The sequence below is a fragment of the Podarcis bocagei genome, assembly GCF_964188305.1.
Source record: "Podarcis bocagei genome assembly, chromosome: W".
In the NCBI taxonomy this organism is placed as follows: domain Eukaryota; kingdom Metazoa; phylum Chordata; class Lepidosauria; order Squamata; family Lacertidae; genus Podarcis; species Podarcis bocagei.
Window position 1 is genome coordinate 7,492,826 of NC_138131.1, and position 72,089 is coordinate 7,564,914.

The window sequence follows — 72,089 nt, forward strand, 5'->3', positions numbered from 1 at the left end:
AGTGGCTGGTTGCCAAACCTGAATTGTCTTCGTAATCTCTTTCAATATGCCATTATTATAATATGTATATTGATTTTGCTATGTTGCTTCCTCCAATGCATTCCTGGACTCATAAGTCTTTTGTCTCGGTTTCTCTCTCCCCCTCAGCCACCCAATAAAATCATTGCTGCCTACTTTGCGAAAGTGCAGCACCAGCAGTAAACATTAGGGGAGATGTGGCGAACTTATTTCGGGCATGCGCTGGCATACCACGTATCCCGAAGTATTTTTGTCTTATTCACCCAGAACACCTCGCAAATAAGAAAAGAAAGGGGGAGATGAAGGAAAGCATTGCTTTTGCACATGACCATGGCATGATGGGAAGCATTGCTTCTGCACATAACTGTGGCATGATGGGAAGTCTTGCTTCTAAGCTTTGTTCTGCTCATGCTGCTCAAACCGTGCTGATGCTAACACATTCCCTCATCACCCTGGTACGTTCTGTTCACCTTGAGTTCACACCATATCTGTCAGGGAACTGCCATCGGAGCCAAGAGTGGAGATAAGGCTCCCCGACCATGCAGGAGAAGGGACCAGCAGAGGGAGAGAGAACACTCCCTTTGGGGAAGGTTATCAGCGTGACACCGGGGAGGAAGGGGACCAGGGAAGGACTTCGGAGAGAGGGCTCCAAGACTCTTCCACAGAGACCAGCGGGGAGAGTCCAGGACCTCCGCTGGCTACGCCTACTCTGCACAGAAAGCTTCCGCGCAGGGAGGCTAGGCGGAGACTGGGCGTCAAGGAATTTTTATGTTGGAAGAAATTCAGGAAACGGCCACTGACGGATTCTGCCAGCGACTGACACAGCCATGGAGGAAGGGCTGTCCAGCCAGGGAAAGGTTTAGCCAGGCAACGTTGCCTAAAAATTCAGCATCCTTTACGCACGAGCAACCCCAATTCCCATTACAGCAATCCGTCAGTCCCTGACGTTGCTCGCACACCACGACAGGACAGGCAGCATCATGAGTCAAACCGGAGGAGCAGGCGCCGGAGAGGGAGCAGCGGCAGCGCCAAATCTGGAGGAGAGAAACCGAGATTTGGAAAAGCAGCTTGCTGTGTTAGAGGCGCGGCTAGATGAACGGAGGACTCAGGATGCCCGGGGAAGGCCCACCCCCATCGCAAAGAAGGTACCGGGACTGGTGCACAAGTTTGGGGGAACCCAAGAGACTATAATGCATTCAGGACGGAGGTACAGTACGTGCTGGAACTGCAGTATGATGACTTTGCTGATGATGAGGGGAGAGTTGCTTACGTTATCGGCATCTTCAGGACGCTGCTAGGGAATGGATCCGGCCATTAATGGCGACGCAGAATGCTGCCCTAAAGGATCTTCGGGGAAAAATTGGCGTCATGGACACCATGTTCGCAAGTGGAGTGGAGCAGAGTGTGACACGCAGGGAACTAATGGCGTGCAAACAATGGGGCCAGACTCTTAGAGAGTACTGGTCGCGTTTTGCGATGCTTATCCATAAACTGGGGTGGGAACTGAGCTCGGAACCAGTGCAAATGCTGTTTGAGGAAGGCTTATCCCCCTCAGTGAAAGACAAACTTTCCCGCACGCCCCGCCCTCAGTCGATGGATCAGCTGACTAAGGCTGTGCTTGCGATTGGAGTACGGCAAGAAGCGCGTGCGCAAGAGAGACGGGAGTGGAGAGGAGCGTTGGCATGACAACCGCATTCCTGAAATACCGGAGGATGAGGAGATTTTACCCCTCCCATACCCAAGAATCTCCTGATGATCTCCTGATGGTCTCTGCTGACTCTCCAGAGAGGAGGAGGCGTGTCCTGCCTATCTACTTATTCTGCCCAGCAACATATTTGTATGTGTGAGTGAGAGACAGTCAGTCAGTGTATCGGAGAAAGTGAGAGTGTTAGAGATTCTAGAGATAAGATTGCTGCTAAGTGCAGCTGCAGACTCTCAGTGTAGCATTGATTTATGCTTAGAATATTCAGCTCTGTATATAGTTTTGTATCATAGTTGTAGTTACAGAATAAAAGGAAGATATTCTACAGAGCTGCTCTCCGAGTGGTTTATACTCTGCAAGACTCTGCAAAACTCTGCTGCGCAACGACTGTATTATTGAGACAGTGAATCCGGTGCTCTCAGCTCTGAGCTGTGAGTCCACAGCATTGCGACCTGTTCCTGTGAGAAGGAGGTCTCTGGCAGTGCTTCCCAGCTCGCCTAGCCCAGTCGGGGTTGAGGTACATGAGTCCAGTTGGCGCACTGGCTCTAGGGCGATGCTGACAAGAGCCACTTTCCCAGCCCGAGGAACCAATGGAGATTGGGGGGCACGAGCGTGCGGGGTTTCAAACTCCAACGAAGGAAGAAAGAAGCAGGGGAAAGAGGAAAAACCAGCCAAGAAGTGTTTCCTCTGCCTACAGCCAGGGCATTTTGCCAGGGTCTGCCCTCAAAGGAAGGCATGGCAAAGAATGGTGGGGGCTGCTGACTGTGAGGAGGAGGGCGCTAAGGAGCAGGGAAACCCCAACGCTTGGCTGCCGATCAGCGGGCACAGCAGCCAGGCAAGCAACCAGTAAAAGTGCCCAAGCCAGACCCACCCCCAAGCAGCCATAGCCATAGAGGTGGTGCTAGAACTCCCTAATGGGCACCCAATCAAGGTTAAGGCACTGCTGGACTCAGGTAGTTCCTGTATTTTTTTCAGCAAGGATTTCGCGCTGGAGCACCAGTTACCCCTCCTGCCGCTAGAGTGCCCCTTACAAGTAACGACCATTGATGGCAGGGAACTCCTGGGAGGGGAAGTGACGCACCAGACTCCCCCCATGAGAATGAGGGTCTCCAGACACACAGAAACCCTTGCCTTTCATGTAGCCAGACTGGCAGGACCACCAGTCATCCTGGGAATGAGCTGGTTGAAGAAGAAGAAGAAGAGTTTGGATTTGATATCCCGCCTTTCACTCCCCTTCAGGAGTCTCAAAGCGGCTAACATTCTCCTTTCCCTTCCTCCCCCACAACAAACACTCTGTGAGGTGAGTGGGGCTGAGAGACTTCACAGAAGTGTGACTGGCCCAAGGTCACCCAGCAGCTGCATGTGGAGGAGCGGAGACACGAACCCGGTTTCCCAGATTACGTGACTACCGCTCTTAACCACTACACCACACTGGCTCTACATGATCCAGTGGTGGCATGGCACCAGCGGACAGTGACCTTTGGGTCAGCTCACTGTTTGGAACACTGTCACGGTGGGGAAGTCCCGAGGGTAGCCATGGCCCAGGTAGCAGGAATGGCAGTGGGAGAAAAGGGGACGGTACCACAATACGCTGACCTGCAGGATGTTTTCAGCGAGAAGGAAGCGGATAAACTACCCCCCACCCCATAGGCCCTTCGACTGTCAAATCAACCTACTACCAGGAGCTCAGCTGCCAGTGGGTAAATTGTACGCCATGTCGGACAAGGAGATGCAGGAGTTGTGGGAGTTTATTGACAAGAACCTGAAAAGAGGCTTCATAAGGGAATCAAGGGCGGTGGGAGGCAGTCCGGTGTTCTTTGTGGACAAAAAGGACACTAAACAGCCCAGATTGGTCGTAGAATTCAGGTCCTTGAACCTTGTATCGGAACCCGTGACCTTCCCAATGCCCAGGATTGACGATATTTTAACCCGGGTGGGGAAGGGAAAGATCTTTACCAAGCTGGACCTTCAGGGGGCGTACAATTTGATTAGGATGAGGGAAGGGGATGAATGGAAAACCACCATGTTCACCCCTCTGGGAGCCTTTGAGTACCTCGTTATGCCCTTCGGATTACAATCAGGCTCCGCCTGTTTTCAATCTTTCATGCACCATGTGTTGGGATCCTTGCTATACAAGAATTGCGTGGCCTTTCTAGATGACGTGTTAATCTATTCGGACAACGAGGAGCAACACGTTCGGGACGTTCGGGAAGTGCTAAAGAGGCTACAGGAACACCAGTTGTGGGTCAAATTGGAGAAGTGCCAGTTCCACGCACGAGAGGTCGAGTTCCTGGGATACAGGTTGTCGGACAAGGGCCTAGCTATGGACCCAAGCAAGGTGCAGGCGGTGCTGGAATGGAAGGCCCCCAAGACCCGGAAGGACGTGCAGAGGTTCCTGGGGTTTGCGAACTTCTATCGGAAGTTCATCAAGAACTTCGCCCACTTAACCGCACCCATCACCGATTGTCTCAGTAGCAAAAGGAAGTTCGTCTGGACAGAAGAGGCACAGCAATCTTTCGAAAGGCTAAAAAAGGCGTTTGCTTCGGAAGAGCAGCTCTTGCACGTGGATCTGCAAAAGCCAATGAGGTTGGAGACATACGCGTCAGACAGAGCGGTAGGGGCGGTGCTTCTCCAGCCGGGAGACAAGTCCAGCTGGAGGCCGTGCGCATTCTTCTCGAGGAAGCTGAGCAAGTCTGAGCAAAACTACACGGTGTATGATCGAAAACTGCTGGCTATTTATGAAGCCTTTAGGCGCTGGAGACATTTGTTAATAGGGGTGCAGCACAAGATCCAGGTGTGCACGGACCATAAGAACCTAGAGTACTGGAGGACTGCACGAGTACTCAACCAACGACAGGTGCGGTGGGCTCAAGAATTCTCCAAGTTTTTCTTCGAGATTCGATACGTGCCGGGAGAGAAAAACGTCAGGGCAGACGCCCTCTCCCGGAAGCCGGAGTTGTTAGGATATTTCCGTTCCACCTTAAAAGGGAGCAGGCTTTGTGAGTCACAGAGTCTGCGCATGTCCTGTTCACAGGATGTTTAAGTGTTTGCTATTCCTTTCGATTTTGCAGTCGGTCAGAGACGCTGGCTCAGAACGGTCATGTTTTCTTTTGTTCTGTTCAACGCTAAATAAAGTCTGTAAAAAAATGCTCTTCTGCGGTGCACCTTTCTGGCTGTGTTTTCTGCTGATAAAGAGGAGTGTGCACGAGCCCTGGAATGTGGCTTCGTGTCGCTAGCTGCTGGATCTGCCTGTCTACGGGAGATCGATGGACGTCCGGCAGCACGGCTTGGGGCCATGATGGACTATATCTCTCTGGCAGTTTCCCAACAGGAGTATCTGGAAGGAGAAGGACCACCAGAAGCACAACATGTGATTCCCGAGAACCGATGGGTGTGGGGGGGAGTGTTAGTTGAGACACGAGAACTAGTAGGACTGACGAGGGACGACGAGTTCGCCCAAACGAAAATCCGGGAACTCAGAGGCACGGGGGAAAACCTCTTGGCAGCTCTGCTCGGAAGCTTGACGCTGACCCAGGCAGGGGGGCAGAGTGCACACAGCGTGAAACTGTTGCAGTGCGTGTGTGTAAACATAAATCAGGCTGCACGCACGGTGTCTTCCTTATCTTCTAAAAGTCTTTATTCGTGTAGTAAAACAGCTCTTAAATTTCTCCGGGCTACAACGCACACATCTTGCGTCCTCTCTCCGCAAAAGCGAAACCAGAACTGAACTCGGGAAACATTCCCCTCAGTAAACTCAACCACGCCTCAGAATGTAAGACGTCACACAGAACCTCTTAACCCTGTAGGTTCTGATTCTCTCCACACCCCCTCTCGCCTTACAATCTGAGAGGAGTTGTGGACACACATATTTACAGACCCTTGAGAGTTCAACACCTTCCCCATTGCCTTTCGCCCCTTCCTGGCGTCTTTGTCAGGCACCTGTTGAACCTCCTCACAAATCTCAGATTCGCACCCAGCCACACCAACCCAAACACTAGTGGCTTCATACCTTTCAGGTGGAATTCCCTTTGTTGCCCGAGATGAACGCCTGGGCACAAACTCAGGTGCTTCTTCTGACCCACTGGGATCAGCAAGTGCGTCTTCTTCATCAGACGACTCCCCCTCTGACTTGACCCATCTGTGAGCTTTCTCCATTATGCTAACAGGAGATGAAGGCTCACTTTTGGACATTCCTTTAACAACCCGTGGAGATGCCCAAACCTGTTCCGGACCTTGATCCTGGACCTGGTCCTCATTTTCAGGTTCAGCTTCTGGCTCTTCCTCGCTTTCCTCCCCCTCAGAATCGGACAGACATTCTGAGAGAATATCAGAACCAACCCTGGGCCGTGACCAACCTCCCTGCTCATAGAATTCAGCATGCTTGCTGACCAGCAGCTTGGTCTGATCACCCTCTGGGTATGCAAACTTCCACCCATTTGTTACAGGATCATACCCACAGAAGATCATTTCCTGGACCTTTGGACCACCCTGCTCTTGCAGAAACTTTGGTACCGACACCATAGCTTTCGAACCGAATGCACGGAGGAAATGCAGGTTCGGCTTCTCTCCGTAAAGCATAAAATGCGGTGTGTCACCTACCACTGAATTGTAGGACCTGTTCTTCGTGAAATTTACAAATTTAATTCCTTCCCCCCAAAAGCTTTGAGGCAAACCAGAGTCATTCAGTCGAATCTCTGTTGCTTGAACCAGAGCTTTGCTCCTAAGCTCTGCCCCTCCCTTCTCCTGAGGAGAAGTCACCTTGTGACGTATCCCTTTCTGGCGAAAGAATTTCTGCAGAGCAGACCCAGTGACCTCTGACCCTCGGTCACTCTGGAACCCCTGCACCTTGGTGGAGAACCTTAGTTCCACCTCCGCAATCCAATCTTTGGTCAGTTGCGTTGCATCCTCTTTCCGTTTCAGAGGATAAAACCAGCCAACCTGGCTGAAATCATCCTGCAGCGTAAGCCCAAACCTGGCCCCGCCCAGACTCTGCTTTTGCATGGGACCAAAAAGATCTGTGTGCACAAGCTCAAAAGGCTTTGTGGCCACCCTCTCCACCCTGGGAAGACCACACCCTTTTACATTGGCTTTTCTGCAAGCCCTGCACTTTAGGGGTCTACCACATTCCCTTATTTCGCACCCTTTATGTTAGGATATTAAAAGGGAGCAGGCTTTTGTAAGTAACAGAGTCTGCACATGTCCTAGTCACAGGATGTTTATGTCTGCTGTTGTTTCCTTTCGTTTTTGGTCAGTCGGCTCAGACACGCTGACAGAATGGACGTGTTTTTTTTTGTTCTGTTAAACGCTAAATAAAGTCTGTAAATTATGCTCTTCTGCTCTTCTGTGATGCAAGCTTTTGGCTGTGTTTCTGCTGAAAGAGGGTGCACCAGCCTAGGAATGCAGACTAGGAATTTCTAAGGCTTTGTGCCCCTAACTGTTGGATCTGCGTGACTACGGGAGGCCGATGGATGTCCAGAACTCCGGCTTGTGGGCATGATGGACGTTATCTCCCTGGCAGTTTCCCAACAACAAGGTTTCGGGCCCAGATTCACAGCACCTACAGGAGAGTAAAGCTGCAACAGACTGCGTTTGAGAGGTATGAAGGGGGGAAAAGCGAAAGGGACCTACGCTTTTTCTGTTTTACCTCGGCAAAGAGCCTTTGATCTCCGGCAAGGCATAATTGGCCTGGGAGCTGAGCCAAAGAGTTCGTGATTAATAGCTGCCAAGATAAGGAGTCTTTCAAGGCATAAGACTCACGGCTCAAGTAAAAAGCTGAGATGGATCTCTTACAGACCTCAGAAACTGCTCCGTGTCCTAAGTTGGATGGGCAGAATTATGAACCCTGGGCAAAATGGTGTAAGAGTTTGCTGCGTCAGTTTGGGGTGTGGCATGTTGTTTCTGAAGCCCCCCCCAGTTCCTCTGACAGAGAAATGGAAAGGCCAAAATTCGAAAGCGATTGATGTAATAGTCCTATCCGTGTCTCGTGAGGAAATTAAGACGCTGGCTGGCAACACCACTGCACGTGGAATGTGGTCTGCTTTAAAAAAAGCTCACAAGCCAATAATCCCAGCCCAGAGTTTGACTGCATCGGAGGTCCTAGCTGTTTCCCAGAATGCGAAAGAATGTGAGGATGCTGAGGGCACCGGTTGCAAGCTGCAGGGGGAGCTGACCGTCACGTCATCCCAGGCAGCATTCCAGCCTCCAGGGGGAGCCAAGGAGTCGGCAGCTGAGAGCTCTGGTTCTCATGGGAACCAAGGCCATCGCCTTTGCAGAGGCCGGAAAGGCAAAGGTAAACAGAGCCAAACGCAGACGTCTGCAGATGGCCAGGAGCAGAGGGAGGGTGAAGAGCCCGCGTCAGAGAAAAATAAAGCGTTGTTTGCTGGCACTGCTTCACCAAAGGCTAAAGGCACGTCTGCTGACCAGAAGCAGGGGGGCAAGCTGCAAAAGCCCACGCCAGTGGAAAGCAAGGTTTTGCTTGCTGGCACAGCTTCACCAAAGGCTAAAGGCACGTCTGGTGGCCAGGAGCAGCAGGGGGGCAAGCTGCAAAAGCCCACACCAGTGCAAAACAAGGGTTTGCTTGCTGTAAGGACTGCTCCAACAGCCAAAGGGAGCTTTGTTGTGGATTCAGGCTGTACGCGCCACATCTCAAAGGATAGGCATCTCTTTATCTCCTTCAAGCCTCAGGAAGGTGAGATCCACCTGGCTGATGGAAGGACGTTGCAAATTGCAGGAGAAGGGACTGTGAAACTTGCAAGTTTGCACACAACCATCAGCGGTGTACTGTATGTTCCAGGAGCTGCAAGCAACTTGTTGAGCGTCCCACAGCTTACTGGACGTGGTTTTCAGATTTCCTTCAAGAGGAGCGTATGTGTCATCAGTAAAGGCAAAGAGGACTATTTGCATGCAAAGTTTATGGATGGTTTGTTCCATATAACTTATGATGACAATGCTGTTGTGTCTAATGCTGATTCTTGTTGTGTTGCACAAACTAACAAAGTTCTTCATGCAGGTTGCATTCACGATGCGCATCGACGGTTTGGTCACCTCTCTTGGAAGGCACTGGCCAAGATGCCAGAGGTGGTTGAGGGTTTGAACATCAAACCCTGTAAATTTCACATGAAATGTGTATCCTGTGCAGAGAACAAGGTGAAGGTTGCTCCCAAAGGCAAGGAGTCTAGCAGGCAGGCTTCCAAACCCTACCAGCTAGTGCATGCAGACCTGGTTGGGCCACTTGCGCCCTCTATAGGTGGAGCAAGGTACTTCATGATTCTAATTGATTCTTTTTCCAGGTTCATTCATGTGTATTTGCTCGAACAGAAATCGCAAGCGTTTCCGAAGTTTAGGGAATTCTGTGCTTGGTTGGAAAATGTGCACGGTAAACGTATTTCTTGCTTGTTTACTGATCGGGGCGGGGAGTTTACTTCTCAGCAGTTTGAAGCTTTCCTGACTGAGAAGGGAATCCAGCATGACATGTCAACGCCCAGATCGCCATGGATGAATGGGCTTGCGGAGAGAGCAAATCAAACATTGCTGCAAGGAATCAAAACCTTGTTGCATGATGCCAATCTCCCTGATAAGTTTTGGGGGGAGGCTTTGGGGAATTTGGTTTACAGTTATAATCGCAGATTGTCATCACCCATTGGTTGTACCCCCTATGAGAAGATGTTTGGCAAGAAACCCAACACCAAACACATGAAAATATTTGGTTCGGACATGTGGGTACGCACACAACAAACCAACAAGCTTGGGAAGCGTGGGGCACATGGTTTGTTCATGGGGTACGAAAAAGGTGCATACAGGGTATGGATGACTGACTCTAAGTCCATTAAGTTCACAAGGAGTGTTGAGTACAATCCTAAGTGGGGGGGAAATGTGGGAATTTTCCAGAGTTACCCAGAGGAGGATGAAGGTGATGTAAAGCAAGCAGCTAAAGCTGAGGAAGCTGCTGATGATGAGGATGATGATGAGGATGATGATGATGATGATCAGAGTTCGGATTCCAGTTCAGTGGGCGGCGCTGCTGCTGGTGTCAGTGACAGTGATGACACAGCAGACTACAAGAGCGCACAAGCCTCAGTCAGACCATCTGATGCGTCTGACAATGAACTGGAAGAACCACTGTTCACCATTGGTCACTTTTCTCCTAAGAAAGAGGAGATGAGTCCAGAAGACTTGCGTCTAGTACGTAGATCTGAAAGGGCGACCAAAGGCAGACCTCCAAAGAGGTATGCTGATGAGTTTGCTAAGACAGCAACTGCTGTTCTTAGTAGCTCAGAGAAGGTGTGGGAACCTTCAAGCTTCAAAGAGGTTCAGGAGTTAACCTCTAAAGATGCTGAGCCTTGGCTTAATGCCATGAAGGCTGAAGTTGATTCCTTGAACAGGAACCAAACTTGGGAACTGGTACCGGTAGTCCCAGGAATGAGACTGGTTGGCAGCAAATGGGTCTTCAAGGCCAAGACAGACCAGAATGGCAAGGTAGTCAGACACAAAGCCAGATTGGTTGCCAGAGGTTTTTCACAGGTACCAGGACAGGATTACCACGAGACCTACTCTCCCACAGTCAAATATGAGAGCATTCGGCTGATGCTCAAGGTCGCTGCGGAGGAGAAACTGCATGTTTCCCACCACGACATTAATACAGCTTTTTTGTACGGGATTTTGGGGGAGGAGCTGTACATGCTTCCACCTGATGGGATGGAGATACAGAAGGGAATAGTCTGTAAACTGCGGAAATCCTTGTATGGTCTTAAGCAGAGTGCCAGGTGTTGGAACACAAAACTCACTGAAACATTGCTTTCTCTAGGTTTCACCAGGGCAAAGCTGATCCATGTGTGTTTGTCAAGGAGGAGGGGCAAAACAAACTGTATTGTTTATGTTTTGTTGATGATCTTCTGATGTTTTGGAAGAATCAGGCTTTTTATCAAAGCACCCTAGCTCAGCTGAAGGAGCATTTTGACATGAAGGATCTTGGTGAGGTATCCAACTATCTTTCTCTGCAGGTGGAGAAAGACCAAGCAGGTAATTTTCTGGTACACCAAACACAGAAAATTGCTGATGTGTTAACCAGGTTGAATTTGGTTGATGCAAACCCAGCAGACACACCGATGGTGACAGGTTACCAGGTAGACAGTACTGCTGAAGCGTTTTCTGACACAACGCTGTACAGATGCATTCTAGGCAAGCTGAATTTCATTGCCAGATGTTCAAGACCTGACATAGCTGTAAGCTGTAATCTGCTTAGCAGACATGCCAACAATCCTACGATTCAGGATTGGAAAGCTCTGAAGCGCATAGCCCGCTATTTGAAAGGGACTATGCACTACAGGCTGAGGTTCACCAGTCAGAAGACTGGAGGTCTTGAAATCTTTGCTGATGCAAGTTTTGGAAGTGACACCACGGATGGTACAAGCACTTCTGGAGTATGCTACATGTACAACCACTGCCTGTTTGACTGGTTGTGCAAAAAGCAGACGACAGTGAGCCTAAGTTCCTGTGAAGCAGAACTCAATGCTCTGTCATTTTCACTCATGGATTGTGAATGGTTGATGCAACTGTTTAAAGACATCAGGGTGTCTGTGAAATGTCCTATACAAGTGTATCAAGACAATAGATCGTGTTTGGCTTTGCTGAACTCCGAGAGTTGCAAGCAGAGAACCAAGTACTTGCAGATTAAGCTACATCGTGCAAGAGAGTGTATTCAGAAAGGACTGATTCAGGTGTCCTACATGGCAGGAAATGAAATTCCTGCTGATCTGTTGTCTAAGGTTGTTAACAAAGAACAACTTAAGGTTTATGTACAAAGGTTGCAATTGGGTGAACCACAGGTACAACAGGTTACACGGAAAGGGGGAGGATGTTAGGATATTTCCGTTCCACCTTAAAAGGGAGCAGGCTTTTGTAAGTAACAGAGTCTGCACATGTCCTAGTCACAGGATGTTTATGTCTGCTGTTGTTTCCTTTCGTTTTTGGTCAGTCGGCTCAGACACGCTGACAGAATGGACGTGTTTTTTTTTGTTCTGTTAAACGCTAAATAAAGTCTGTAAATTATGCTCTTCTGCTCTTCTGTGATGCAAGCTTTTGGCTGTGTTTCTGCTGAAAGAGGGTGCACCAGCCTAGGAATGCAGACTAGGAATTTCTAAGGCTTTGTGCCCCTAACTGTTGGATCTGCGTGACTACGGGAGGCCGATGGATGTCCAGAACTCCGGCTTGGGGGCCATGATGGACGTTATCTCCCTGGCAGTTTCCCAACACTTGAGTGCACTCCGATAGCATCTGGATATCCTCACAGGAACCATGTGACATTTTCTTGTGCCACACGCAAGCACATGAAACATGAGCATGAACATTTGCAGACTTTACCTGTACTTTCTCAGCACACCCTTCACCCTCCAGAGGTGTTTCAAGAACAAAAAAGCCGTTGTGCCCTTTTGGAACACTGATCAAGACTTTCCCCCTCTGGAAATTGTGCAGACATCCTTCTCAAAGCAAACCTTATACCCCTCCTGTAAGAGACAAGGTACAGATAAAATACAATGTTGTATTCCCGGCGCCACGTAGACTCGCAGCTGCGCCTGCAAAACAGAAACAGAAACATGTCCAACTTTAGACAATGGCTTTTGTAAATTGTCTGCAAAACACACTGTCTTCCCAGCCAAAACAGGTTTGCAGTTCCACATCTCAACACCAGGTGTCTCAGTTATCAGATGTCTGTTGACAGTACTGTCAATAATCCAACGCATCACGATGCTCTCAGTGCAGCTGTCCTTCAAAGCTGCCATCGCAACAAACGTCTCGCTGCCCCCGTCCTTGGGGCCTTTGCAGGTGTCCTCTACAACCGCCATGGATGCAGTTAGCTGATAAGCGCTGTCTTCCTCCTCTGAGCCACGTCCTCTCTGCGACTTCCCACGCCTGCCCCCTCTGCTGGACTGGTTGCCATGGAAACCCGGCTGATTCCCATGGGAAACGACCTTGGAGACATCCTGCCCTGTCTCCCTTGCTCTCTGTGGGCAGTTGCGACGCAGATGGTCAGGAGAATTGCAAACGTAGCAGTGACGAGTGGAAAAACACTGGGGTGAGCTCTCAGCTAGCAAAGCTTCCGGACCAGCTCTGCCCCCTCTGAAACGGCACTTCCCCTCGGCATACACAGTGGAAACTTTTCCAAACTGGCTTGTGGGCTTCTCTGCCCCCCCCGACACCTCCAACAGCACTCCGTGAGGCTGTAAAATCAGGGCTTCTGGCTGAGCACTCGGCGTCATCCCGCTCCTGGCCTCCTGCTGAGCTTTGACACAAACCCCTCAGCACTTTCCAGGCTTCACAGGCCGACTCAATGCCTTCCAAATGCGGCAATAGCTTAGCATGTACGCTTGATCTCAACATGCAGATCTCAGCTCTCATAGCTTTCTCTCTCTGCATTTTCTCCTCCAGAAAAGCAGACTGCAGCTTTTCTGCATCTCTGTCCACCAGTTGTGCAATTTCAGCAACAGCCGGTTTGGCTGGGGACGGCTCTTTCTTGCTTATTTCCCACAGGCCAGTTGCCCAAAACCAGGCTCTCACACACCGGCACGTCTGGCAACAGCTTCAAAGCGTTTGCTGACCATCCATAACCTCTTGGCAAATTGCCCTGCCGTCCAGCCAGCGCTTCCCCTGCGCAGCTCTGCTCGGAGGCTTGACGCTGACCCAGGCAGGGGGGCAGAGTGCACACAGCGTGAAACTGTTGCAGTGCGTGTGTGTAAACATAAATCAGGCTGCACGCACGGTGTCTTCCTTATCTTCTAAAAGTCTTTATTCGTGTAGTAAAACAGCTCTTAAATCTCTCCGGGCTACAACGCACACATCTTGCGTCCTCTCTCCGCAAAAGCGAAACCAGAACTGAACTCGGGAAACATTCCCCTCAGTAAACTCAACCACGCCTCAGAATGTAAGACGTCACACAGAACCTCTTAACCCTGTAGGTTCTGATTCTCTCCACAAAACCATGGGGGGTTTGAGGAGAAAGATGGGGTACTATATTACAGGGGAGCACTATATGTACCAGGGGATGACTTGAGGAGAAGGGTACTCAAACAACTCCATGATAACCCGACGGCGGGGCATTTCGGTCAACACAAGACCATGTTGCTGGTCACCTGGCAGTTCTGGTGGCCAAGGGTGAGGGAAGATGTACGGGAGTACGTACGAGGGTGTGACTGCTGCCAGCGAGCAAAGGTGAGGAGGGCGGCGCCCACAGGAATACTGGAACCTTTACCCACACCAGGAAAACCATGGGAGGTGATGTCCATAGATTTTATGACAGATTTGCCCAAATCGAGAGGGAAAACAGCTGTCATGGTGGTTGTTGACCTGTTAACAAAAATGTGCCATTTTATCGCTTGCTCGCATGCGGTGACGACAGAGGAAACTGCCAGGCTGTTTGTGGATCACATCTTCAGACTGCATGGCACCCCCTTGAGGGTTTTGTCCGACCGAGGGAAGCAATTTACTTCCCGGTTCTGGAGGAAGCTCATGAGCTTGTTGGAAGTCGAGGTGAGCTTCTCGACAGCCAGACACCCAGAGACCAACGGACAAGAGGAAAGAGCGAACAGTATACTCCAACAATATCTACGCTGCTATGTCAGCGAGAGGCAGAACGACTGGGTGGATAAACGGGCTGGCAGAATTTGCGTACAATAACGCGGAACACGTGTCCACGGGGATGAGCCCGTTTGTCAGAGCTGCCCGAGGTCCCAGCTCACAAAGGACCAACGCCAGTACGTTGTTATATACAAAAGTCTTTATTGAAGTTCAGTTTGTCTTTCACATCAGCAGCGTGCAGCTCTACGTCTGAAACTCTAGACCGCCGAAGCTCCGTCTGAGTCTCCTCCCCCCAGACACCAGTTTAAGACCCTAGCCTTGCTCCACCTTTTCCTTTGCTCTTTCCTCCTCTGGGTCCGCCTGTCAGCTGGGGTTTCGCCCTTCCTAGACTCTTCTGACGCTGAGTCCCCTGAGTCTTCCCCCTGCCTCCGGCGGGCTTTAGGACCTGGTTCCCCATCCGGGTTTTCTGCTGTCCCGCACGCCTGTACATTCGAACTTGGCGCGCACGCCCAGCTGGCAACCTTCCTCCTGACCGTTACACTGCTCCTGTCACTGCTTCCCCCTTCTGGGAGGCTAGCTGGACCTGACCTCCCCTCCGTTCCCCCACTCTCCGACAGAGGCGTGGTCAGTCCCGACTCATATTCTCTCCCTGCTGGAGGAGACGCTGCCCCTGACACCTGGGACTCTTCCCCCCCCACTACGCTCTGGTGGGGAAGCTGGTCCTGATCTCCAGCTGCTGCTTTGGGAGTCCCCGCTGGCCCCTTGTTTCTGGTGTGTCTCCCCTGGGACCCCCCTTGCCCTGACCATCGGCGCCTCCTTCTGGGAATCTTCTGATTCGCTGGAGAAGCTCATGGAATCTCTCGGGTCACTGTCGTACTGTCAGTGTTTGTAAAAAGCAAAAAAAAGAAGGAAAGGGTTCTGACCTCCCTTTTCTCTTCAGCCTGGTCCTCGGACCCTTGTCTGCATAAAAGAGTCCACGAGAATATCCTTGCAGAGTTTTATTCTTAAAAGTCTTTGTGCAAAACACGACTGAATAACTATACACACCAGCACCAACCAACCCAAAACACCAGCCACAGCCCAAACTAACATTTCTCACTTATATATACAACCTGCTGCAGGCTGCTGAGTCTTGCTGACCCAGCTTTATTCGCATTAAAGAAACAGCGGCCATTTTAGCCGTGACACCCCTTCTGTTTCTTAAATGCGAAAAACCCCAACAGAAACAATACATTACAACAATACAACAATACATTATATACATAAACCCAGTTTTGTCATCAATTCATTATGACATGTTGCTGGCAAAGGCTTGGTAAACAAATCAGCAATATTATCTTGTGACTGACAATACTCCAGTTTGATTACCCCATTCTGTACACAATCTCTCACATTCGCATGACGGATAGCAATATGTTTTGATGCGGATTTCATTATTTCCGAGCCCGCTAATGCAATGCACGATTGGCTATCTTCATACACTTGGATAGGCAAATCTACTTTACAATCTAGATCTTTTAGTATCTGTATAAACCACATGATTTCATTGCATGCTAGCGACAGGCTCCCACATTCTGCCTCACAGGATGAGGTCGCAACAAATCCTTGTTTCTTTGACCTCCATCCAATTATGGAATTGGCAAACATCATAACCATTCCACTTGTAGATTTTCTGGTAGCTACACAGCTTCCCCAGTCCGCATCAACAAATACTTCTAGTTTTTCATCTTGTGTACTAGATATCTTTAAACATACATGTAATGTCCCCTTTAGATATCTGATAAGCCTTTTCAAAGCACACCAATCGGCAGTACTGGGTTTAGATACACGTTGGCTCAGAACATTTGTAGCACATGCAATGTCTGGCCTTGATCACTGGCTTAAATACAACAGGGATCCTATTTTTGAGAGATACAACTCAGGCTGATCAAATTCATCATCACACAGTGTCTTTGGGAAATCTGGTGTCATGGGAGTCTGAACTGGCTTGCAGTTTTCCATGCCAAACTGCTCTATTAAATGAAGAATTTTCTCTTTCTGGCTCAATAGGAAGCTTCCATCTGCTTCCTGCCTTACTTCTACTCCCAAGTAATTGCTCACAGGCCCTAAGGCTTTAAGCTTAAACCTCTTTTCTAGTTGACTTGTGAGCTTCTGGATCTCATCTGTGGAACTCCCTGCCACAAGCAAGTCATCAACAAAGACTAAGAGCATTAGATATTTGTTGCCTGTCCCCTTTGTGTACAGGCATGGATCAGCCACACTCGTTTTAAAACCAATTTTTACAAGGGCTTCATTTAAACACTGGTTCCAACACCTTCCACTTTGTTTGAGACCATAAACAGCCTTTTTCAAACGCCAGACTGCACCATTCTCCTCTTCAAACCCAGGGGGTTGTCTCATTAACACTTCATGGTCTAAATTTGCATGCAGATATGCAGCATCAACATCAAAATGGTGCACTGCTAGTTGTCTTACAGCAGCAATGGAAAGCATTAAACGAAAAGTTTCACTCTTTACTGTGGGAGAAAACACTTCATCATAACTCTCCCCTTTAATCTGAGTGAACCCTCTGGCTACTAATCTGGCTCGAAAACGTGGTTCCCCAGATGCAAGGGTTTTCCTTTTGTAAACCCACTTGCATGACACCACTCTGCCACCAGGTGGCGGCATTATGACCTCAAACACTTTGTTACGTTTAAAAGAGTCCATTTCTTCTTTCATAGCTTGTTCCCACAAAGCACGTTCCCCAGGGGGTAAGTCTAAGACTTCATTATAACTTTGTGGTTCCACACAACTCACATTGCATACTCTCACTCCTCCTAGGGTCAAACGCTGAGGAGGTACACCCTTGTTTGAACGCTGGGAGCGTCTAGGCACAACTACTTCTTCTTCCCCCCTTATCTCTGGCTCTTCTTCCTCTTCCTCTAGAGAAGTATTATCTATTGCCACATCTTTTGGGGAAATCTGTGCCTCCTCCTCATTCTGCTCCTGTGTTGCCAATGGCTGAGAAGGAGCCTCTTCTCTTACTTGCAGGGGCAGTAGGCAATCTGGGTTGGCATGGATCGCAGTCCATCTGTCCTGGTCAGCGAAGTCTGCACTTTGTGACAGAACCACGTGTCCTGGGCGTAAATTGAAACGCCACCCTTTGCCATAGGACTGGTATCCCACAAACCGCAGTTTCTGCGCTCTAGCGTCCCCTTTCTGACGCTGAGCTTTGGGAATGTTTACATGTGCCCAAGAACCCCAATTATGGAGCATTGTCCACTCTGGTTCTTTCCCAAACAATACACGATATGGAATATCTTTTATGGAGCTAGACCAGGTTCTATTAATCAAAAAGTTCGCAGTCAGAAAAGCCTCGCCCCACAGCCTATGGTTGTGGCCCAATCCTGCATCCACTAGCAGGCAGTCCTTTACTGACTGTATCACAGCCCCACGTCTTTCACACAGACCATTTTCAGCAGGGCTATAAGGGTTAGTCAAACGATGAGTGATCCCCTTACGTTGCAACCATGCCCCAAATTGTTTGTTCAGAAATTCTCCGCCCCTATCTGTTTGCAGCTGCACAACAGGCCGAGCGAAGAGCTTTTCAGCTTGGGCAACCCATTCTCTGAATGTGGGAAAACACTCAGATTTCTGCTTTAACAAAAACAGCCAACTAAAACATGATTTGTCATCTATTACCAGAAAAGCATATCTGGCGCCCCCTTCAGTCTTCTGTGGAAAAGGGCCTATCACGTCACAATGGACAAGTTCTAAAACCTCTTTAGATACTCTGTCGCTTTTAGAAGCCACAGGCTTCCTCTTAGATTTGGCCATTTTACATACATTGCAATCTAGGAAACAGTTACAGCTATTTACTTTTAGGTTCTTGCACACCTTTTGCATTTCTGAAAGCACACGGAAATTGGCGTGACCCAGTTTTCTATGCAGTTCATGTACACACCCCTTATGAACTGGCAAATTATCCTGAACCACCTGGGCTGCTTTAACAGGCTTGTCCTGCATTACATATAACCCATTTTCCATCTTTGCATGGCCACATACCTGAGTTCCATTCTTTATCAGACAGCCATCCTGCGTGAACTTAACACTATACCCTGCATTAATCAAACAGCTTACAGACAGTAAACAATAGTCCAAACTGCTGACAAACAGAGTCTCTGGTAGAGTAGTGTTCAAGCACTGCAGGAAACATGTTCCCTGGCCATCAATCTTGCTTCTACGACCATCAGCAAGATAAATTGAGTCTTTTCCATCAGCTGGCTTCTCCAGGGTCCTAAAGTCCTCCCGACTATTGCAGATAATCCTGCTGCTGCCAGAGTCCAGCAACCATGTTCCCCGAGGTATCTTTCTCTCCTCCCGAGAAAATGCAGACACAAACTGAGCAGAACACGTGTTCTTCTTCCCTGAAGAGAACCCCTTCTGCTTACGTTTCTGTGTCGATTGCTGTCTCTGCTCCATGTCATCTCCTGGAAGTCTTGCCCTGCATTGACGTTGGAGATGCCCGGGTTGGTTGCATCTATAGCACCTCCTCACCGCCATGGCCAAGTCCAAACCTTGGCGTTGCTCCATTGGCAGATTCTGCTGCTGGCCCCCTCGGCTGTAACTCCTCCGTTCTTGGAGTTCAGCCTGTCTATCTGACCTTCTTTCTGCTTCTTCGGTCAATCTGCCAATCACATACTCAAGGGTCAGATCTCGGGGACGCATACTCTCCATGCTGTTAATCACAGGCAACCAGCTTTCAGGAAAACTTGAAAGGATAATGTAGGTTTGGTCAGTCTCATCATAACGCTTACCTCTCTGTTGTAGTTGAAGAAACAGAGATTTCAGCGTTTGAAGATGAGTTGCCAAACTCTCACCTTCCTTCATAACAGTCCTGAACAGCCTTCTGGTCAGAGAAATGATAGTTCCGGCAGTTTCTCTGACATGCATTGCCCTTAATAAATTCCAGCACTCAAACGCTGTGCTGGCATTTGCTACATGCAATAACCGAGAGTTGCTCAAACACAGCATAATTTGGGCACGGGCCCTTTCATCCAGCCGTTTTTTCTCAGCAGAGTCCTGTCTCAAAACCTCAGTTTCAACACAGTCCCATAGTCCATCTCTCCTTAACAACTGCTGCATTTTAATTGACCAACTCAGCCAGTTGCTTTTTGAGAGAAGTTCAAAAGGGATGCCTCCCCCAATATTTACAACTTGGGAAGACTGGAAATCTGCCATCTCTGCTGGTGCTTGCTGAGCCCCTTCTGTGGGGTCTCCAGCAATCTCTCCTGACTCTCTCTTTAGAGTCCAACTGGATGGTCCTGGCTGGCACTCACCGGCTTCTAGCTGCTGCCTCTGTTGACTCTCAGGTCCCGCCTGGCTCTGCAACTGGTGTAGCCGCTCTGTGAGTCGCCTACTGTGGTCCTCTAGCAGTTCAAACTGTTCCAGTAGCCAACGCTGAGTGCTTTCCTGATCCTCAGATCCTAGCCGCTCCAGCGCCGCTGCAGACAGTTACAACTTGCCACCAACTTCTCCAATGCACAGCCACTGTCTCCGTACACCACCAGGACTCACCAGCTCCTTGCTGAAATGCTGTTAGTCGTTTTGCACTCTGCACATGCTCAGAAACACTGGGCTCATAACCTGTCAGTGTTTGTAAAAAGCAAAAAAAAGAAGGAAAGGGTTCTGACCTCCCTTTTCTCTTCAGCCTGGTCCTCGGACCCTTGTCTGCATAAAAGAGTCCACGAGAATATCCTTGCAGAGTTTTATTCTTAAAAGTCTTTGTGCAAAACACGACTGAATAACTATACACACCAGCACCAACCAACCCAAAACACCAGCCACAGCCCAAAGTAACATTTCGCACTTATATATACAACCTGCTGCAGGCTGCTGAGTCATGCTGACCCAGCTTTATTCGCATTAAAGAAACAGCGGCCATTTTAGCCGTGACACGTACTCCCCTACGCTGCCCTCAGATCCTTCCCCTTCACTCTCCATCTCCTCTCTCCCCTGTACCTCTGCTCCTGAGCCCCTGACACCGTTCATGGCCAATTACGGGTGTCATCCCAGGGCTTTCCCAGGGGGTGGGGAGGAGAGGTGGAGTGTGCCAGCAGCGGAGCAGTTTGTGGAAGAAATGGAAGCCTTACACCAACAACTTAAAATGAACTTGGAAAGGGCCAAGGAAGTGTATAAGAGGCATGCAGACAAGCACCGCAGGGAAGGAGAAATCATACGGGTGGGGGACCGGGTGTGGTTGTCAACCCAGGGGTTACCTTTCAAGGGAGGGTGCAAGAAATTGCGGCCCAGGCGGCTGGGACCTTTCGAGGTAACCCAGCAGGTCAATCCAGTGGCCTTTCGGCTCAAGTTGCTGACCAGTATGAAACTACACCCGGTGTTCCATAGGTCCCTACTCTCTCTGTACAGGGAGGGGCTGGAATTTCCAGGGCGAGAGAGAGAGGTCCCCACTCACCCACTCATAGAGGAGAGGGAACTCAGCAGTCAAGCCACGGAAATACTTGATTCAAGATTGAGAGGAGGGGAAGTGGAGTATTTGGTGGCTTGGGAGGGGGAACCTGAGTCGGAAAACACGTGGGTTCCTGCGGAGACCATCAGGGATGAGGATCTCAGGGGGGAGTTTTACAGCAGGTTCCCAAGGAAGCCCAAACCGGTAGCGAGGTTCTGGGAGGAGCAATTTGGCACTACAGATGAGGAAGAAGAGTTTGTGGGGTTTCCGGCCTCCGACAAGGAGGAAGGAGAGGAATCTGAGGGTGAGGAATCGGACTGGGAGGGTGATCCGGTACGAAGAGATAGCAGCAGGTGGAGAGCTATGTTTGAATCTTCAGAGGATGGGGGTAGCTCCTTCAGGGGATTTCCCGCATCGCCGTCAGAGGGAAGGGAGGAATTTAGGCCAAAGGAACAGGACGGAGGTGAGGGGGGTTCTGGGGGGAGGTGGATGTCAGGGAACTGCCATCGGAGCCAAGAGTGGAGGTAAGGCTCCCTGACCATGCAGGAGAAGGGACCAGCAGAGGGAGAGAGAACACTCCCTTTGGGGAAGGTTATCAGCGTGACACCGGGGAGGAAGGGGACCAGGGAAGGACTTCGGAGAGAGGACTCCAAGACTCTTCCACAGAGACCAGCGGGGAAAGTCCAGGACCTCAGCTGGCTACGCCTACTCCGCGCAGGGAGGCTAGGCGGAGATTGGGCGTCAAGGAATTTTTATGTTTGAAGAAATTCAGGAAACGCCCACTGACGGATTCTGCCATCGACTGACACAGCCACGGAGGAAGGGCTGTCCAGCCAGGGAAAGGTTTAGCCAGGCAACGTTGCCTAGAACTTCAGCATCCTTTACGCACGAGCAACTCCAATTCCCATTACAATATCAATCTGTACTTACCCCTCCTTGTACATTCCTTTTCGTACCACTCTGGTACGGGCAGTCCGAAACCATGCCTGTGTAAACTCCGCGTTCCTTTTCCCAACCTTTAACCTGTCTATGATTAATGTCTTATATGCAATAATTAATATCTTATATGGAACCCTTGCTTTATACTTATGTTAAACAATCAGCAACAAGCACACACGTGGCAAACGCTGTATAATATCCAATAAAAGGGAGTCTCCGAGGCTTGCTCGAGAGACGCCTCCCGTATGACACCTACCTACTTGTCTGTCGTTCATTTCAACCCAACAGGGTGTCATGACCTTCTAGATCTAAAATATCCCAATTTTTTAATAAATACCAATCTTTCAACCAGAGAAGACATGAGGCTTCGTAATATAGCTTCAAATCCGGTAACCCGTAGCCACCTCTTTCTACAGTATCTATTAATATCTTGTGCTTTACTCTTGGTCTTTTACCCTTCCACAAAAATTTAGAAATTTCTTTTTGCCACTTGTTGATACTGCTGGTCTTTCCTGTAATTGGAATCGTTTGGAATAGAAAGAGTAGCTTCGGTAAAACTATCATTTTAATTACCGAAATGCGGCCCAGGAATGATAAATTTTACCTTGTCCATGTCTCCAACTGTCTTTTGATATCTTTCCAACAATGGGTATAATTATCTTCATATAAGTTAATATTCTTTGGTGTTATCCATAATCCTAAATACTTGATTTTGGAGTAGATTTTAATGTGTATGATTTGTTCTAATTCTGCTTTTTCATCTGGCGACATATTTTTAACTAATAGTTTTGTCTTGTTTAAATTCATTTTGAACCCCGCAACTTTACCGTAGCCATATATTATTTCCAACGCCTTTCTTAAACTCTGTTTTGGTTGCTCCGTAGTTATAATTAAATCGTCAGCAAATGCCCTCATTTTGTAACTTCTATTTCCCAGCATAATCCCTTTTATTTCTTTTTCTTCCCTAATTTGTTGACATAAAACTTCCAATGTTAATATGAAAATTAAGGGGGATAGTGGGCGACCTTGTCTGACCCCTTTACTGATTTCACACTCCTGTGATAAATTTCCATTGATTATGATTTTAGCTTTTTGTTTTGATTATATTGCTTCAATCCCTTTTATATACTGTATACCAAAATCCATATGGTGTAATAGAAATTTTATAAATTTCCAGGATACCCTGTCGAAAGCTTTTTCTGCATCTATAGCCATTAAGACTGCCTTCTTTTCTATTCTTAAGTCTAAATACGCTAATAAGTTTATAATGTTTCTAGTGTTGCTATAAATGTGCCTCCCGGGCAAAAAGCCAGCTTGGTCATTGTGTATCATCATCATCTGGAAGCCTTTTTTTGATCTTTCGGCTAAAATATTTGCATATAATTTATAATCGTTCTTTAGAAGTGCGATAGGCCTATAGTTGTTAATAAGTAGATTGTCCGTTCCCTGTTTTGGAATTAATGCAATAAGGCTGTCTTTCCAAGAATCCGGCATGGTTCCGTCTTTTAAGATGTTGTTCATGATACTTCTTCTTTTTTTTTAAAAAAAAAATACATTTTTATTAAAGTTTTAAACAAACACAAAAGCACAAACAAAAACAACACAAATAACAAGTATAGTTTCAAATCCTTAATTTCTTAACATCTTCCCCTGACTTCCCCACACCTCCCCTTCTTGTATTCCAATTCCAATAATTAGCTCAGCAAGTTCTTGTCCCCAACTTTTACCTTATTATTATTATACTTAATTCATCTTAATTAACCAATTTTAACTTATAAACCTCAATTTAAACATCAATACTCATTCTTTACACCCTTTTCTAAGGTCGACCCAAATTCCCTTCCACGAATTTCCCAATTTTTATATTAAGTGCAAAACAAAATAACAGAAAAACAGCATATAATTATACACCCTGAAATATTCTTGGGACATGAGTGGCCCAGCAGAGGAGATAACTACTAGAGCTAAAGCAAAACAGCAGCAACAGCAACAAAAGAAAAGAGGCTCAATATCAAGTTTAACACCGACAGGTGCAGCTGGGCAGGAAAAAGTGACGGCTGTCTCCATGGAGTCAATGACACAGGCGTTACTCAAGATAAATCAATCCCTGGAAGCTTTGACACAGCAGAGTACAGAAAATTCACAAAAATTAACAGAATTAACAGCAAGGCTGGATTTGAATACGAAAAGTGTGACATCCAATACAGAATCTATAAATAAACTGATTGAAGAAAACTCTGCAACACGTAAAATCGCAGAGGATGCCAGAAAGATTGCTGAGGAGACACAGGAAAAATCAGAACCGATCTCTAAAAAAGTGTATGAACATGATGCGGCCTTGTCTTTGATGGAATTACAGAGAAAGGAGAGAAATTTGAAATTAAGATTGATTCCTGAAAGTGAAGGAGACAGCCTTGTGGAGTTCCTTACACAAGAGTTTTCTGACTTTTGGCAGGAGGAATTGGAGGAAGAAGAATTCAAGATAACAACAGCATTTAGACTGGGCAGGAGACAGAACAGAAAGACTCCGAGGGATTGCCTGATTACTTTCAGAACCAAGGAAGAAAGAGACAAAATACTGAAATTACATTACCAAAAGGCCTTGGAAATTGGAAATTCTCATATACAGATTTTTAAGGACATCCCTAAATATATTTTGGAGGTGAGAACCTTCTACAAAGATCTGGTCTACCTGCTGAAAAGGAAGAACATACTCTTCAGGTGGGAGTTTCCACAAGGACTGTCCTTTAACTACAAGGGAAAGAAGGTGAAAATAAAAACAATTCAAGACAAAGAGAAATTCTTGGAGAGAAACCACGAGGATCTGCAGAAGGGAACGATAGACCCAATCTCAGAGCAAAAAAGAGCAGTGGACTTTCTGAATCTATCATTTGGACTTAAACCACCACCATCAGAGGAAGAGCAACAACTTGGAGCGGTAGGAGGAGTAAGTGACAAATAACAAGATGGCCCTGCAATTCCTTAGTTGGAATTGTAATGGGCTGAACATGCCCATGAAAAGACGCCAAGTTTTTCACATTTTGAAAAGAGAACAATTGGATTTGATCTGTTTACAAGAAACCCATGTGACCAGGGTACACAGAAAACTACTTATAAATAAAAGATTAGGACAAGAATTCATTTCATCGGACAAGGTTAAGAAAAGAGGAGTGGTGATTTATGTAAAAGAGAAATGGGCCCCAAAAATGATGTTTAAAGATGAACAAGGAAGATACCTGGCAGTTGAAATACAAGTACAAGGAGAAAAATTGTTAATAGTTGGAATCTATGCACCAAATGAAGGGAAGGCGGAATTCTTCAAGAAGCTGCATGAAACTCTGATGGACTATTTGGACTATAACGTAGTAATTATGGGAGATATGAATGGTGTGGTTTCTACAAATATGGACAAGGCACAAAGACTGACAATCTCCAAGGAAGGGAGACTTCCGAAGACCTTCTTTGAAATGACTGAAAATATGGACTTAATAGATATTTGGAGAACAAGGAACCCTCTCTCAAGAGAGGGAACTTTTTTCTCTCAAGCAATGATGACCTGGACCAGAATCGACCAAATTTGGATTACTAGTGGGATGGCTCCAAAGATTAAGAAAATAGAAATCTGCCCAAAGACTTGCTCCGACCATAACGCCGTGAAGATGGAGATGAAACTTACAACAACTGGTCAATTCAGATGGAGGATGAATGTGTTGGAGGGGAATTTCAGCCGGTGGCAGAGGACAGATGGACTCCAGGAGACATAGGTGTAAAAACCCAAACAAAAACGAAAGCTTTATTACTAAGCAAATAAACACAAACTCTGGTGGATGTTATTCCTGCAGGCAAGTAACAAAACTCAGCTTTTTTTCCTTTATAGCAACGGTCACCTGCAGCCAATTAATCCCAGAAACTTCTTAAAGGTATACACACATGTTTCTGTGCCGAATGTCCTCTAACACCCCCTCTCGTTCAAACAGAAACAGAAACAAATAGTATTTTAAACAGAACAGAACAGAACATATTTACATATCACACACAGCAACTCCCAACTTTGCTACCAGTCGTGTATGTTTTTCAAAGGTTAACGCTTTTGTGAATACATCCGCCACATTTTGTGCACTTTCACAATACTTCAGCATTATCTGGTTCTGTTTTACATTTTCAGCTACATTTTGATATTTAATTTCCAAATGCTTTGATTTGTTTCTAAACTGGTCAGATCCAGACAAGGTTATTACGGCTTGATTATCTTCCATAACTTGAATAGGATAATTACACTGTACGTTTATATCCTTGAGGATCTGAACATAAAATTTAACTTCATTACATAATTCCGACAATGCACAGTATTCGGCCTCAGTTGATGATGTGGCCACTATACTTTGTTTTTTGGATTTCCAACCTATTAAAGAATCTCCAAATTGAAAAACCATTCCAGAAATTGATTTTTTATCAGGCAGGTTGGCCCAATCGCTGTCAACGTAACACTGCAATTTTGTAGAACCTGAAGATGGTAATCTTAAACAATAATCAAGTGTTTGCTTTAGATACCGGAAAATGCGTTTTAAACCTTTCCAGGCATTTTCTGTAGGACAGCTTACTAGTCTGCTTAGTATTCCAACTGCATAACTCAAATCTGGTCTGCTCCACAATGAAATGTATAATAAACTTCCAATTATTGAATGGTACATTTCAGGATTTACAGGTTCTGTGCATTCTCCTTCATTTTTGAAAAAACCTATTTCCATTGGGGTTTTTACTCCCTTGCAGTTTTGCATATTGTTTCTTTCAAGTAACTCCATTATTTTGTCTTTTTGACTCAACAAAAAACTTCCATCGTTTGTTCTTTGAATTTCTAAACCGAGATAATTTTTTACTGGCCCCAAATCTCTTACTTTAAATACCTTTCTTAGTTGTTCTGCAAATTTTTCCACTTGCTTGTCACCTTTTGTAGAGTAAAGCAAATCATCAACATAACACAAACACAATTCTTGTTTATCACCCTTTCCTTTAGTGTACAAGCAGTTATCAGCTAAGCTTCTTTTAAAACCAAGATTTTTTAAAGCATTATCAAGACACTCGTTCCAATTTCTAGCTGACTGTTTGAGCCCATAAATTGCTTTGTTCAGCCTATATATAGAATTCTGTTCTCCTGCCTCAAAACCTGGCGCTTGATTCATAAAAATCTCTTCTTGCAGATTTGCGTTAAGATAAGCTGTTTCAATATCAAAATGGTTTACCTTAAACTCACGTTGTGCTGCAAGAGCTAGCAATAAACGTACACTTTCACTCCTTGCAGTAGGAGAAAAGGTTTCATCAAAGCTTTCACCTTTTCTTTGAGTAAAGCCTTGTGCTACCAGTCTGGCTTTGTACTTAACATCACCATCTGCCAAGTGTTTTATTTTATACACCCATCTACAGCCCACTGCCTTTTTTCCTTCTGGCAATGGCTCAATGGTAAAGACATTGTGTTCTGCTAAAGATTTCATTTCTGCTTTCATTGCATTTTTCCACCTTACTATTTCCTGGTGTGGTAACTTTAAAACTTCCTCATAATCACGAGGTTCCTTTTTCACATCAACAGTTTTAACCTTTTGTATAGTAAACCTTTCTGGAGGTACCCCCTTATTGCTTCTTTGTGACCTTCTAACTTGAACACTCTCCCCCTCTGAACTACCTTCCCCTTCTGATTCATCCTGCTCAGGAGAAATTGGTTCAGCTTTAGGAGATTGTGTACTGGGATCCTCATCCCCTGAATCCTCATCACTGTCACTTTCAGAACTTTCTTTAATTTGTGGCTTTTCTTCCTCAGATTTCACAAATTTATCTGTATCATCAGAAGATAACACAACTTCTGAATTTCCATGTAAACGAACCCAACCATCTTGCTCACAAAACTCTGCATGTCTTGATATTACAACTCTGCCACGCCCTAGTGCAAAACGATACCCCTTTGACCAAGTTTGATAGCCAACAAACCTAAGTTTCTTTGCCTTGGGCTCTCCTTTCCTTCTCTGTCCTTTTGGGATGTGAACCCAAGCCCAGCAACCAAAAGTTTTAACATGGTCCAAAAAGGGTTTTTTTCCATAAAGTAAAAAATGAGGGGTGTTGTTAATGGTAGAATGAAACAATCTGTTCTGTATGTAGTTAGCACACAGAATTCCTTCCCCCCAATACTTCCTGGATAGGCCAGAATCACATAGCATTGAATCTAGCATTGTTTGTAAAGATCTTATCTTGCGTTCTGCAACTGAATTTTCTTCAGGCGAAAAAGGACACGATTTACGGTGACTAATACCACGCTTTTTCAACCAAACTTGGAGGGCTTCAGACATGAACTCGCCTCCACGGTCACTTTGCAGCTGGGTAATTTTGTAGGGAAACTGTCTTTCTATATAGTTGACCCAATTCTTAATCAGTTGACCAGTTTCACTTTTATATTTTAACAGATATACCCAAGTATATCGGCTATAATCATCCACAAGAATCAAAAAAAACTTTGCTCCTCCTTCAGACTCTGCAAATGGCCCACAAAGGTCTGAATGTACTAAAGCAAATGGCCTCTTGCTTATTCTAGTACTTTCAGGATAAGACCCTCGCTTACTTTTAGACTCCTTGCAGGTATTGCAGTCTAGAAAAACTGAACATTTTTTCATTTTAATTCCCTTGCTTAATTCTGGCATTTTCGCAATACTGCGGAAATTGGCATGCCCCAAACGACGATGCCACAGATGCTGACACTCATCATGCAAGGCTCTATTATAGGCTTTAACACATGCCCCAGACTCACTTACTAGCTGGTCTTTCAAAACAAACAAACCATTTTGTAGCGACGCTGTAACCACTTTTCCAGCTTTCTCTATTCTACAGCCTGAACCAGAAAAGGTTACTTTAAATCCCTGCTTAACAAGACTTGTAACTGAAAGCAAATTATTTTCTAAACTTGGTACACATAAAACATTGGTAAACTTGGTACTTAAACAGTTGATATTCACACTACCCTTTCCAGCTGACTCATGCACTGTTCCATCAGCTAGTACTACATTTACAGATTTACAAGGCTGCTTCTGCTTTTCTGCAAGGGTTTGTGCAGACTTGACAAAAATGTTTGTCGCTGCTGAGTCTAAAATCCAGTCTTGTCCAACGTCGTGACTGGTGCCTCGAACTGCTGCAGAAACATACTGGATTCGATTCTTCCTGTCTCCTCGCTTTCCAGCAAACGCAGGCCGCCTTTGTCTTGTATTTTCTCCCACAGACACAGTGCACTGTCGTACTAAATGCTTAGTTGACCCACAACGATAGCATCTTCTAACTGTGAATGCTGCTTCCTCTCTGTGGTCTACAACCTCTTTAGGATGCCGCTCCTCATCAGTTGCATATCTTTTACTGGACTGCCTCCCATTTCTGGAGTTACGGTGAGGGGTTGTGGCCTTCCTCTCATGGCGTCTTTCCTCCTCATCAAGCAAACGGCCAGTTAAGAAATGCATTGTTAATTGGCTTTCTGGGATTGCTTCCAGAGTCATCACTAAATTGTCCCATGACTCAGGAAGTGAAGACAGCACAATATAAACTTTTCTCTGTTCAGAAAAATGTTCCCCAAGTTCATTTAACTGTGAAAACAAATCACGCATTCTTTGAAGGTGTGTTGAAACACATTCACCCTCACTTAGTCTGGCTCGGTACAGAGCTCTCAGAGTAATTTTGCTGCCAGCAGTGTCTCTAATATGTATCGCTCTCAGTGCTTGCCAAATCTCACTTGCTGTTTCAAGGTCTCGCACATGAGATAACTGAGACTTCTCTAAACTCAAAATTAAATTGGCATAGGCTTTGTCCTCCAGCCTTTGGTCTGCTTCATCTACTTCTTCATCCTCCTCTTTTACAGGAGGGTTAACAATAACAGTCCAACATTGTTCTTTCTTTAAAAACGCCTGCATCTGTAAACTCCATGACATATAATTGGACTCTCCCAGTTTCTCTACTGGAAAATAGGAAGCTCCCCCTTGAGCTCCAGCTCCAAGTCCAGCCATGGCACCACCCAGCTTTCAGCTTTCCACTCAGTTCTTACTCACACGTGGCTTGAAGAAAAACGTTCGGCTCCTGGTCCCAAACAGACACTCCCTGCCGATGCCTTCACACAGCCAGCTGCTTGAGAAACGCTGAGTTGCTTCCAGTCTCTGGGTTCTTTTCACGCTCTGTCTCTGCCCACTCAGGACTGGGGACTGGGCCCATAACCTGTTGGAGGGGAATTTCAGCCGGTGGCAGAGGACAGATGGACTCCAGGAGACATAGGTGTAAAAACCCGAACAAAAACGAAAGCTTTATTACTAAGCAAATAAACACAAACTCTGGTGGATGTTATTCCTGCAGGCAAGTAACAAAACTCAGCTTTTTTTCCTTTATAGCAATGGTCACCTGCAGCCAATTAATCCCAGAAACTTCTTAAAGGTATACACACATGTTTCTGTGCCGAATGTCCTCTAACAGAATGACACCTTGTTTCGAGATGAGGAGATCCACAGAAAGGCCCAAAAAACTTTAAAGGACTATTTTGAAATAAATTTAAAGGCCGATGTAGAAAAAAGAGTGACCTGGGACGCAAGCAAAGCTGTGATGCGAGGATTTCTGATTCAACAAAATTCAATAAAAAAGAGAAAGCAAAATGAGAAGAAGGAAAAGATCTTGGAAAAGATAAAAGAAGGAGAGAAAAAATTAAGCTCAAAACCAAAGTCCCAGGAGATTTTGAGAGAGATTAAGTTATACCAAACACAATATATGGAATTGATGAATCAAGAGATTGAGTGGAAGATAAAGCAAATGAGACAAAAGACATTTGAATCGGCAGATAAATGTGGTAAACCTCTGGCTTGGCAATTGAAGAAAAGACAGAAACTAAATACAGTTACAAATCTAGAAGTGGATGGAAAGAATATATCCAAACCCAATGAGATTAGAAATTGTTTCCTGAGTTATTTTAAAAAGTTATATTCACAAGGATCACAGAATGAAGAGGACATAGATGAATTCCTTAAAAAATATGGATTACAAAAAATCTCTCATCAAAGTAAGGTGGATCTAAATCAGAGAATAACAGAACAAGAGATAGAGGGTGCCATTCAGAACATGCAATTGGGCAAATCTCCAGGACCAGATGGACTGACTTCCAGATACTATAAAGCTTTGAAGGAGTGGTTGGTTCAACCCTTAAAGGAAGTCTGTAATGAGATTTTAGAGGGGGAAAGGGCGCCAGAATCGTGGAAAGAAGCTTATATTACACTCAAACCAAAGACAGAGACTGAAAAGACTCAACTTAAGAACTACCGCCCAATATCATTACTTAATGTGGATTACAAAATTTTTGCAGACATTTTGGCAAAAAGATTGAAAAGAGTATTGATGGAGAAGATTCATAAGGACCAAGCAGGCTTTCTCCCTAAAAGGCATTTATCAGACAATGTGAGGAACATAATAGACATTTTGGAACTACTAGAGGTGAATATAAACACTAAAGCAGTTCTGATTTTTGTGGACGCGGAGAAAGCCTTTGACAATATCTCTTGGAGTTTTATGAAAAAGAATCTTCATGGGATGGGGGTAGGCCAAGGATTTGAGAATGGTATGGGTGCGATATACTCTGAACAAAAAGCTAAGTTGATTGTAAATAATGTGATAACTGAAGAATTTAAGATAGAAAAAGGGACACAACAGGGGTGCCCAATTTCCCCATTGCTTTTTATTTCAGTTCTGGAGGTGTTGCTAAATATGATTAGAGACGACCAGCAGGTTAAAGGTGTACAGGTCGGAGCCAAACATTACAAGTTAAGGGCCTTTGCAGATGACCTAGTTTTGACCTTACAAGAGCCAGACACTAGTACGAAAAGGGTGTTGGAGATAATTCAACAATTTGGCCAGGTAGCCGGATTTAAACTGAACAAACAAAAGACTAAAGTATTAGAAAAAAATTTAACAGTCATGGAGAAGAAGAAATTCCAGGACGAGACAGGTTTGACAGTGGTTAAGAAGGTGAAATACCTAGGGGTTCATTTGACATCTAAAAATTTGAACTTGTATAAAGATAATTATGAAAAATGTTGGTCAGAAATCAAAAAAGATCTAGAAATATGGTCAAATTTGAAATTGTCAATGTTAGGCTGAATTGCAGTTATCAAGATGAATGTATTGCCTAGAATGTTATTTTTGTTTCAGACTTTGCAGATTTTGGACAAGATGGACTGTTTCAAGAGGTGGCAGAAAGACATTTCGAAATTTGTCTGGCAGGGCAAAAAGCCCAGAATAAAATTTAAAGTACTGACAGATGCAAAAGAAAGAGGGGGATTTGCCCTGCCGGACTTAAAATTGTACTACGAAGCAGCAGCGTTTTGCTGGCTGGAAGAGTGGATGCTCCTCGAAAATACAGATATCTTGGATTTAGAAGGTTTCAATAATTCATTTGGTTGGCATGCATATCTATGTGTCAGGGAACTGCCATCGGAGGAACAGGTGGGGAAGAGGCTCACGGAGGCTGGGAGGGACTCAACAGCTGAAGAAGGGACCAGCAGGGGGAGAGATGGGTCTCTGGAGGAAAGTCTCACGGAGGCTGAGAGAGACGCAGCAGCTAAAGCAGGAACTAGCAGGGAGAGAGGAGGATCTCTGAGGGAAAGCGAGCAAGAGGGAGGGCTCAGGGACACGTCCAGCGAGAACAGTGGGGAGGTGTCAGAAGCTCCCATAGGGAGACCCATTCCTCGCCGGAAGCTGTCACGCCGCGAGTCCCGAAGACGTGTTTCCGTTAAGGAGCTTTTATGCTGGAAGCGCTTCCGAAAACAACCACTGTCAGAATCTGCAAGTGACTAGAGCAGACATGTCTGAGGAGCTCTGTCACACACAGAGGTTTGTGGAGTTGCACAAACTCTGAGGGACTACGATTTTACGCACAAGCAGCTCATCATCCCATCACAGCATTCCGACAGTCTCTGTAAGCTGCCTGTGCAGGAGAAGGCATCACGAGCGACCCAGCCGGAACCGGAGAAGCAGGAGTTGGAGCGGGTCCAAGCTTGGAAGAAAGGTACCGAGCGTTGGAAATCCAACTGGCGCTGCAGACGGCGAGGCTTGAGGAGAGAAGGGCTCAGGATGCAGACAAGAAGGGGAGAGCCACCCAGTTCACCAGAAAGGTACCAGGATTGGTGCAGAAGTTTGGGGGGGACCCCAAGGACTACCATGCCTTTAGAACAGAGATGCAATATGCCCTCAATGTGCAGTTTGATGAATTCCCTGACGAGGAATCGCGAGTGGCTTTTGTGATTGGGCATCTTGAAAGGGGGGCGAGGGACTGGGTTAGACCCCTGATGGCAACGCATAATGACGTCCTAAAGGACACCATGAAGTTCTTTCGTGCAATGGATCTCATGTTTTCCAGCGATATTGAGGAGGGAGTGGTGCGCAGACAGCTAATGGCTTGCAAGCAGGGAAGCCGATCTGTCCGTGAGTACTGGACTGAGTTCACCATGCTGGTTCACAGATTGGGGTGGGACTTATCGGCGGCACCCATTCAAATACTATTTGAAGAAGGCCTTGCTTCGGCTGTGAAAGACGAACTTTCCCGGGGTCCTAGGGCGGATTCCATGGATCAGCTGACTAAATCTGCGCTGACCATAGGAGCGCGCCAGGAGGCGAGAGCTTTGGAGAGGCGGGAAGGGAAGGGGGAACGTTGGAAGGAGTTCCGCATTCCAGACATTCCAGAGACAACTTTCCTGCCAGCGGAGCCGATGGAAATCGGAACAGCGCGCGCGCAGTTTCAAAGCCCAGTGAGGGGGGAAAGAAGGAGGGAAAAGGCGCCCGGAAATGCTATCTCTGCCAACAGCCAGGTCACTTTGCCAGAGTCTGCCCCCAGAGGAAGGAATGGCAAGGGATGGTGGGAGCTGTTGAGGGAAGAGAGGAGGAAAAACCGGAGCAGGTAAAAGCCAACGCCTGGTTGCCAGCGTCGGGGCACAGCAGCCAGGCCAAAGAGCAGTGAAAGTGCCCATGCCAGAAGCTCCTCTACCTGCCCTAGTGATAGAAGTGTCGCTAGAGCTGCAAAATGGACACCCTCTAAAGATAAAGGCGCTGTTGGACTCAGGCAGCTCCTGCAATTTCATGAGCAAAGAGTTTGCAGCTGAACACCAGATACAGACTATCCCTTTAAGCAACCCCCTGCAGGTGACCACGATCGATGGCAGGGAGTTGTTGGGAGGAGAAGTCAGCTTGCAGACCGTCCCAATGATAATGAAGGTGGCAAGGCACACAGAACTGATAGCGTTTAATGTGGCCACCTTGGGAGGAGCTCCTATTATTTTGGGGATGAGCTGGCTAGCGTTACATGATCCGCTGGTGGGCTGGCATCAGAGAGTGGTTTCCTTTGGTTCAGCACATTGCTTAGAACACTGCAAAGGGGGAAAGGGTTCAGCAGGGGCCCAAGCCACCCTAGCAGGGACGGAAGTAATGGAGAAAGTGAAGGTACCACCACAATACGCAGATCTCAGCGACGTGTTCAGCGAGAAGGAAGCTGACCAACTACCCCCGCATAGACCCTTTGACTGTCAAATCAATTTACTCCCTGGGGCACAGCTTCCTGTAGGCAAGTTGTATGCCATGTCAGACAGAGAAATGCAGGAGCTAAGAGAGTTTATTGACAAGAACCTGAAGAGAGGCTTCATCAGAGAGTCCAGAGCAGTGGGAGGTAGCCCAGTGTTTTTTGTGGATAAAAAAAACACGGACAAGCCGAGACTTGTGTGTGACTTTAGGGGGTTAAACGCAGTGTCAGAACCCTTGGCTTTCCCTATGCCCAGGATTGACGACATTTTGACCAGGGTGCGGAAGGGAAAGATTTTTACAAAGCTGGACCTAAGGGGGGCGTACAACCTGATATGTATAAGAAAAGGGGATGAATGGAAAACCACCATGTTCACCCCTTTGAGGGCATTTGAATATCTCGTTATGCCATTTGGCTTACAAGCAGGCTCGGCGTGCTTCCAATCGTTTATGAACCACGTACTGGGGCCTTTGCTTTACAAGAATTGTGTGGCCTTCCTAGATGACGTGTTGGTGTATTCTGAGAATGAGGAGCAGCATGTGAGAGACGTCAGAGAAGTGTTGAGCAGGCTGCAAGCCAACCGGCTGTGGGTGAAACTGGAGAAGTGTCAGTTTCATACCAAGGAGGTGGAGTTCCTGGGGTACCGCCTGTCAGACAAGGGATTGGCCATGGATCCCGGCAAGGTCCAGGCAGTGCTGGAATGGAAAACACCCAAAACCAAGAAGGATGTGCAGAGGTTCCTAGGGTTTGGGAACTTTTATCGTAAGTTCATCCGAAACTTTGCACACCTGACGGCGCCCATTACGGACTGTCTCAGCAGTAAGAAGAAATTTGTTTGGACTGAGGAGGCGGAGCGAGCTTTTGAGGAACTGAAGAGGGCCTTCGCCTCTGAGGAACAACTTCTGCATGTGGATTTACAAAAAAAGATGAGAGTCGAAACAGACGCCTCAGACAGAGCCATAGGGGCGGTGCTTCTTCTGCAGCCAGGGAAGGAGGAGTCAGAGTGGAGACCGTGTGCCTTTTTTTCGCGAAAGCTGAACAAATCCGAGAGGAACTACACGGTGTACGACCGAGAACTTCTTGCTATTCATGAGGCTTTCCGGAGATGGAGGCACCTGCTAATTGGCGCACAACATAAGGTGCAAGTGTGCACTGACCACAAGAACCTAGAGTATTGGAGAACGGCACGAGTGCTCAACCAACGGCAGTTGAGATGGGCCCAGGAGTTCTCCAAATTTAACTTTGAGATTTGTTACGTGCCAGGCCCAGAGAACGTTAGGGCGGACGCTCTCTCACGCAAACCTGAATATTTGGAGGGGGAGGGAGCACCCGAAGAAAGACATGTCATTCCAGAGGACCGCTGGGTGTGTGGGGCGGCATTGGTGGGGCAAAGGGAACTGGTAGAGGGAACGGTGAATGATGAATACGCCCAGGAGAAACTCAGGGGTCTCAGGAGGGAGGGAGATAAACCCGGAGGTTTTGAGGAGAGAAACGGGGCGTTGTATTACAAGAGAGCGTTATATATACCTGAAGGTGATTTGAGGGAGAAGGTACTCAAGCAGCTGCACGATAGCCCCACAGCAGGGCATTTTGGGCAACACAAAACTATGTGGCTGGTTACCAGGGAATTTTGGTGGCCCAAGGTCAGGGAAGATGTGCGGGAGTATGTAAGAGGGTGTGACCAATGCCAGCGAGCCAAGGGGGAGAGGCGGGCACCGGCAGGGTTATTAGAACCGCTACCCACACCTGAAAGACCATGGGAAGCAGTGGCAATAGATTTCATGACTGATCTGCCAAAGTCCAGAGGGAAAACAGCCATCATGGTTGTGGTAGACCTGTTAACCAAAATGGCCCACTTTATAGCCTGCTCACATGCTGTCACGGCAGAAGAAACCGCTAAATTGTTTGTAGAAAATATGTTTAGGTTGCATGGCGCCCCCTTGAGGGTGGTTTCAGACTGAGGGAAACAATTTACTTCCAGGTTCTGGAGGAAGCTCATGAGCTTACTGCATGTAGAGGTCAATTTTTCGACTGCCCGGCATCCTGAAACCAACGGGCAGGCGGAAAGAGCCAATGGCATCCTCCAGCAATATTTGAGGTGTTATGTCAATGACAGAGAGAATGATTGGGTGGAGAAGCTGGCGTTGGCGGAATTTGCCTACAACAATGCGGAGAACGTGTCCGCGGGGATGAGCCCCTTTTTGGCTAATTACGGGTGCCATCCCCGGGCTTTCCCAGGGGGGGGGGGGAGGGGAGAACTGGAGCGTTCCAGCTGCCGAACAGTTCGTAGAAGAAATGGAAGCAATCCATCGCCAGCTCCAACTTAACTTAGACAGGGCCAAGGAGGAATATAAGAGGCAGGCAGACAAACACAGGAGAGAAGGTGAAACCATTAGGGTGGGGGACCAGGTGTGGCTGTCAACCCAAGGGTTACCATTCAAAGGGGGTTGTAAGAAGTTAAGACCCAAAAGATTGGGCCCATTTGAAGTCACGCAACAGGTCAACCCAGTGGCTTTCAGACTCCGGTTACCGAACCACATGAAGCTGCACCCAGTTTTCCACAGGTCGTTGCTGTCACCGTATAAAGGGGACAGAGAAGGGAGGGTCACTCGGGGACCAGCAATGGAGGAAAGGGAACACAGCTACCATGTAGCGGAGATCCTCGATTCCAGGTGGAAGGGAGATCAAGTAGAGTATTTGGTAACGTGGGAAGGGGAACCGGAGTCGGAAAACACCTGGGTCATGGCAGAGGATGTCAATGACGAGGTTTTAATAGAAACTTTTCATCAGAGGTTCCCACGTAAACCTCAGCCTGTGGCGAGGTTCCGGAGGGAATACTTTGCCACCACCGACGAAGAAGAAGAGTTGGAGGGGTTCACAGATTCCGAGGAGGAGGAGGATTCAGCGAGCCGGAACGGCGACCGATGGAGGGAAGTGTTCGAGACGTCTGAAGATGAAGAGGATTCTTTTCGGGGTTTTACCTCCTCACCGCCCAGAGGAGAGGGAACGGGCGGGGGTGAAGGGGGTCCTGGAGGGGAGGTGGATGTCAGGGAACTGCCATCGGAGGAACAGGTGGGGAAGAGGCTCATGGAGGCTGGGAGGGACTCAACAGCTGAAGAAGGGACCAGCAGGGGGAGAGATGGGTCTCTGGAGGAAAGTCTCACGGAGGCTGAGAGAGACGCAGCAGCTAAAGCAGGAACTAGCAGGGAGAGAGGAGGATCTCTGAGGGAAAGCGAGCAAGAGGGAGGGCTCAGGGACACGTCCAGCGAGAACAGTGGGGAGGTGTCAGAAGCTCCCATAGGGAGACCCATTCCTCGCCGGAAGCTGTCACGCCGCGAGTCCCGAAGACGTGTTTCCGTTAAGGAGCTTTTATGCTGGAAGCGCTTCCGAAAACAACCACTGTCGGAATCTGCAAGCGACTAGAGCAGACATGTCTGAGGAGCTCTGTCACACACAGAGGTTTGTGGAGTTGCACAAACTCTGAGGGACTACGATTTTACGCACAAGCAGCTCATCATCCCATCACACTATGGTATGATAAAATCAAAGTGCATAGGGCCTTCAAAAATCATATTGTCAGAAAAGCATTATATAATGTCTGGATAAGATATAAAGACTTGTTGGAAAACAAAACCCCTAGATGGTTGTCACCCTTGGAGGCTAAAGCATTGAAAAAGCTCAATATGGAGGCCGAATGGCCAAAGTATTGGGAAATCTTGGAACAAGATGGAGATAAATTGAAGTTACAGAGTCATGAGAAATTGAAACCTAAAGTACGAGATTGGCTCCATTATTATCAAATAATGGAGGTCTACAAACAAGACAGGAAAATTGGCTTCCAGGTGGAGAAATCAAAATTAGACACTGAATTGTTAGAACCCAATACTAAGAATTTGTCAAGAATGTATAATTTGCTGCTGAAATGGAATACACAAGATGAAACAGTTAAATCGGCTATGATTAAGTGGGCACAGGACATTGGTCATAACATTATGTTTGCCGACTGGGAATGGTTGTGGAACACCGGTATAAAATTTACGGCATGTAATGCCTTAAAGGAAAATATTATGAAAATGATCTACAGGTGGTACATGACCCCAGTCAAGCTAGCAAAAATCTACCATTTGCCTGACAATAAGTGTTGGAAGTGTAAAGAAACTGAAGGTACTTTTTATCACCTTTGGTGGACGTGCCTGAAGATTAAGGCTTTCTGGGAAATGATATATAATGAAATGAAAAAGGTACTTAAATGTACTTTCCCTAAGAAACCAGAGGCCTTTCTCTTGGGCATTGTCGGCCAATTGGTGTCAAAGAAAGATAGAATTTTCTTTATGTATGCTACGACAGCAGCAAGAATACTCATCACAAAGTATTGGAAGACACAAGATCTACCCACCGTGGAAGAGTGGCAGATGAAAGTGATGGACTATATGACACTGGCTGAGATGACTGGCAGAATCCATGATCAGAGGAAAGAGACGGCGGAAGAGGACTGGAAGAAATTTAAAATTTACCTTAAGAACTATTATAAAATTGATGAATGCTAAAATGCCGAGGTGTTGAGAGAAAAAGGGATACAGTGACATAAGATTAAGTTAAAGAAAGGACTAAGAGGACACATATTTGATAAAAATTGCTTAGAAGCTGCTGAAAGAATTTAGTAAATTGGGATGCAGAAAGGGGAGGTATGGGGGAGTCCGAGAAATGAGGGTTATGAAAAAAAGGTTATGAAATTATACATGTTTGTTTGTCTTTTTATTTGTTTGTATTGTTTAAAAAATGTTGTAAAACCAATAAAAAAATTATTAAAAAAATGAAATATACTCAGAGTCGCAAAGTGATTTCATGCTCTTTATTCAGCTCATAGTGGTGAGGAGGAATGAATGAAAGTCCCCTCAAAGTATCTGCTTTATATACATTATTTACACAATGGGCTGCACATGATTGGTTAATTCTGGAATTCTACTGTAAGCCAATCAGGTTGTGGATTCACTTATATCTGGAGCATGATTGGGTGGTTCCTGCCAACCAATCATACTGCTGCATTGTTCTTCGACCAATCAGACTGCTGCATTCTGAATCCTATTGTTCTCGGACCAATCAGACTGCTGCAATTTGGATCCTATTGTTCTAGGACCAATCAGACTGCTGCAGTTTGGATCCTATTCAACTCAGTACATAACACCCCTCCCCTCTAAGTTCCAGTCCTGCCCGGGAGGTCGCATTCATAGTCCTCGAGTTACGCCGGCAGCCTACGTGTGCGTTGCGGCCTGTGGTGTTCCCTGGTCTGGGGTTCAGGTTCTGGCTCGTGTTCCAAGGATGCTGGCTGTGATGGGCCTGTTTGGTCTGGCGCAACCGGCTCGCTCAGTCGTGGTTCTGGTTCCGGTGTCCTTTCGGCCTTGCGGGTCCTCTCTGTATTTACTGATTCTGCCTCTCCTGCTGGCCCCTCCTGGTCTATGGGCCTCACTGCCCCTCTGTTCCCTTGGGACTCCTCTGACCTTTCCTCCTCCTGGTTTTCTCCTGGGAATCGTCGCCGTATCTGGTCGCAGTGGCGGCGCCAGCATTGCCCCCCATCCGTTAGCACCTCGTACGACACGGGGCCAGTGACCCTGGTGACTGTGGCGGGTACCCATGCTGGGCCTGCCCCAAAATTCTTTGCGTACACTGGGTCCTGGGCCTCGAAGGTCCAGGGGTTCCTGCCTTCCCCCACCACTACCTCATCCTGAGCTCTATCGGGGTGAAGGCGGTCCAATCTGATTGCAAGGCGCCGACCCATTAGTAGTTCAGCAGGGCTCCGGCCAGTCGTTGAGCTGGGGGTGCTGTGCTGTGCTAGGAGGAATGTGGCAAGGCGGTACTCCCAATCCCCTTGCGTCATGCGGCGAAGGGTGTCCTTGGTGTTCCGCACCATGCGTTCTGCTTGGCCATTGGTGGCAGGGTGGAAAGGCGCCGAACGGATGTGGCGGATGGCGTTCTGCGCTGTGAAGGTTTGGAACTCTCCTGACGTAAATGCAGTCCCGTTGTCTGAGATGAGAGTGTCAGGGAGCCCGTGGGTTGCAAACAGCCTGCGTAGTACCCGGATGGCTGCGGACGTGGAAGTGGACGGTACCAGTGCGACTTCCAGCCATTTGGTGTAGGAGTCCACCACTATGAAGAATGTTTTCCCCTGAAAGGGGCCAGCAAATCCACATGCAGGCGTGACCATGGTGCTCGGGCGGACTCCCAGGACTGGACTGGGGCCCTTGGGGGATCTGGGCGGGATTCTTGGCAGGCCTGGCAGTGTTTGACCCAGGCCTCTATCTCTCCGTCGATCCCTGGCCACCACACATAACTCCTGGCAAGGGCCTTCATTCTTACTACCCCTGGGTGTGTCTCGTGTAGGGCTGTGAAGACCCTTTTGCGGAGGGGCTGGGGAACAACGACCCTGCTTCCCCATAACAGGCACCCCTTGTGGGCCGACAGTTCATGTTTGCGGGTTGTGTAGCCAGCGAATTCTGGCCCAGGGCTGCTGCTGGGCCATCCCCTCCACACCCAGTCCAGGACCCGGGAGATGACCCTATCTTTCTTGGAATGGTGTGCAACTTCTTGTGCCTGAATGGGGCGGTCAGGAAGCAGCTCCAGGCTCATAACCTCTTGTGCAGGTGCTGGGTCAGGGCCTGTTTCCGGTAGTGGTAGCCTGCTGAGGGCGTCCGCATGGCCCATTGCCTTCCCCGGGCGGTGAATCAGTGCATACTGGTAGCTGGCAAGGAAAATTGACCACCTGAGGACGCGAGGAGACAGCACTTGGGGGGTCTGCTTTTCGGGGGCAAACAAGCCAAGCAACGGCTTGTGGTCAGTCACCACGGTGAAGGGCCGCCCGTACAAGAAATCATGGAATTTTTTTACTCCCTTCACGATTGCCAGACCCTCCTTGTCTATTTGCGAGTAGTTCTGCTCGGTTGCGTTGAGTGTCTGGGAAAAGTATGCCACCGGTACCTCTCTTCCATCCGGGAGTTGGTGTCCCAGGACAGCGCCAATGCCATAGGGTGAGGCGTCGCATGCTAGCACGACCGGCAGCCTCTTGTCGAAGTGTGCCAAGACCGAGTTTGAGACAAGCAAGTCCTTGACTGCCTGGAATGCAGCCTCCTGGTGCTGGCCCCACACCCAAGGGGCCCGCTTGTCCAGGAGTCTGTGTAGGGGCTCTGCTACCGCCGCCTTGTGGGGAAGGAAGGAATGGTAAAAGTTCAATAGTCCCAAGGAGGCCTGAAGTTCAGTCTTGCTCTTGGGTGCTGGGGCATCACAGATGGCCCGTACCTTGTCCCCAGTCGGGTGGACCCCTTCTGCGTCCACCATAAATCCCAGAAAGTCCACCTGAGGCACTCCTAGTAGACATTTTTCCTGCTTCACCTTGAGACTCGCCGTCTGGAAACGGTGCGGAGGCGGTCCTCAAACTCCTCTGGTGTGGGCCCGGCAATCAACACATCATCGAAGAAGGGGGTGACGCCAGGAATCCCTTTAAGGAGCGAGTCCATTAGATTCTGGAATATGCCTGGTGCCACACTGACACCGAATTGCATCCGCTTTACCCTGAACGCTCCTCTGTGCGTCACAATCGTCTGTGCCTCTGCTGTGGCCTCATCTACTGGCAGCTGTTGATATGCTTGGGCCAAGTCCAGCTTGCCAAAAATTTTCGACCCAGCCAGGGTGGCAAGGACATGGCTGACCACTGGCACTGGGTATGCATGGGCCGTGAGGGCCTTGTTTATGGTACATTTGTAGTCTGCGCAGATGCGGACCGAACCATTAGGCTTGACGGGTGTGACGATTGGGGTTTCCCAGGGGGCATTAGGCACCGGCTCCAGCACTCCTTGCTCCACGAGCCGGTCCAATTCCTCGTCTATACGGGGTTTCAGGGAGAACGGGACCCGGCGGGCCTTGAGCCTGACCGGTCGTACTGCGGGGTCAAGCTGTAGAGCAATGGGGGGGCCCCGTATACTGTCCCAATTTCCCATCGAAAACCCCTGGAAATTCCTTGCAGATGGCGTCCACGTCCACTTGTAAGGTAGTGTGGTTCACCCCGGTGATGGCTAGCCCCAGTGGTCCAAACCATGCCAATCCCAGTAAGCTAATGTAGGGGCCCTTGACCACGAGCAAGTCCAGTTGCCGTGTCCGCCCTCGGTATTGCACCCTGAAGGTCCCCACCCCCATTGTGGGGACCTTACGTTTCTGGAAGTCCCGGAGGGTGAATGGGGCCTGTCGGAGCCCGCCGTTACAAATGGTGCTTTTTAAGCATAAAATAAAGACACAGAGGCCAGCAATATTTCCAAGGACGGAGGGCAGCTCAATTCAGACTTCTCCTCTCCCTCCAGTCCGTTTATTACTCTTTGTTCCTCTCCAGCCGCATGGCTGCATTCCAATGTCTCACGTTACCTACATCCGGTCCTGGCTTTAACCCACCCACAAACGATATAGGGTTACACTGCCCAGAGGGGGGGGGGGACATAACTCCCTATAAGGTCAATGCATTCCAATACATTGTAAAGCTCAGAGTGCTGGTCAGCCGAGGTCAGGGGGCACCCTGCAATATTACAAGCCTTTACCATGGCTATGACTCCCACATGCCCTCTTTCTTTATTTAATTAATCAGTACCAATACGGTTATATCGAGAGCGATAGACGACTCATGTGAGACCGGAAGCGGGCCGCGGACTGGAGAACCATGCAGTACATACAGAAATTAAAGAAGGAATACATTGTATACAGCAACACAGAATAATGCAAATAACTACTATAATGATCACTAAAATCAATAAATGTCGAAGCCAACTTCCATCCGGAAGCCAAGAATATAAGAATTCTGATTCCAAGCTGCATGGTAGGCTTCCTTTCTAGTTTATTAGCCATGCACTGGTGTCACTTCTATAGCACTGAGATTGGTCATTGTATGTTCCTGTAAGAGAACAAGAGCTATTAAAAGTGAAATTCAATGTATATTGACAGTTTGGATATATGCCCCATGATTCTTTCCCCTCCTTAATTTGAAAATAAATGGGGGGCAGGCTTATGGAGGGTCAAGTGTACTGGGGGCCAAAAAGATTGCTTAGGGGATATAATATTTGTAAATTGAAAAGATCCATTGACAGGCACGCCATGAAACATTATGCCTGAATGACTCGCAAAAGGCGGTATGTGCATACATAACCAACATTTAGAAGCATGCAATAAACTGGTAAACTTAATCATATCTTGTACAAAAATATGATTCCTCCATATCTTATGATAATTTTCTCCCCTAAAAGTCTTATTCAATAATGCTGTTCTTATAATTCAAAAGTGGCTGAGCCGTGGATGCTGCCAGCCAGAGTAGGATTCAGACGACAGCTGCTTGCCAGCCGATAAGGTGGTTTCAACTGTATTGGGTCGTCTGCTTCTCTTCCTTGTATAACGGTGCAGCAAAGGATGGCAAGGCAAATGGTTAGGAAGGCGCATCCGCGGTTAAAGAGGCTCGCCATGGCCGCACACATCGAGCTGGAAACCACAAAGGCTTGTCCTCGATGTCCACTGCCGCGTACCCTCGTCCCCACGTGATCAGCGGGACAGGTCCATGCCACGCAGGATCAGGCAAGCGTTGGTACACCACCAAGGGGCGGGGGAGTGCCTCCTCCTTCCTAAAATGCAATTAAGCGGGGGTAATGGGTCCTAAGATGTGGATATAAAAGGATGGTTAAGTACAAAAAGAACTTGGTGAACAGCCGAAGGGATATCTGCTGTTGGTATGCTTCGGCCGCCAAGCTGTTTAAGCAATAGTGTTTTGAACGTCAGGTGTGCTCTTTCCACCTGCGGAGTTAAAGGGTATGCCATGAGTTAATTTCACATTCCACAACATACAAAATTCCGAAAATGTTTTAGAAATATATGCTGGACCATTATCAGTTTTGATACGCGCAGGTTTACCCATGACTGAGAAACAGCGGATAGTGTGCTGAATGACATGCCAAGCTGTTTCCCCCCTCATGGGCGTAGCCCATATGAGTCCAGAGTGGGTGTCCACCGTGAGGTGAACCTAGGAGAGTGGAGCCAACACAGGTGTGTGTGACATCCATCTGCCAACATGCCAATGCAGACGTGCCCCTAGGATTGACAGCATCAAAAGTAATGGCCAGCTGAGATTTAGGACAAGAAGCACATAGGGAAACTATATCCCTTGCTTGGGCCAAGGGAATAGAAAAATGCTTTGCCAATGCTTTCGCAGGAAGGCGAAAGGTGTTATGACATAGTATAGGATCAGAAAAGAGAGAAAAGGCAGAAATGTTCTTCAATGCTGCATCTGCTCTTGCATTGCCCTCTGCTAAATACCCTGGACCTAAGGTTATATTATGAAGCTGCAGCTTTCTGCTGGATGAAGGATTGGTTACTTTTAGATAACACTGATGTCCTAGATCTGGAAGGGTTCAATAATGCTTTTGGTTGGCATGCATATTTGTGGTACGACAAGGTAAAAGTTCATAAAGTGTTCAAAAACCATATTGTCAGGAAAGCAATATTTATTGTCTGGACAAAGTATAAAGACTTATTAGAAAATAAGACCCCAAGATGGTTATCACCAATGGAGGCTAAGGCCCGGAAAAGACTCAATATGGAGGCCGGTTGGCCGAAATATTGGGAAATAATAGAAAAAATCGGAGACAACTGGAGGTTGCAGAGTTTGGAGAAACTGAAGAATAAGGTGCGAGATTGGTTACATTACGCTCAAATTAAAGAGGTCTTTAATTTGGACAAAAAAATAGGATTCCAGGTGGAAAAATCGAAATTAGAAACAGAACCAAAGACCAAGGTACTTTCAAGAATGTATAACTTGCTGCTTAAATGGAACACTCAGGATGAGACAGTTAAATCAGCCATGATAAAATGGGCTCAGGATATTGGGTACAACATTATGTTTGAAGACTGGGAAAGGTTATGGACCACCGGTATGAAGTTTACGGCATGTAATGCCTTGAAAGAAAACATTATGAAAATGATATACAGGTGGTACATGACCCCAGTCAAACTTGCAAAAATATATCACCTAGCTGATAACAAATGTTGGAAATGTAAGGTGGCTGAAGGGACATTATTTCACCTCTGGTGGACCTGTCCAAGAGTGAAGGCCTTCTGGGAAATGATTTACAATGAGCTAAAAAAGGTATTTAAATATACCTTCACTAAGAAACCAGAGGCCTTCCTTTTGGGCATTGTCGGCCAGAAAGTGTTAAAGAAGGACAGAACTTTTTTTATGTATGCAACCACAGCAGCAAGAATACTTATCGCAAAGCACTGGAAGACACAAGATTTGCCCACACTGGAAGAGTGGCAGACGCAACTGATGGACTATATGGAACTGGCCGAAATGAGTGGCAGAATTCGAGATTTGGGAGAAGAAACAATGGAAGAGGATTGGAAAAAGTTTAAAGACTATTTACAAAAACAATATAAATTGTATGAATGTTAAGAAATTGCACAATTCAGAAAAGCATGGTTCCAGCAACTCGTCTGAAAGATTTAGAAAATTAAGTGATATGCAAGAAAAGGTCGAAACTTAAAATAATATTATGTTCAACTTAAGTTTCAACTAATTGTCAAAAATTACTTTAAGATTAGAAGTATAATATTTGAGAGGTATAAAATAAGAATTGAAACAAGGTAATAATTTGCTGGTATTTTTATTATAGAGAATGCAGGGTAGGGAGATGTGAGGAAGTCCAGTTAGTTATATAAAAATATTATGAACAGTTGTGTTTTTCTTTTTTCCCCTTTCTTTTTTTTCTTTCTCTTTTCTATATTGTTTGTTGGTATGTTTGCTATGTGATTCTCCATTCTATTTTTGAAAATTGAATAAAATATTTTATAAAAAAAAGAAAAGAAAAGAAAAGAAAAGAGAGAAAAGGTAGAAATGTCCTTCAATGCTGCATCTGCTCTTGCATTGCCCTCTGCTAAATACCCTGGGTGCGATGTGTGGGAGCGAAGATGTGCAACATAATAAGGGAACTCTCTATGCTGAAGTAAGGCCTGCAGGGTAAGAAACAAGGAAAACAAGTCAGAATCCAAGGAAGGAGTTATACAAGATATTGGTAAAATAACAAAAAGGCGATATACATACTGAGTATCCACAATAAGATTGAAAGGTTGAGTAGGAAAGGATTGAAAGGTAAGAATCACAGCTGCTAGCTCAGCTCACTGGGCAGAAGACTGTGAAGGGGTAAATAACATTTCCATTGTCCTCCCTCCTCCCACGTCACTACTCCCCTACTTCTTGTTCCATCCGTGAAAAGGGTCAATGCAGAGGGGAGAGGTGTGAGAGACAAGGGGGTAGCCAAAACATAGGTGACCTGTGTCAGAAATGTCAAACAGTCATCCTTTGGAGGGTTAAAAATGATGACACCTATAAAATCTGCCAAAGCAATTTGCACGGCAGCATTTGTGATCAATAAATGCTGCTGTTCAGTCTGTGAGAAAGGTATATAAATTGAGGTAACATCATAACCGCTTAAAGTTATCGCTTGTGAACGTCCTTTGATAACAATGTCTGATGTGGATTCAAGTATGGAATAAATGTTTTTTGGTGGGGTGTGCGGTAGATGTAGCCATTCTATAATGCAGATAGTCTTCTTCTTGTTCCGCCTGAGCATATAAAATTCCTGTTGGCAACAATGGTGTAGCAAACACCGGCAGATGCAGCTCGTGTGCAGCACCTCTAGGTGGCGCATGCGGAAAGGTTTCGATGTTTCATCCACAAAATGTTGACAAAGTGTAGGGGAGTTCCGCATGCCTTGAGGCAGGACAATTCACTGATATCGCTTGTTGGGCTGCGAATTGTGATATACTGGCAATGTAAAGCAAACCGTTCCCTGCCTGCTGGAGCCAGTGGGATGAAGATGGTTCAATGTGGCCGAAAGTCAATTGTTCAGAAATAAGCTGTTCAGAAACAAGATGGTGCCATTGCTGCGGATTTTTCTTTTGGTGGAGGCCACCGTTCTACCCACACTGAGTTATCGGTGATCCTGGTTTGCCATGCTGGAAACGTTGTATCGGTGGCTACAGGCTGGTTTTCAATTAGACGACTCACTGCTGTAATCCATAAGGGAAGAATATGATTCTCTTGCCTCTTGCCTGATTGAACTCCACCTTGATTGAATACTGGGTTCTGGGATTTTTCTCATTGCTTGTTTAGCAGCAAGAGCAGTATCCCTCAATAAGATCTGCAGCAGTGTGGCTTGTACTGAAGCCTGAGCGAAAAGGCCACGCCCCATCATGGCATCTATGACATCTGCGAGGGTAATATTTGGATTATTTCCCCTGATTTGTTGTAACAAGGCTGGAGCATGGCAGGCAGTTTCCCATTTGTGGGCAAACAAAACACCTGCTGATGGGGGTAACACTGTACGTGCCAAAAGCTTGATGTCATCTGGAACCAAAGGCTGGGCTAATGTGGCTTCCAAAAGAGCCTGTGTAAATGGGCCTTGAAATCCATTTGTCCTTACTGACAATTGAAGCTCTTTCAAGATTTTAAAGTCAAAAGGTTGGTGCTGGGCTTGAGTTCCTGCTGGAGCACCAGCAGGGGGCACAATAACAGAGAATGCCATAGTATCCTGAATTAAGGAATAGGCAAGGACTGCACATTGAAAAGAAGTAGCTGGGTCTGCCTCTGAAAGATTAGGACTATTGCCAGCCAGACCACGGTATTTTTGCAGGATTGGGTCCTCTGGTGAGGAACTGTAGTCTGGAGGTTTGGGGTCTGGAGCTGCTGGCAAAGCAAGTGCTGGTAAGGCAAGTATCGGAACAGAGGCTAACACAGCAGACTCTAACACAGCAGTCTGGATTAAGGAAGCTGGAGGTTGTGTTGGCAATGCAGCCAGGGAGATATTTTTTGGTGATAAAGAACCCATAGCATATCGAACCTTGCACCAAGCATTTAAAATCCGAGTACTGATGCTGGGGAGCTCATGAAAATGTTCACCAATCTTGTCCCAAAGTTTCAATTCCCAAGTTCCATTTGCAATTACACTCAAGTCCCAGGGAGAATGTTCATCAATGGCCAGAATGAGCTGTATCAAATCACCCTCCTGAACTTCCAATTTGTTGGAGGAGAGGAGAAATTTTAAGTCTTTTAAAAATTTCTGTTGGGGATTAGACAAAGAGCTGCCCATTTTTCAAAAATCAATATAATATAAGAGAAGGGATCGGACTCACCAGGGATCGTAAGATGCTTCAGCGCTGTGCAACCCTTGCCAGGCGTGGTAAGTCGATGATATCCACTGTTTGGATAGAAAAACCTCTCACGGTTTCTTTTAAAATCCTCTTAGTCTGCCTCAGACTGTTTGCTTCAAGTTTTGCCTCTTTTCTTTAAGTTACCTCTTCTTTTAAGTTAGCCTCACACGGGGCACCACTTGTCGGAGCCCGCCGTTACAAATGGTGCTTTTAAAGCATAAAATAAAGACACAGAGGCCAGCAATATTTCCAAGGACGGAGGGCAGCTCAATTCAGACTTCTCCTCTCCCTCCAGTCCGTTTATTACTCTTTGTTCCTCTCCAGCCGCATGGCTGCATTCCAATGTCTCACGTTACCTACATCCGGTCCTGGCTTTAACCCACCCACAAACGATATAGGGTTACACTGCCCAGAGGGGGGGGGGGGACATAACTCCTTATAAGGTCAATGCATTCCAATACATTGTAAAGCTCAGAGTGCTGTGTGTGGCAGTCAGCTCAGCGGGATCCCACCTTCGTCGCCAGTGAAATATACTCAGAGTCGCAAAGTGATTTCATGCTCTTTATTCAGCTCATAGTGGTGAGGAGGAATGAATGAAAGTCCCCTCAAAGTATCTGCTTTATATACATTATTTACACAATGGGCTGCACATGATTGGTTAATTCTGGAATTCTACTGTAAGCCAATCAGGTTGTGGATTCACTTATATCTGGAGCATGATTGGGTGGTTCCTGCCAACCAATCATACTGCTGCATTGTTCTTGGACCAATCAGACTGCTGCATTCTGAATCCTATTGTTCTAGGACCAATCAGACTGCTGCAATTTGGATCCTATTGTTCTAGGACCAATCAGACTGCTGCAGTTTGGATCCTATTCAACTCAGTACATAACACACCCTTTGGACTCTAAATCTCTCACCCCTATATACAGAGCTGAATATTCTGAGCATAAAGCAATGCTACACTGAGAGTCTGCAGCTGCTCTTAGCAGCAATATTATCTCTAGGATCTCTAACACACTCACTCTCTCCGATACACTGACTGACTGACTCTCTCTCTCACACACAGATATGTTGCTGGGCAGAATAAGTAAATAGGCAGGACACGCCTCCTCTTCTCTGTGGAGTCAGCAGAAATCATCAGGAGATGGTCAGGAGATTCTTGGGTATGGGAGGGGTGAAATCTCCTCATCCTCCCCCATTTCATCCGACCATTTCAAGAATCTTTAACATAACTGCAATTTACACACACACTCCAAAAGTTGTTCTCTGCTTACAACCTTGGTTAACATATCTGCAGGTATCTCTCTTCTCAGCATATAACACACTTTTACAATACCATTGAATAAGCAGCTTCTAGAAAAATCTTCATACACATTTCTTCCTTTCAAATGCAAATTGACATTTCTAATTAGGCAGATTTGAACAAACCATTTTCAGAACTCAAATACACACTTTCCTTCAAATATCAGGTAAGGAAATAAATAAGGCGTTTTGTGCTACTACTCTCAGCACACTTCATGCTTGGTTTAAAAACCCCACCAGAGTTGCTCGTGACCGCAGTCTTTGCAAACTCTTCAGAAAACCTTTTCGGTGGTACACCCTTGGTTGTTCTCTCGGATCTGCGCAAAACTCTCTGATTCTCTTGTTCTGGTGCTTCCTCCTCTTTGGGAGAATGGGGAGCTAAAGTATATGAAGCTGCTAAGTCTAAGTCAGCGTCAGACTCACCTGAGGCTTTTGTGCTCTGATAATCTGTGCCTTCATCTGGAGCTACATTGGCATCAGGATTATCACCACCAACAACACTTGCCTCCCTCTTAACTTTCTTTGCCCCTTTTGCACCATCATCACAAATGGGATGGCACTGAAAAACGCCAACTCTGTCCCATTGTGGATTGTCATCAATACTCCTGGTCAGCCTTATGGTTTTCGTGTCTGTGATCAGAACACGATAAGACCCTTTCTCATAACCTAGGAAAATACCATGTTCTCCACGCTTGCTCAGTTTGTCACCTTGCGAGGTGTGCACCCAAACCTGCGAACCAAAAATTTTAAAATGCTTTACACATGGCTTTCTTCCGTGAAGCATCTCATATGGGGTGCAATTTATACTAGACTGGTACCTCCTGTTATACACGTGACAGAAAAACGAAAGAGCTTCGGCCCAAAAAGGATTGGGCAGTCCTGAATCATGTAACAGTGTTCTGATTCCTTGCTGCAGGGTCTGGTTTACTCTCTCACATAAAACATTCTGCCAGGGTGATTTGGGCGTGGCGGTCCTATGCTCAATGCCCTGTTCAGAAAGAAAACTCTCAAACTCTTCTGAACAAAACTCTCCACCCTTGTCTGTGAAAAGAAAACGTACATTCTCATTATGTACATTTCTGAGCCATTTACAAAACTGGCGAAACTTGGTAAAGGCTTCAGACTTTTTCTGCAGCACATAGACCCAAACATATTTTGAATAGGAGTCTATCAGAACCATAAAAAACCTTGAATTGCCTCTAGAGAGCGCTAGAGGCCCCACTAAGTCTGCATGAATGACTTCATATGGTTTCTTGGCCTCTCTCCCAGACTCTGTACCTTTGGGAGCTTGCCTTGCCTTACTCTCAGCACAAGAAACACATTTCATGTGGTAGGGACATTCTTTCAACCTCATACCCTGAACCATATCAGGCATTTTTGCCACAGCCTGGAAATTCAAATGAGCATAAATACGGTGATAATAGTGAATACATTGGTCATGCAACTTCTCATTCTTATCTACAGACAAATTGCAACACTCTTTCTCAGTTGCTTCTGCAGTGCCTGTACCTGAAACAAAAGGCAATTGGTACAATCCATTTACACATTTTGCATACAGAATGAGCTTGCCATCTCTAAGAATTTCACAGCGAGATTTAGCAAACACCACCTTAAACCCTTGACGATCAAGCTGGGAAACACTCAACAAATTGTCCTGGATATCAGGTGCATACAGGACATTCTTAATAGTTGCATTCAGGCTCTTTAAGAACACAGTTCCCTGAGCCACACTCGTGAGAACTGTCCCATCTGCTTGATGAATTTCTTTCTCTTGCTTCTCAAGCTGAACAAAGAGATTCTTATCTTTGGCCATGTGGTTTGAACAGCCAGAGTCGACCACGAAGAAACTCCGCCCACGTTGACTGGAACAGCGAGAGATCAAGGCCTTTGAAGTAGCAGGTGCTTGGGGATTTCTTCCTCCTCCCCCTCTGCCTCTGAAGTTTCCCTTCTTCTTTGAAGACTTCTTGCACTGGAAACTCAAATGGCCTTGTGCTCCACACGAAAAGCACCGCTTCAATTTCAAAGCTTTAACAGCAGCAGTTTCACTTTCACTTTCCCCTGCTGAAGACTCAGGCACATTTTCAAGCACATTTTTAACAGCACAGTTTTCCCGGCTTTCTTTAACAGCCTGTCTGCGATCCCACTCATTCAGGAGCACGCTAGACACATAATCTTCTGTTAGCCGGTCAGAAGGCATTGTGGAAATCTGGGCAGCCACTCCATCATAAGACTCATCCAGGCTATTGATCATCAGCATTGCAAACACAGCCTCTGAAATAGCCAGGTCTCGCTGAACAAGGTCCTGTCTGAGACGCTTTAATTGAGATAGATGGCTAGGCAAATCACCACCTTTCTCCAACTGCAGCCTGCACAGCTTCTTAAAGAAAATCACACTGGAACCAGCATTTTGCCTCAGATGCATATCTCTCAACTTATGCCAAACAGCTTGTGCAGTCTCTTGACCCTCTAAGTTCACCAGCAAGTGGTCTGAAACACTCAAAATAATTGTCCCTCGGGCTTTCATGTCTGCAGCATGCCACTCAGCCCAATCATCTGCATCCTCATCTGGAGGGTCATCTTCTATCGTGTGAAATAGCTTTTCCCTCTGTAAAAGCGCTTTCATCTTTACTTGCCAAACTCCATAGTTTTCAGGCGTGAGGAGGGGAAAGGACAGAGCCATCTGGCCAGAATGTGCACAGGCCATGTCTGCTATTACTTAGAGCAAGACACTTCCCTCGTGCAACACAGATAAAGCCTTGACTCCTTCAGCCACTCTCTCTCCCACTCAGAGCGCAATTAACAGGCAAACAGGGATGCTATCTTCTTCCTTTGGCAGTCAGCAACATACCTCCATAAATCAAGCAGCAGCAACAGCAACAGCGGCAGCTTGAACACTCTGCTCCAAAACAGCTCTGCTTCTGGGCACCACAAATCAGTCCAGCATGCAGCGTCCGTTCCACCGTCCGGCAATCAGCAACAGAAACCTCTGGCGACTGGGACGACTGGGACGCCCTGGGATGACTGGAACAACGCCAGGTCAGACGACTGGAACAACGACTGGGCCCACAACCGATGTCAGCATCGCCCTAGAGCCAGTGCGCCAACTGGACTCATGTACCTCAACCCCGACTGGGCTGGGCGAGCTGGGTAGCACCGCCAGAGACCTCCTTCCCGCAGGAAACGGTCACAGTGCTGTGGACTCACAGCTTAGAGCTGAGAGCACCGGATTCACTGTCTCAATACTTCAGTCGTTGCGCAGCAGAGTTTTGCAGAGTCTTGCAGAGTATAAACCACTCGGAGAGCAGCTCTGTAAAATATCTTCCTTTTATTCTATAACTACAACTATGGTACAAAACTATATACAGAGCTGAATATTCTGAGCATAAAGCAATGCTACACTGAGAGTCTGCAGCTGCTCTTAGCAGCAATATTATCTCTAGGATCTCTAACACACTCACTCTCTCCGATACACTGACTGACTGACTCTCTCTCTCACACACAGATATGTTGCTGGGCAGAATAAGTAAATAGGCAGGACACGCCTCCTCTTCTCTGTGGAGTCAGCAGAAATCATCAGGAGATGGTCAGGAGATTCTTGGGTATGGGAGGGGTGAAATCTCCTCAATCAGACTGCTGCAGTTTGGATCCTATTCAACTCAGTACATAACACACCCTTTGGATTCTAAATCTCTCACACCCCCTTTCCCGGTTTCGATCCCCAAAAAATGTCCATCAGTCCATCAACTATCAGCCTGGAGATCTCACGTCTGAGGCCCTCAAATCTCTCTCAGTCCCTCTCTGTCGGTTTTTTTGGTAGTCCTTTATATTAGACATCAGGTCTCGGAGAAGCTCTGTCCCTATAGGGTCTATGTTTCTTCCAACCAGACCTCCATGTTCAAAAGTGGAGCCCAAATCTTGTTTCTTGTTGCTTTTAAGTCCAAATGTCCCAAATGTCCCCAAAGCTCCAACTTTCGCCTTGATCAGATTTGTAATCCATAGGTCTTCAGATCTCCCCATAGGGAGATCCCTCCATTCTTCATTCTCTAATTCAAACCAAGCTCTCATGATCCAAATCTTGTTTTTCTTAGCATCTATCTTAGCAGGCCTCTGGCTCTCCTTTGTCGTCTGCGGCATTTCAGCTCCTCCTTCCCACTCCTCTGAAACAGCACATATCTCTTCTTGTTCAGCTGCATAGGTTTCTTGAGTCAAGTCCTTGACACATTCAACAAGTTTGTTGTTTACTTTTAAATTCAAAGTTGTAGCATTTGTAGCCAAAGCTTCACTCTGACCTTGTAACTTTCCCAAGAGAAAAAACATTCTATCCAGCTCAGCCTGTATTTTTCGACCTGCAGCCATTGTAATGTCTCAGAACCCCCTCTAGAGGGATTCTAGTTACTTAATATTCCTTCCACCTCCAATCCAACATTCAAGTTAATTTGTTTCTATTCTTCTTTATTTTCAACAGTTTAAAGTCAAATTGTAACAAAAATAACCAGCAAAGATAGCAGAAACCAATATTTTTTTCGTTTTCCAACTTTGACAGCTAATTTGACAGCTGTCAAACTCTTTATGTCTCCTCAGCAGGCTCTCTCGCGGATCACTCCCGGGTCCCTGGGGGTTGCACTTCAGCTCTTAAAATCAGTTCTTATCCTCCAGCAAAGTTACTTATATTGCCAAGTCGTGGAATTAATAGCTTTTATCCCGTAAAGAGAAGGTTGTTCTCTCAACCTTAGTTATCAATTCTTGCTTTAATTTATCTACGGGAAGGGGAGACGGACTTCCTTTTAGCACCTCCCCCGATCGTGCCAAATTCAGAAAAAACGATTTTTAGTTCCAATTTCTGTACTACTCACGGATTGTTACTTTTAAAGTCCAAATGTTCAAAGAAAGAAGTCAGCGCTCTCTGGCCATGGCATGCGGCTTCGCTCCGTAGAAGAAGCGGTCTACTCTCAGCACCGCGCCACTCTCTGTCCCCCGCTCCGAAGCCTTTAAAAAGGCTTCTTTGCGGGTCGGGGGGGCGCAAATGATGCCCGACGAGTCCCCAAGTCCACAGGCTTCAGCGCCTGTGGTTTCTGAGGGTCCCCGCGTCGCCGCAGCGGCAAGACCCGTCTTCTACAGAGCAGATTCCCTCCGGAGCTCAGAGGGAATCCGCCATTAGCCTTTCGCGCTAACCCGGAAGTCTCTGTTCATGATACTTCTTAATGGGTCAGACAGTAAGTCCTCCATTATTTTATAATATATTGCCGGTAGGCCGTCTGGCCCTGGTCCCTTTCCTATCTTTGCTTCCTTAATTACTCTTTGAATTTCGTACGATGTAATAGGGGCATTCAACAGTTCTTTTTGTGTACTTTAGTAAGTTTTGGAAGACAGTTCTGTTCTAAATGTTCTTTAACTTCTTCTGTTGTTTCATTTCCTTCCTTATAGATTTCTCTAAAGAATTCGAGAAATCGTTTCTCTATTTCTTTAGCGTTGTTTATTATTTTGCCTTTGCACTTAACTCTATTTATAAGCCTTTCTGCCTCTCTCTTCTTTAATTGCCATGGTAATAACCAGGCTCAGGTTCTGTTTCAGGCTGTGTCTCTGTTTCAGGCTCCGGCGCTGTATCAAACACTGTTGCAGACTCAGGCTGTGGCACTATGGCTGTAGCTGTGGCTCTGGTTCTGTTTCAGGCTCTGGCACTGTATCAAGCACTGTTTCAGGCTCAGGCTTCTGCTCTTTATTAGGCTTTGTCTCAGTCTTTGGCTCTAGCACTTATTCTAGCTCTATGTCAGGCTCGGCCTGTGTCTCAGCCTTTGTCTCTGTTTCACGCTGTTTCTCTGTTTCAGGCTCCGACACTGTTTCAAGCCCTGTATCTGCCTCTGCCTCTGTTTCAGGCTCTGGCACTCTATCAAACACTGTTTCTGGCTCTGGCTCTCTTTCAGGCTCTGGTTCTGAATTAGGGTTTTGTTCATGGCTCTGGCTGTGTCTCTGGATCTGGCTGTGTCTCTGCTTCAGGCTCCTATGCTGTATCAAGCACTGTATCAGGCTCTGCCTCTCTGTCTGCCCCTGGCTACGTTTAAGCGTCAGGCTCAGTTTCAGACACTGTCTCTGTTTCAGGATCCAGCACTCTATCAAGCACTATTTCAGACTCAGGCTGTGGATCTCGGCTGTGGCTCTAGGCTCCGTCTGTGGCTCTGTCTGTGGCTCTGGCTCTCTTTCAGGGTCTGGTTCTGAATGAAGATCTGGTTCTGACTCTGATTCAGGGTCTCATGATGGCTCTTCCTCTGCCTCTGACCCAGCTATGTTTCAGGGTCTGGCTCTCTTTCAGGCTCTGGTTGTGAATTAGGGTTTGTTCTGGCTCTGGCTGTGGCTCTGGCTCCAGCTATGTTTTGCGCTCCGGCCCTGTATCAAGCCCTATTTCTGGCTCTGGCTCTGGCTTTCATTCAGCTCTGGCTCTGGCTCTGGCTCTGATTCATGGTCTCCCTCTGACTCTGATTCAGGGTTTCGCTCTGGCTCTGGCTCTGGCACTCTATCAAGGACTGTTTCAGACTCAGGCTGTGGCTGTGGCTCTGCCTCTGTTTCAGGCTCAGGCTCTGTTTGAGGCTGTGTCTCTGTTTCAGGCTCCGGCACTGTATCAAGTACTGTTGCAGACTCAGGCTGTGGCTCTAGGCTGTGGCTGTGGCTGTGGCTGTTGCTCTGGTTTGGGCTGTGGCTCTTTTTCAGGCTCTGGTTCTGAATGAGGGCTTGGTTATGGCACTGCTTCAGGGTCTCGCTCTGTCTTTGGCTGTGTCTCTGTTGCACCTCAAATGGTGGTTTGTTGTTGTTGTTGTTGTTGTTGTTGTTGTTGTTGTTGTTGTTATTGTTATTTTCTTTCTGGGGTGGGACAAATGTTTAGTTGGGGCGGGGATTATGCCTCTGTTCTCCATCATCTTTTTTAATTCATCGTATTTTCTCCCCCCGAAAAAAAAATCTTAATCTTTTCACACGTCCACCACATGTGGCTCATGTCACCGTTATTTCCTCCACATCTCCAACAAGCATTCGCCAATTTTTTATACATTCTTGATCATCTGGAAGGAGTGACGTACCACCTATGAGCCATTTTCATCATGTTCTCTCTTATATTATAGCTGACTGTAAATTTCAAATTTACATCCCATCAGTTTTTCCCATCTTTTAGCATAATTGGATGGCCCACATCTTGGGCCCACTTTATCATTGAAGCCTTAACCTCCTCATCCATTACTTTGTAGTCTAAAAGAAGTCTATACATTTTTGTGATTATTTTGGTTTTACTATTCAGTAGTTCTCTTCCAAATCTTGAAGGCTCCTTTTCAAAACATATCTGCTTATCCTGTCTGAACACTTCATTCACCTGGAAGTAATCTAGCCAAGTAGAAAAGTGATCTTTTATTTTTTCATAACTTATCAATATTAGTTGACCCTCCTCCTCCCCCCCTTAATATTGTGTTATACGTTATCCAGTTCTCTTTGATGTTGTTGCTTTTTTTAACAGCGATTGCTTCTAGTGGAGAGTTCCATCTTGGGGTTTTCTGTTCTAAATATCTTTTGTATTTTCCCCATACCTTATATATAGCATTTCTTATTATATGATTTGAAAAACTCCTATGCGTCTTTATTTTCCCATAATTAAGATAGCCATGCCACCCAAAACGGGGGTTGAAGGAAAGCATTGCTTTTGCCCATGACCATGGCATGATGGGAAGCATTGCTTCTGCACATAACTGTGGCATGATGGGAAGTCTTGCTTCTAAGCTTTGTTCTGCTCATGCTGCACAAACCGTGCTGAGGCTAAGACATTCCATCATCACACTGGTATGTTCTGTTCACCTTGAGTTCACACCATATCAATCTGTACTTACCCCTCCTTGTACATTCCTTTTCGTACCAATCTGGTACGGGCAGTCCGAAACCATGCCTGTGTAAACTCCGCGTTCCTTTTCCCAACCTTTAACCTGTCTATGATTACTGTCTTATATGCAATAATTAATGTCTTATATGGAACCCTTGCTTTGTACTTATGTTAACCAATCAGCAACAAGCACACACGTGGCAAACGCTGTATAATATCCAATAAAAGGGAGTCTCCGAGGCTTGCTCGAGAGACGCCTCCCGTATGACACCTACCTACTCATCTGTCGTTCATTTCAACCCAACAGGGTGTCATGACCTTCTAGATCTAAAATATCCCAATTTTTTAATAAATACCAATCTTTCAACCAGAGAAGACATGAGGCTTCGTAATATAGCTTCAAATCCGGTAACCCGTAGCCACCTCTTTCTACAGTATCTATTAATATCTTGTGCTTTACTCTTGGTCTTTTACCCTTCCACAAAAATTTAGAAATTTCTTTTTGCCACTTGTTGATACTGCTGGTCTTTCCTGTAATTGGAATCGTTTGGAATAGAAAGAGTAGCTTCGGTAAAACTATCATTTTAATTACCGAAATGCGGCCCAGGAATGATAAATTTAACCTTGTCCATGTCTCTAACTGTCTTTTGATATCTTTCAACAATTGGTATAATTATCTTCATATAAGTTAATATTCTTTGGTGTTATCCATAATCCTAAATACTTGATTTTGGGGTAGATTTTAATGTGTATTATTTGTTCTAATTCTGCTTTTTCATCTGGCGACATATTTTTAACTAATAGTTTTGTCTTGTTTAAATTCATTTTGAACCCCGCAACTTTACCGTAGCCATATATTATTTCCAACGCCTTTCTTAAACTCTGTTTTGGTTGCTCCGTAGTTATAATTAAATCGTCAGCAAATGCCCTCATTTTGTAACTTCTATTTCCCAGCATAATCCCTTTTATTTCTTTTTCTTCCCGAATTTGTTGACATAAAACTTCCAATGTTAATATGAAAATTAAGGGGGATAGTGGGCGACCTTGTCTGACCCCTTTACTGATTTCACACTCCTGTGATAAATTTCCATTGATTATGATTTTAGCTTTTTGTTTTGATTATATTGCTTCAATCCCTTTTATATACTTTATACCAAAATCCGTTATGGTGTAACAGACCTTTCATAAATTTCCAGGATACCCTGTCGAAAGCTTTTTCTGAATCTATAGCCATTAAGACTGCCTTCTTTTCTATTCTTAAGTCTAAATACGCTAATAAGTTTATAATGTTTCTAGTGTTGCTATAAATGTGCCTCCCGGGCAAAAAGCCAGCTTGGTCATTGTGTATCATCATCTGGAAGCCTTTTTTTGATCTTTCGGCTAAAATATTTGCATATAATTTATAATCGTTCTTTAGAAGTGCGATAGGCCCATAGTTGTTAATAAGTAGATTGTCCGTTCCCTGTTTTGGAATTAATGCAATAAGGCTGTCTTTCCAAGAATGCGGAATGGTTCCGTCTTTTAAGATGTTGTTCATGATACTTCTTAATGGGTCAGACAGTAAGTCCTCCATTTTTTTATAATATATTGCCGGTAGGCCGTCTGGCCCTGGTGCCTTTCCTATCTTTGCTTCCTTAATTGCTCTTTGAATTTCGTACGATGTAATAGGGGCATTCAACAGTTCTTTTTGTTCTTTAGTAAGTTTCGGAAGACAGTTCTGTTCTAAATGTTCTTTAACTTCTTCTGTTGTTTCATTTCCTTCCTTATAGATTTCTCTAAAGAATTCGAGAAATCGTTTCTCTATTTCTTTAGGGTTGTTTATTATTTTGCCTTTGCACTTAACTCTATTTATATGCCTTTCTGCCTCTCTCTTCTTTAATCATCATCATCAACCTTTTATTCGACCGTCAGTCAGAAAAAAAGTACATTTGTCAATACGCGAGACATCTCTAACACCCAATCTGATACTCTCTTAAGTCACTTGCCCATATGGCCAGATACTGACCCGGAGGAAATAGTAGATTTAATTGCTAAACTGAAAACTGATAAAGCCCCAGGGCCCGATCTGATCCCGGCGGAAGCTATTAAACAACACCCAATATGGTGGGCTAAAATTCTTGCAAAAATCTTTGATGCAATCAATGCCACGGGCCAGATACCTACATCATGGAAGGAGTCCATCATAATTCCTATATATAAAAAAGGACCACCAGAGGACCCAGGAAACTATCGTAATATCAGTTTATTATCAATCATCGGAAAAATCTACACTCGCTTCTTGCTAACCAGACTAACCCAATGGGCCGAAGATTCCAATCTGATAGGCCACGAACAGGCCGGGTTTAGACCAAATCGCGCTTCTATTGACCATGCTATAATTCTATATCATTTGGCGCGGAAGTATTCCCCTACTCATGGTCTTCTATGTGCCGCTTTTATAGACCTTTTGACAGTATCTCTAGAGAGCTGTTATGGGAAAAACTGGCAAAGTGGGGCATAGAAAAAAGGCTGTTGTGGCTATTGATTAAATTACATGAAGGGACGGCCGCGAGGGTGAGGTTAACACCTGAGGGCGATCTCACAAACTCAGTTCTAATAAACAAGGTGGTACGACAAGGGTGTATCCTTGCCCCCTATCTTTTTAACCTTTATATTAGTGACATGAGGACGCCCCTAGCTGAGGCCCAAACCTCCATTCATGCACCCAGGCTTGCAGACTATCGCTGCCCCTTATTATTATACGCTGACGATGCGGTGATCCTCTCTTATTCTCGAATCGGTTTGAGGAGGGCCCTTAAGATTTTTGCATCATATTGCCAAACAAATTTACTTACTATTAACCATTCCAAATCTAAAGTCCTAATTTTTTCCAGGAGTCGGAAACTGTATAGATGGGAACTTGAGGGGAAGCCAATTGAACAAGTTTACAAATTTCAATATCTAGGAATTTATTTTCAGTATAATATGGGATGGAAAGCGCATATCACATATTTACAAAACAAGGTGAAAGCCGTTATCTACGCTCTACTACGCTTCTTCTTTACTGAGGGGGCTCTGCATGTTCCATCCGCCTTAAAAGTTTATAGTGCAAAAGTGGTTGCAACTATGGCCTATGCGGTCCCTTTATGGGGCGCCTTTGTAAACCTCTTGCCTCTGGTGACATTGCAAAATCTTTTTCTAAGACGCCTTTTGAAACTACCCTCCTGTGTAAGCAACTCTGCCATTCGCTTAGAACTTAAGACCCCCTCTCTTGAGATTCTGATGTGGAGACATGCCTTTAATTATTGGCTGTCCCTTTGGCATAAATTGCCAAACTACCATCTTATTCAGTGCCTTTGGAGAGATGAATTCACCAGCCCATGGGCAACAAAAATCCATTCCAAACTGTTGTCTTATGGAATCTCTCCTTCCGATATACTTAATTTAGATCTAATTACAGCTAAAAAGGTCATCAAACAAAGACTGGAGGAGGTAGATTTGCAACAAAATCTTACCACAGGTGGAGGTACATGTTCCCCGATATATCAGGGCATTACATCTATGTCCCAGATACCGCGATATCTGTCTACTTTATCGGTTGCGTCGCATAGATTCGCATTTGTTAGAGCCAGATTTAATGTGTTCCCCTCAAATGTGCTGAGCAATAGATTTTCTAACGGTAAAATCTCAGTTTTGTGCGCATGTGACAACAAATCGATAGAATCCCTTTATCATATCTTGTTTAATTGCCCATTATACAATGTTCCCCGATCAAGGATCCTGAGTTCAATCATTCTGGAAATGGCTGCTAAACCACCTGAATTACATCTAGCTTATCTACTCCAGGACATTGACTCTTATAGAACTTTACAGGTTGCTAGATTCCTGATCTCAGTTCTGTCATATAAAAGACTTCATGGAATGCTGCATGACTATTAAAAATTGAGTAAACTCTATGCACCATCTTTATCTTCAAGGCCATAACACGGTATATCTAGAGAGTATGCGTTGAAATATTTTAGTTGATATTTTAGATTGTAAAATGCTATTGATTTTATCTATTGATTTTTATCTATTGATTTGTTTTACCTTGTGGGCTTATAGCCGAATAAAGTATTATCTATCTATCTTGCGACGGTTAAAAGCTAAAAAAAGAAATTTGGCCACCAAGGAAGGTATAGCTCTAGTGACGTTATTCAGCAAGTGTAAAACCTGGTTTTCTCCGGATAGGAAGCTAGATTTACATAGAAGTGGGTCTATAAAATTATGTCTAAACTCTGTATAAGAAGGGCAAGTCAAGAGAATGTGTTCGGTGGACTCAACCACACCCATGGCACAATGACAGGTTCTCTGGGCGTATGGTACTCCCCTGTACCTTCCCCACAATATCGCAGAGTCAAGGACATTTAATCTAGCCGCTGTAAGAAGTCTACGGTATTCCACATAGTGAATTTCTGCAAGGTAGGGGGCTGGTATGGTCCGATAAATCTGGTCCCCTAGGAACATCCCTGGTTTTACCTGGCCTATGTCCTCTTGTCTGGCAATGTCACTCAGTCTCCAGGAGATCACAGCTCTAGCTTGATTGTACGTCATAGACTCAAAGTAAAGGTGAGACAATCCGCAGGATTGAACCTCGTTAGTGACCTCCTTTTCCCACGATGATTGGAAATCGTCCCTCAATATCAAGGGGGCAATACCCACTGGTTTAAAACAAAGCTTGAGCCATAGCCAGAGCTTCGTCTTCAAGGCCACATGCCGTAGAGCTTGCCAGCCGACTTCTAATCTCATAACCGCACCCGCTACCGAGGGGGGAATCCTAAGGATGGCTCTAAGGAATCGCGTTTGGATAGAATCCAATTTCAAAAAATCCCTACGGGAGCCTAAAGAGATGCCCACCAAAAGAAGGGGGAGGACTTGTCAGTGTTTGTAAAAAGCAAAAAAAGATGGAAAGGGTTCTGACCTCCCTTTGTCTCCTCAGCCTGGTCCTCGGACCCTTGTCGGCACAAAAGAGTCCACGAGAATATCCTTGCAGAGTTTTATTCTTAAAAGTCCTTGTGCAAAACACGACTGAATAACTATACACACCAGCACCAACCAACCCAAACACCAGCCACAGCCCAAACTAACATTTCTCACTTATATATACAACTTGGTGCAGACCGCTGAGTCATGCTGACCCAGCTTTATTCGCATTAAAGAAACAGCGGCCATTTTAGCCGTGACACCCCTTCTGTTTCTTAAATGCGAAAAACCCCAACAGAAACAATACATACATACAATACGTTATATACACAAACCCAGTTTTGTCATCAATTCATTATGACATGTTGCTGGCAAAGGCTTGGTAAACAAATCAGCAATATTATCTTGTGATTGACAATACTCCAGTTTGATTACCCCATTCTGTACACAATCTCTCACATTCACATGACGGATAGCAATATGTTTTGATGCGGATTTCATTCTTTCTGAGCCCGCTAATGCAATGCACGATTGGCTATCTTCATACACTTGGATAGGCAAATCTACTTTACAATCTAGATCTTTCAGTATCTGTATAAACCACATGATTTCATTGCATGCTAGCGACAGGCTCCCATATTCTGCCTCACAGGATGAGGTCGCAACAAATCCTTGTTTCTTTGACCTCCATCCAATTATGGAATTGGCAAACATCATAACCATTCCACTTGTAGATTTTCTAGTAGCTACACAGCTTCCCCAGTCCGCATCAACAAATACTTCTAGTTTTTCATCTTGTGTACTAGATATCTTTAAACATACATTTAATGTCCCCTTTAGATATCTGATAAGCCTTTTCAAAGCACACCAATCGAAGCGGAGACCCGTTAAGTAAAACCCCAGGTAGAGTGAGCCTGGGGTCGTGGGACTCGGCGGGCACCAACAGCGACCTCGGAAAGGAAGAAGGGACCCTGTAAGGGGCTCCGGAACGTGGAGGGGGTAGCGGTGCTGTGAGTTCGTCGCTCTTTCCGTGGAAGCGAAGCCGCGCGGCTGCTGCTGATGAGCGCTGACCTTTCTTCTCTTGATCATCCGGTTTGAAACAACATACTCGTGAGTAAGAAACCTGGGATTTTTGAGTCTAAATTTTTGAAATTCGGCTGAAAGCGGGAGACGTTAAAAGGAAGTCCGTCTTCCGACTCTGCTTAAAATAGCAAGCAAAGAGACTTCAAAGCTGAAGCGCTGAGAGGGGTTTTAAAAGAATTTGGAGTACACCCCGCAAATTTGGACTTGACTATTGAAAATTAAGGAAACAGTACTGTTATAAGTGGATATAGACAGTGATTTCTCTCTCTTCTCTCTGTGGATTACAAAACTTTGAAACCCAGCTCTAGGGCTGCCTGGATACAAAAGAATCTTCAGATTGTGGTTACTGTGTATAAAGCTTTAAAGTTACATTGGGGCTTGTGTGGAAGTTACAAATAAGAAACTGTTGCATGCACCATTGTTAAGAACTTCTACTTTCTGCATTTTAAAGTGAATTCTGAAGTTCTCTCCCGTGCTTTGGCTTTTATTTGGACTTTACAAAACTTTTTTTACTTGGGAACTTAATGGTGGAAACTTTTTACTTTTTTTTTCCTTACCTTCTGGGGAGCTCCCCCTACTGGATTGTGGAATTTCTAGTCTCTGAGAACTGCTGGTTGTTTTGCAAATTTTATGTTTGGATTTTCACATCCTGGACTGCCTTTCCCATGGGATTTACAATTTGACCTTGAGACTTGGACAGCTGTGGAATGAGTGGTGCACCAAAAACAAGGGCTGCTAAAAAAGCAAAACAAACTGAACTGTTGCAATCAACTTTGCCTGTGCAGCCACGCAGATCTTCGGTCCCAATTGTGACAGGCCTGCAAGAGGGACAATCTAAACAGTCAGCTGCTGGGGATATGGCTGCAGGAGGGCTAGACCCAGTTTCTAAAGAAATATTGGACCAGCTATCAGCATTAAATAAGAAATTTGACCAAGTGACAGCCACAATAAATAAATTGACTGATCAAGTCTCTCAAAACACACAGGCAATTGGAAATATCCAATCAACAACAACAGAAAATCGAAAATTAGCTGAAGAAGCAAATTTCAAATCAGAGGAAAATAAAAAGAAAATAGAGGAATTAAGAGGGGAAGTAAGACCACTGAGCAGACAGATTAATGAACAGCAAGCCTATCTGTCCATGGCGGAATTGAAGAGCCGGGAAAGCAATCTCAGGTTCAGAAATATCCCAGAAATTGAGAAAGAAGATTTGATTAGCTTTTTGACGGCAGAAATATCAAAATTCTGGGGTTTGGCAGAAGAGAAGGATTTTAAAATTGTCACCGCTTTTAGACTGGGAAGAGTGGTTAAAAAGGACAAACCAAGAGATTGCTTGATCATCCTGAGATCTAAGCAAGAAAGGGATAACATACTCGGCCTACACTTCAAAAATTCATTGGTGATTCAAGGAAAGACAGCAGAAATCTTCAGAGATATACCGAAACAATTGTTGGACCTGAGAACTACATACAAAGACCTTGCAAGCTTACTGAGAAACAACACAATTCCTTATAGGTGGGAATTTCCTCAAGGACTATCTTTCAACTTGAAAGGGAAAAAAGTAAGAATCAGAACTGCAGAGGAGCAAGAAAAGTTCCTGAACGACCACGGGGAGGACCTTCGGAAAGGAGTAGCAGGAGCTTGGCCACCCCCTTCGTTTGGTTTGAATCCGGCTCCACCTCCAGACAAAGACGACAAGGGAGACACTCCCATTGGCTGACAAACTGATCCAGGATGTCTCTGCAGCTTCTTAGTTGGAACATTCATGGCGCAAATTCCCCTGAGAAAAGGAAAAGGATCTTCCATATATTGAGGAAAGAACAATTGGACATTATTTGCCTGCAAGAAACACATGTGACTAGGCTCCATAGGAGAGTGTTAATCAATAAAAGATTAGGCCAAGAATTTATCTCATCAGACAAGGTCAAGAAAAGAGGAGTAGTGATTTATGCAAAGGAGAACCTAGCACCGAAGTTTGTGTTTAAAGACGAACAAGGGAGAATTTTGGCGATTGAAATTCAACTACAAGGAGAAAAAATTTTGATAGTAGGAATATACACACCAAATGAGGGGAAATCGGAATTTTACAAAAAGCTGCATGAGATAATGCTGGATCATATTGACTACACTAACATCATTTTGATGGGAGATATGAATGGGGTGGTCTCCACTTATATGGATAAGTCACAAAATCAAAATTTAACTAAAGATGGCAGACTACCTAAGACTTTTTTTGAATTAACAGACAGTATGGACTTAATTGACATTTGGAGGACAAAAAACCCATTAGGTAAAGAAGGGACATTCTTTTCTGAGGCCCATCTATCATGGACAAGAATCGACCAAATTTGGACATCTAGAGGACTGGCACCCAAGACTAAAAAAATAGAGATCTGCCCAAAAACTTGCTCCGACCATAATGCCCTGAAAATGGATTTGAGACTTACACCAGCTGGATCCTTCAGATGGAGAATGAATGACACTTTGTTTAGAGATCAGGAGATTGTGAACAAGGCCCAAAAAACGGTGAAGGATTACTTTGAAATAAATTTGAACACTTCTGTGGAAAAGAAAACAATCTGGGACGCGAGTAAAGCAGTTATGAGAGGGTTCCTGATACAACAGAATACGATTAAGAAAAAACTCTGGAATGGTAAAAAGGACAAGATATTAGAGAAGATAAGAGATGGAGAGAAAAGATTGAGATTGAATCCAAAATCAAAAGAAGTCTTAAGAGAAATCAAATTCCATCAAGCACAATATGTGAAATTGATAAACCAAGAAGTTGAATGGAAAATTAAACAAATGAAACAAAGATCATTTGAATCGGCGAATAAATGTGGGAAGCTGCTGGCATGGCAGCTGAAAAAGAGACAAAAATTGAACTTTGTTACCAATCTGGAGGTTGAAGGAGAATGTATTCAGAAACCAGAAGAAATTAGAAAGTGTTTCCAGAGATATTTTAAAAAGTTGTTTACCCAAGGGCCCCAGGCGGAGATAGAGATAAATCAATTTATAAAGAAAAATGGATTGCAAAAATTATCTCAAGACAAACAAACAACCCTGAATTACAGAATAACACAGCAGGAAATTGAAAGTGCCATTCAGAACATGCAATTAGGCAAGTCCCCAGGCCCAGATGGACTCACCTCCAAGTACTATAAGACATTAAAAGACTATTTGATTCAGCCGTTATTGGAGGTGTGCAATCAAATTATGGAGGGGAAGGGGGCGCCAGAATCGTGGAAAGAAGCTTTCATCACTTTGATACCAAAAGTAGAATCTGAAAAGACCCAACTAAAGAACTACCGTCCCATCTCACTCCTGAATGTGGATTATAAAATCTTTGCTGACATTTTGGCAAGTAGATTTAAAAGAGTATTAAATGAAGTTATTCATAAAGACCAAGCAGGCTTTCTCCCTGGTAGACATTTGTCTGATAATACGAGGAACATTATTGATGTTTTGGAGTTGTTGCAGACAAATATGAATACGAAAGCAGTGCTGATTTTCATAGATGCAGAGAAGGCCTTTGACAATATATCTTGGAAATTTATGAAGAGAAATTTGGAAGAGATGGGAGTGGGAAGGGCGTTCCAAAATGGTATAGAAGCAATATATTCAGAGCAAAAGGCCAAATTGATTGTGAACAATGTGGTGACAGAAGAGTTCAAAATTGAAAAAGGGACACGACAGGGGTGCCCCCTATCACCTCTGTTATTTATCTCTGTCCTGGAGGTGTTGCTGAACTTGGTTAGGAAGGACCAGCAGGTAGAAGGAATACAGGTCGGAGAAAAACAATATAGACTGAAAGCTTTTGCAGATGATTTAGTTTTAACATTACAGGAGCCAGAGTCTAGTACAAAAAGAGTTTTAGAACTAATTCATGAGTTTGGTCGGGTGGCGGGATTTAAGTTGAATAAACAAAAAACTAAAGTTTTGGCAAAAAAATTGACACCTTCAGAAATAGAAGGGTTTCAGAAGGAGACTGAGTTGAATGTGGTCAAAAAAGTGAAATACCTAGGGGTTAATTTGTCTGGTAAAAACTTGGATTTATTTAAAGATAATTACATAAAATGTTGGTCAGAAATTAAAAAGGATTTAGAAATTTGGTCAAGACTAAAACTCTCCTTGTTGGGAAGGATATCAGCCGTAAAGATGAATGCATTGCCAAAGATGCTGTTCCTGTTTCAAACCCTACAGATCGTGGACAGAGTGGAATGTTTTGGAAAATGGCAGAGGGATATCTCGAAGTTTGTCTGGCAGGGCAAAAAGCCCCGTATAAAATTTAAAATACTAACAGATGCAAAAGAAAGAGGGGGATTTGCCCTGCCGGACTTGAGGTTATACTATGAGGCTGCATCCTTCTGCTGGATGAAAGATTGGTTTTTACTAGAAAACACCGATGTCCTAGATCTGGAAGGGTTCAATAATGCTTTTGGTTGGCATGCATACTTGTGGTACGACAAGGTGAAGAGTCACAAATTGTTTAAAAACCATATTGTCAGGAAAGCTTTATTTATTGTCTGGACTAAATATAAAGACTTACTTGAAAACAAGACCCCGAGGTGGCTTTCACCAATGGAGGCAAAGGCCCCCAAAAGACTGAATATGGTGGTTGGCTGGGCAAAATACTGCGAGATAATAGAAAAATGCGGAGATAACTGGAGATTGTTGAGCTTAGAAAAAATAAAAAACAAGGTGCGAGATTGGTTACATTATGCCCAAATTCAAGAGGTTTTCAAAAAGGATAAAAAAATTGGTTTCCAGGTGGAAAAATCAAAATTAGAAACAGAATTGCTTGAACCAAAGACGAGAGTGCTCTCGAGAATGTATAACTTACTGCTTAAATGGAACACACAAGATGAGGTAGTTAAATCAGCCATGATAAAATGGGCACAAGACATTGGGTACAACATTATGTTTGAAGACTGGGAAAGGTTATGGACCACCGGTATGAAATTCACGGCATGTAATGCCTTGAAAGAAAACATTATGAAAATGGTATACAGGTGGTACATGACCCCAGTCAAGTTAGCAAAGATGTATCATTTGTCTGATAATAAATGTTGGAAATGTAAAGAGGCTGAAGGAACGTTCTTTCACCTCTGGTGGACATGCCCGAGGGTGAAGGCCTTCTGGGAATTGGTATATAATGAGTTGAAAAAGGTATTTAGGTATACCTTTCACAAGAAACCAGAGGCCTTCCTCTTGGGCATTGTGGGCCAGAGAGTGCCAAAGAAGGACAGAACCTTTTTTTATATGCAACAACAGCAGCAAGAATCCTTATAGCTAAACATTGGAAGACACAAGAATTACCCACGCTGGAAGAGTGGCATACGCAACTGATTGACTACATGGAATTAGCTGAAATGACTGGCAGAATCCGAGATCTGGGAGAAGAAACAATAGAAGAGGACTGGAAAAAATTTAAGGACTACTTACAAAAACATTATAAGTTATATGAATGTTGAAAATTTGCTAAGTTTTGGCGAAATTAGCTTCAGTGATCAAATTTGAGAATGGTGGAAATTAGGGTATAATTATGAAAGAATCAAAGTTTAGAGTAATGTCTTTACTTTAGGACCAATGATGGGGAAAAGTGAATTAACAACAAGTAATCTAAACTTAAATATAATTAGATGGAAAAAAAGAAAAACGCATGAAACAAGGTAACAATTTGCTGTCATTTTTATTGTAAAGAATGCAGGGGGTGGAGGATGTGGGGAAGTCCAGTGGATTATGAAAAAGTGTATGGAAAACATGAATATATTTCTTCTTTTTTATTTTCTTCCTTTTTCTTTCTGTAAAGCCGCTTTTGTTGAGACACTGACTATGTTATCGACCCTGGAAAAAAGCAATAAAAAATATTAAAAAAAAACAAAACAAAGCACACCAATCGGCAGTACTGGGTTTAGATACACGTTGGCTCAGAACATTTGTAGCACATGCAATGTCTGGCCTTGACCACTGGCTTAAATACAACAGTGATCCTATTTTTTGAGTGATACAACTCAGGCTGATCAAATTCATCATCACACACTGTCTTTGGGAAATCTGGTGTCATGGGAGTCTGAACTGGCTTTCAGGTTTTCATGCCAAACTGCTCTATCAAATGAAGAATTTTCTCTTTCTGGCTCAATAGGAAGCTTCCACCAGCTTCCTGCCTTACTTCTACTCCCAAGTAATTGCTTACAGGCCCTAATGCTTTAAGCTTAAACCTCTTTTCCAATTGACTTGTGAGCTTCTGGATCTCAGCTGTGGAACTCCCTGCCACAAGCAAGTCATCAACAAAGACTAAGAGCATTAGATATTTGTTGCCTGTCCCCTTGGTGTACAGACATGGATCAGCCACACTCCTTTTAAAACCAATTTTTACAAGGGCTTCATTTAAACACTGGTTCCAACACCTTCCACTTTGTTTGAGACCATAAACAGCCTTTCTCAAACGCCAGACTGCACCATTCCCCTCTTCAAACCCAGGGGGTTGTCTCATTAACACTTCATGGTCTAAATTTGCATGCAGATATGCAGCATCAACATCAAAATGGTGCACTGCTAGTTGTCTTACAGCAGCAATGGAAAGCATTAAACGAAAAGTTTCACTCTTTACCGTGGGAGAAAACACTTCATCATAACTCTCCCCTTTAATCTGAGTGAACCCTCTGGCTACTAATCTGGCTCGAAAACGTGGTTCCCCAGATGCAAGGGTTTTCCTTTTGTAAACCCACTTGCATGACACCACTCTGCCACCAGGTGGCGGCATTATGACCTCAAACACTTTGTTACGTTTAAAAGAGTCCATTTCTTCTTTCATAGCTTGTTCCCACAAAGCACGTTCCCCAGGGGGTAAGTCTAAGACTTCATTATAACTTTGTGGTTCCACACAACTCACATTGCATACTCTCATTCCTCCTAGGGTCCAACTTTGAGGAGGTACACCCTTGTTTGAACGCTGGGAGCGTCTAGGCACAACTACTTCTTCTTCCCCCCTTATCTCTGGCTCTTCTTCCTCTTCCTCTAGAGAAGTATTATCTATTGCCACATCTTTTGGGGAAATCTGTGCCTCTTCCTCATCCTGCTCCTGTGTTGCCAATGGCTGAGAAGAAGCCTCTTCTCTTACTTGCAGGGGCAGTAGGCAGTCAGGGTTGGCATGGATCGCAGTCCATCTGTCCTGGTCAGCGAAGTCTGCGCTTCGTGACAGAACCACGCGTCCTGGGCATAAATTGAAACGCCACCCTTTGCCATAGGACTGATATCCCACAAACCGCAGTTTCTGCGCTCTAGCGCCCCCTTTCTGGCGCTGAGCTTTGGGAATGTTTACATGTGCCCAAGAACCCCAGTTATGGAGCACTGTCCACTCTGGTTCTTTCCCAAACAACATACGATATGGTATATCTTTTATAGAGCTAGACCAGGTTCTATTAATCAAAAAGTTTGCGGTCAGAAAAGCCTCGCCCCACAGCCTATGGTTGTGGCCCAATCCTGCATCCACTAGCAGGCAGTCCTTTACTGACTGTATCACAGCCCCACGTCTTTCACACAGACCATTTTCAGCAGGGCTATAAGGGTTAGTCAAACGGTGAGTGATCCCCTTACGTCGCAACCATGTCCCAAATTGTTTGTTCAGAAATTCTCCGCCCCTATCTGTTTGCAACTGCACAACAGGGCGAGCAAAGAGCTTTTCAGCTTGGGCAACCCATTCTCTGAATGTGGGGAAACACTCAGATTTCTGCTTTAACAAAAACAACCAACTAAAACGTGATTTGTCATCTATTACCAGAAAAGCATATCTGGCGCCCCCTTCAGTCTTCTGTGGAAAAGGGCCTATCACGTCACAATGGACAAGTTCTAAAACCTCTTTAGATACTCTGTCGCTTTTAGAAGCCACAGGCTTCCTCTTAGATTTGGCCATTTTACATACATTGCAATCTAGGAAACAGTTACAGCTATTTACTTTTAGGTTCTTGCACACCTTTTGCATCTCTGAAAGCACACGGAAATTGGCGTGACCCAGTTTTCTGTGCAGTTCATGTACACACCCCTTATGAACTGGCAAATTATCCTGAACCACCTGGGCTGCTTTAACAGGCTTGTCCTGCATTACATATAACCCATTTTCCAACTTTGCATGGCCACATACCTGAGTTCCATTATTTATCAGGCAGCCATCCTGCGTGAACTTAACACTAGACCCTGCATTAATCAAACAGCTTACAGACAGTAAACAATAGTCCAAACTGCTGACAAACAGAGTCTCTGGTAGAGTAGTGTTCAAGCACTGCAGGAAACATGTTCCCTGGCCATCAATCTTGCTTCTACGACCATCAGCAAGATAAATTGAGTCTTTTCCATCAGCTGGCTTCTCCAGGGTCCTAAAGCCCTCCCGACTATTGCAGATAATCCTGCTGCTGCCAGAGTCCAGCAACCATGTTCCTCGAG